The sequence below is a fragment of the Hyaena hyaena genome, unplaced genomic scaffold (genome assembly GCF_003009895.1).
Source record: "Hyaena hyaena isolate Hyena2069 unplaced genomic scaffold, ASM300989v1 scaffold_135, whole genome shotgun sequence".
In the NCBI taxonomy this organism is placed as follows: Eukaryota; Metazoa; Chordata; class Mammalia; order Carnivora; family Hyaenidae; genus Hyaena; species Hyaena hyaena.
Genome location: NW_024080767.1, coordinates 5025 through 76718, shown reverse-complemented (window position 1 = coordinate 76718; position 71694 = coordinate 5025). Strand labels below are relative to the sequence as shown.

The window sequence follows — 71694 nt, the reverse complement described above, 5'->3', positions numbered from 1 at the left end:
TATATTATTGTCAATGAGGTTTTTTATATTTGTTATTAATTCATTTATATATTTGGTTGCTCCAGTTTGGGGGCATAAATATTTAGAACTGTTAGAGCTTCTTGATGGGTAGGACCCCCCCACCTTGATTATGATATAATGCCCTTCTTCTTCTCTTGTAACATTCTTTGTTTTAAAATTTAGTTTGTCTGATATAAGGATGGCTACTCCAGCTTTCTTTTGGCATCCTTTAGTATTATAGATGCTTTTCCATCCCATCATTTTCAATCTGCCGATGTCTTTAGGTCTAAAATGAGACTCCTGTAGTCAGCATATAGATGGATCTTGTTTGTTTGTTTTTTATCCATTCTCATACCCTGTGTCTTTTGATTGGAGGATTTAGTCCATTACATTAGGCTGATTACTGAAAGCACAATAGTACTAAACTCCTATCTATCTATAAATTGTTGTTTCTGGTGGTGTTCTCTGTTCCTTTCTAGTCTTTGCTGAATTTGGTCTTTCCCCTACCCCACACTCAGAGTTCCCCTTAATATTTCTCGCAGGGGCTGGTTTAGTGGTCACAAACTCCTTTAGTTTTTCATTGTCTGGGAAACTCTTTACTTCTCCTTCAATTCTGAATGATTGCCTTGCTGGATAGAATATTCTTGGCTCCATATTTTTCCCATTCAGCATGTTAAATATTTCCTGCCATTCCTTATTGAACTGCCATGTTTCTGTGGACAGATCTGTCTCCTGTGAACGTGATCTATATTCCTTGTAGTGTAAGGACTTTTTTCCCCTTGCTGCTTTCAGGATTCTTTCTTTGTCTGTGTATTTTATGAATTTGACTGATATTCCTTGGTGATGGTCATATTTTGTTTCATTTAATGGGAGTTCTCTATGCTTCTTGGATTTTGATGTCCGTGTCCAACCCCAGATTGGGAAAATTTTAAGCTATAATTTGCTCACATAAACCTCCTGTCCCTTTTTCTCTCTTTTCATCTTCTAGGACTCCTATGATTCAGATGTTATTCCTCTTTAATAAGTCACTGAGTTCTCTAAGTATTGTATTGTGATCTTTGGCCTTTGTATCCCTCTTCTTTTCAGCTTCATTATTGTCCATAATTTTATCTTCTCTATTACTGATTTGCTGCTCTGCTTCGTCCATTGTTACCGTCATGGCCTGTATTCAAGATTGTATCTTGGTTACAGCATTTTTAATTTTGGCCCTGACTAGATTTTACCTTTTTAATTTTAGCAATATCAGTATGGATTCTCTAATGTCTTCTATGTTTTTTTCAAGCCCAGGTAGAGTATTTATAATTGTTGTTTTAAATTCTAGTTCAGACATCTTATATCTGTATTGATTAAATTCCTGACCATCATATCTTCCTGTTCTTTCTTTTGGGGTGAATTCCTCCATCTTGTCATTTTGGGTGAGGGGAATAATAATTATAAAATAGAAAAAATTTTTAACCAAATAAATGGAGCTAGATTCTAGGTGTCTTTTTGTCTGCTTGTTAAGAGAAGCTTCATAGAAAAGGAGAAAGAAAAAAGAAGATAAAAAATAAAAAATAACAAAATATAAAATAAAATAAAAATTCGCTTTCTGTATCCAAGAAAAAAAATAAAAGCAACACAAACAGACAAATAAACAAAAAACCCAAATGAAGCTAGATCTAGTTTCCCGTGGAGCTGAAACCTTCCAGTGCTCTATGATCAGTAGACTTAGCACATGGAAGGGATTTGTGCTGGTCTTCTGGGGGAGGATCCTGCTGCTCTGATTCTCAGGGTGACTGCCCTAGTGGAGATGTGCCTGGAAGGCACAGAGGACGGGGTTTGGTGTAATGGTTCCATTCTCCACATGGTGGCACTACTTAGCTCACTGAGGTTGATCATTGCTGGTGAGCTAATTGTGAAAATGGCTTCACCGTGCTCTCTGGCCTCCAGACTGGGAAGTTCAGTCACCCTTCTTGTGCCCCCGGCTCCCTCAGCAACCCGCCTTCACCCTGTCTATTTCTGAGCTGTCTGCCTGCCAGGCGGCACCACCCTCCTACATTTTATCTCCAAACACCACACTTAAGAGTGGCTGGGACCCGTGCTGATCCTTTTGGGGAGGGTCTTGCCATGCTGTGGCCAGTACCAGCTTGTCCCAGAAAATGGTCAAGTGATAGCACAGCGGTTAGTGACTTAGAGTTTATAGTAAACAGCAACACACAGCTGGGACTAGGTTTTGCTGCTCTCAGCAGGAGTCTTTGTTCCTATACCTGTGAACTGGGTAGTTTTATGACACCTGCAGGATTTTTTCTTGCCTGTGGAGAGGACTTATCCCACTCCAAGCAGGGGAACTGCTTCTCCCCATGCAACTCAGGGGATCCTCAGACCCTGCTGCCAGCTCCCAAGGCTTTGTCCTCTTCCTCACTGGAGCACCTCCAGGTGCTGAGCTCATAAACTTCATACTCAGAGCTTCACTGCTTATAAAAAAAAAAAACAAAACAAAAACTGGCAGTTAGGGCACCTGGCTGGCTCAGTTGGTTAAGTAACCAACCTCAGCTCAGGCTGTGATCTCCTGGTTTGTGAGTTGGAGCCCTGTGTCAGGCTCCATGCTGACAATGTGGAGTTTTCTTGGGATTCTCTCTCTCTCCCTCTCTTTCTCTGTCTCTCCCTGCCTTGTACGCTTGCTCTCTCTCGCTCTCTCTCTCAAAATAAATAAATAAACTTTTTAAAAAAACTGGCAGTATTGAAACATTCTCCTTTGTCTCCACCAATGGTTTGGGGAACCAGTTTTTTTGTTTGTTTGTTTGTAGTCCCCTGCACCTGTTCACACTCTTTCTCTTTGTCTCTGGCTACTTTCAGGGGGAGTGCTTTTCTTGCAGGAACCGGATGTGCTGGTCTCTCTCCCCTTCTATCTTGATCCTCTCCATGAAAAGGGCTCCCTCCTCTCTGTGGCATCATGGCTCTCCTCTCCACCAGTTAACCTCTCCACACCGTGTACCTGCCATGTTCTCTCCCTCAAAATATGCGGTTTGTTCTTTTAATGCTCAGATTGATTTCCTAGGTGTTAAAAATGATTTGATGTTGATCTAGCTGTGTTGGAAGGATGAGTCAAGCCCAAGGTCCCCTTACTACCCTGCCATCTTAACTCCTCCCAGGAATTTTTAAAATTTAGTTTTCTAGTCTTTATTTTTAATGGTTTTTACAACAAGAAGAATAAAACTATCATAGCTCAGTTGATACATACACTGTGTATGTGTTTACACAGTTGACCCAACATTGAAATCAGGAGATTTCACATCACAATCTAGATTTCCAGTTTGCTATTTGTGGGAGAGAAGGGGGGGAGGATCAGAAAATACCCCAGTCCAGCTGCAAGGTTGAATGCAGGGCTAGGACTAGGGCTAGGCTAGGGCTGTTAACTTCAGGGCATGGGGGAGGGTGAACTCTTGGGCAGGGGCAGAGACTAGGAGATGATTTGGAAACAAGTGGGGGGGGGTAGCTAGCCAGATCCAAGACCTGCAAAGGGAGAGGCTCAGGGATTCCCTGCTCTCAGCTATTCATGGAGGGTGGGAGAGGGAGAAGGGACAAAGAAGTCCAGGAATATGACAGCTCCCTCTATAGGACAGATCCATCTCTACCTTACTCCTGTCTGATTTTATCTCAGTGGTATGAAGATCTCTGGGAATGTCTGAGTAAGGCCTGGTTAAAGGCTAAGAACTCATGGTTTAACAATCTGATTCCTGGGACATGTCATGGAGCCTACCTCCCCCTAGAAACTGTTCCAGGTCATGGACATGCTGTGTCTCACTTCCTTTGAACTCAGATCTGCTTCAACCCTTGTGCTGCAGTTGCTCAGAGTTGGAAAGGAGGAGGGGAGAGACTGAGCCTCCATCTGGGGCCATGACTATGAAGGACTTGGGGATGGAGAAGTTTCATGAGTTATGAAAGAGAAGTAACTCCTACTCCTGTTACCATCTCTGAGCAAAGGTCTGACCCAGAGGGCTCACAGTTTCTCCTCAGGATCAACTGAAAGAAGCCAGGATTCAAATTCTACCATCTGCAGCTCAGGACATCTGCTATCAGAGAATCTCACATTCCTCCTCTTGTGGACATCAGGGGTCCCACTCACACAACTCTTCTACCTCTCTCCACCAGTGTCAGCTCTCTGAGCTAACCACAGACTCTAAGATCCTAGAAGTTCCCTAAGTGATACAGAAAACATCTTATCCGCCATGTGTGACCTCTCCCGGGTTTGCCGCCCTCCCCTATGCAGAATCCAGTTGAAGTCCAGGAGTGAAGCAAAGGGGGCCTCTGAAAGTTCAAATGTCTCCAAGCCCACGCCCCCAAGCTCAAGCAGTCAACTCCCAGGAAAGACCTCACTCAGAACCTAGAGCCTCTCAGTTTATTCAGTATAAAACAATACTTTGTACAAAGAAAAAGTGAGTGAATGAATTAGTGAATCTGATTTCTAACTCAGTGACTTACTAGAAATAGCTAATTAGAAAAATGAAAGAATGTTAGAATTAGGCAGACTAAAGGGACACACAAAAAGAAGAGGAAAGAAAAAGAAAAATTCTTCAGAAGAGATATGCTCTTCTTCCTTCTGCCTCCCCCTTCCCTTCACTGCCCTTCCTGAAAAATTGAGCTGTAAAGCCTTTAAAGGGCAGACAGAAAGATAGGAACCTGCTGATAGTGGAGGTGAGACACAATGGGCCAGTGCTGTGTGTCAGCCCTGGCAGGGTAAAGAGGGTGTCCACAAGAGATGGTGGCCTAGCATGGTGTCAGAGCCTGGCAGGGTTTGGAAGGCATCATGGAAGGAAAGAGATGGTAGGGGAGACAGAAGTCTGGTTATGCTGGGTATTGATCAACAATTATATATATTAAGGATAATGAGTCAGGTTTCTCAGTGTCAGAAAAGGAAGACACAAATAGGGAAAGGGAGAAAATTCAGGTAGCCTTTCTGGTTCTAGGTTGGAACTGGAGGCATCAGTGGCTTTGATTTTCAGCAAATGTATATATACAGAAATAAATATAGATATAAATGTATATACATACATATGTATGTGTTTATATATTCCCTAGCTCTAAAGGGGCTTGGAGCAGTGCCATTCCAATAACAACAACAACAACAACAAAAAATTTGACATGATCAACATTTTAAAAAAAGGCTGAAATGCTATTGTAGAATAATGGAAACTAAAGAGACATGACAAATAAATGAAATATATGCTTTTGAAATCGATCTTTTTAATCTAAAGGACATTTTAGGTTAATTGATAAAACTCAAGCAGTGTCTGAGGTTCTGATAGCAATTTCCTGATTTTGATGGTTGTATTGTGCTTATATAGGAGAATGGCCTTGTTTATAAGAAATATATGCTGAAGTGTTTAGAGATGATAATACATCAAGACAACAGTTTATTATCAAATGGTTCAAGGGGGAAAGTTTCTTGTCCTAGATTGCAACTTTTCTGTAAGTTTTTTTGTTTCAAAAAAATTTTAGGAAAATAACCAAAGTACTTAGTTTAAGGGTGCTTAGACCTACACCAGGAAAAAAAAAAACCACCACTATATTAAATGTTGAAAGAAAACTGATGTCCTTAATGGTGGCCCAGAGTCATCAAAAAAGTTTATACTATACTAAGTAACTTTATTCATTCATTCATTCATTCATTCATTCATTCATTCATTCATAATCATTTACTGAATGCTTGCCAGGTGCTAGATTCTATGCTAGGTTCTGAGAATATAGCAGTGAACAAAGTAGATGTGGTCTCACCTCTCAAAGCTTTTTCAATCTGAGGAATAAGTTATGATCCCTTTCTTCAAAGAACTCACAGTCCTCTTGAATCAGGCCTTAGAACACAGAGGAGGGAGCAGCTCCAGAAGACAAGTAGGCTTCCCAGAGGGGATGGTCTTCACCAGAAAGGCCCTAGGGCTTTTGCTTTTCTGTTTTCTTTTTCTTTTCTTTCTTTCTCCCCCCCTCCCTTTTTAAGAAAACAGGGAAATCAGTATATCAAATAATAGTGCGTATAGATTTAGATCTGATAGGGGCAAACTTTTTCTATAAACATAATTCAGTTCCCCCACAGCTGCCAGACCTGAGTTTTTGCTGCAGTATGTGAACATGAGATTACTCTGGATTCCCTCTTTCCACTCACTAAGTCTTGGGCTATGTGGATATACTTGGAAATGAGAGCCCCCAGTGTCAATGTAATAGTTGCAAGAGTCTAGAGTGGATTTACCCAGGGAAAATCTGAGGGCTGGACTTTGGAAACCCAGAACCCAGTCTTCTGCACATAATTATTTATTGATACTTATTGGGCAGAACAAGGGGCCAGAGTTAAGGGTCTTGGTGACATCAGAAAGATGACGGTGGAAAATAGGGATTGGGTATAAAAGGGAAAGACTAGGAGGTGCATAGGAAAGGCTAGCCTCACATGAGGGGCCCACATAGGTTTGAGAATCTCAGTTTAGTCCAGCTTCAGAGCGCTTGCCAACTTCAGCTTGGTGAGGCATCAACATGGAAGGAAAAACATGGTTCAGTTGCATATAAGAAATGAATAGATTATTTTCTCCCTTTATTGATTATCTATCACTATAACATTAGCATAGGAAATTCCCATGTCTCTATCTTACTGGCTATCAGAAAACAGTCAACAGCAATCAGTAAATGACCCCTGTGTCATTTTGCTAAGAGAGTTAAAACAACAAATGTTTTTCATCTCACAGTTTCTGTGAGTGAGGAATTTAGGCTCAGTTTCACTGGGTGCCTTTGGCATCAAGATACCAGCCAGGACTCCAGTCATATCAAGGTTTGTCAGGAGTGTCCACTCCTAAGATCATTCTCATAGCTATTGAGGTTCTCTGTAGGCCTTAGGTTCTCACATGAGACATGAGTTCTTTGACACGTGAGTCAATCCATAGGGTACCTTGCAACAGGGCAGCTGGCTTCCACAGACCAAGCAACCAAAATAGTGAGAAAGGACGCCCAAATAGAAGACAATCTTTTTGTAACCTAATCTTGGAAGTGACATCCCATAATTTCTGCCACAAGAAGTCTATTAAATCTAGTCCACATTCAAGGGGAGGGAATTATATAAAGGCATGACTACTAGGAGGTAGAAATCATTGGGTCCATCTTCAAGGTTGTTTCCCATACTTCTAGTTGAACCATCATTGGCCACACACATGCCCTATAAAATGTTTCTGTCTGTCACATGTAACATTCTCCCTAGATCCCACCCTAATTTCAGGTGGTAGCATTTTTCTGGGCTAAAAATCCCGAATGAGTTGCAAGGAAGACCTTGGCAAGGGTGAGGACACGAAGGTGTAGAAGAGGTCAGAGAAACACAAGGGCAAAGCACAGAGAACTACTTCCAGTACCTTCATTCTCACATGTATTGACACTGCTGTTCTGTTCAGCAGTTGATCACATTTTCCAAGTAATGGGGCACAAGTCGCTATATTCTCACATATAAGCAGATGTGAAAGTGTTTGCAACCTGGAGATTTTGAGCTCTGTCAGCACTCTGTGCAGATTTTTCTTTTTTGGAAGTAAAATATCACTGTATTTCTTCTCCCATAGGTAATTTTTCTATTGCTTCAACATATTCCCCCTTAAAATTAAAAGAACAAAAACAAAAAAATCCTGAAGTTTAGAACTGGATCACATGGGCTTTTCTATTCTTATCTCATCCCAATTCAAAATGCTTGCATCTTTTAATGGCCAGCGTCCCCTTGGATCTGAATTAGAATCAACACATTCAATCTTTGTAAAGTCAGACATTCTTTGGACATCAAGAAGTTTCCTGAAAATTCTTCTTCCCGTCAATCTACACCAACCCTTTTATGCCATTTTTTAACTGACCCCCCAATCATCCTCTCTCTGGGCTTCAGTTTCTTCATCTGCAAAATGAGCAAACAGGGGGGCGCCTGGGTGGCTTAGTCGGTTAAGCGTCCGACTTTTGCTTAGGTCATGATCTCGCGGTTCGTGGGTTCGAGCCCCGTGTCGGGCTCTGTGCTGACTGCTATCTCAGAGCCTGGAGCCTATTTCAGAGTCTGTATCTCCTTCTCTGACCCTCCTAAGCTCACGCTGTCTCTCTCTCTCTCCTAGAAATAAATAAAAATATTTAAAAAAAAGGAGCAGACAGGATGAAAATGGTCTTCAAGGCCCTTTCCAGAGCTACCCTAAAGTGAGTTAATGATTCTACTATGTATAGGGTGCACGCTTGTGAGCAGGTGTTCATAGTTAACATTAAAACTTGGCTTTCCCATAACTTTGGGTGACATTTGACACCCAAATTCTATTCTTACCTCCTAATGATCCTCTCTGGACTGTAAATGTTGGAAAACTAAATACTACACTTCCTACATTCCTTTCACATTAGGTTCTTCCATCTAGATGTCCTTGCAGGAGATTTAGGAGGTGGAAATGAAACAGGGCCATTTTCTTACTACTATTGGCTATTTTCTGGTGTCTGGTAAGGTAGAGAAGACATGGGAGTCTTCTGTAGCAATATTGTAGTATCCAATCTCCAGGCTTTTAGGTGTTAGGAGACAGGTTGGAGGTAATGAAGCAGCCTCTCTTTAAAATGTTTATTTGTTTATTTTGAAAGAGAGATAGAGAGCCTGAGTAGGGGAGGGGGCGGGGGTAAGGGAGAGAGAGAATCCCAAGCAGATTTCCCATGTCAGCACAGCGTCCATGGGGCTCAATCTCACAAACTGTGAGATCATGACCTGAGCCAAAATCGTGAGTCAGTCACCTAACAGAGCCACCCAGGTGCCCCTAAAGCAGCCTCTTAATGCCTGGTTTGCAGCTATGATCCAAGTCTCCTCTATCTTATATAAAGCCACATGAAGAAAAAAGGTGCCCCCTCTGGGAAGACACAGCCCTGAGCGCATGTTGTGTAGGGAGTCAAAAATGCATTTGTGCAAAGAAAAGTTATTAGCACCTTCCCCCTGGTAGGAGGCAGTTTCACATCAGGGTACATGACTTAGTGAACATGGACTTGACTTCAATTCCCACTTACCCTCCACCCAGGGATCTTTTGGTAGGGTATAATCTGCACAGCTATACACAAGTTACTTTAGCTACAGTTGTGTGATTTCTTTTTGTTTTTTTTTTTAATGTTTTATTTATTTCTAGGAGAGAGAGAGAGAGAGACAGCATGAGCAGGGGAGGGTCAGAGAGAGAGGGAGTCACAGACTGAAACAGGCTCCAGGCTCTGAGCTGGCAGTTAGCACAGAGCCCGACGCGGGGCTCGAACCCACGAACCGCGAGATCATGACCTAAGCTAAAGTCGGACGCTTAACCAACTAAGCCACCCAGGCGCCCCAGTTGTGTGGTTTTTAAACTTAATACTTCCAAGTGCAGCCTCCTGATTCCTCACTTCATGATTTCAGCAGAAGCTCCTCTAGTGAATCGGTCTGGTAGTATTAACAGAGCCATCCTTCTAAGTCTAGCCTAGCCAACAGTTTTGTAATCAATTAATTTACCGCTCAAAATAACTAATGTAGTATTGCTCTGACATTGTCATGCATAGGGTATGCTAAATTATTTAAACTTCAGTGAAGTATAAATAATGTACAATGGTTTATATAATACCTATTGTGAAAATGAGATGATTTATATAAAGTATCCAGCACATACAGTATCTCAGTGATGATCTCTCTCACCATTATTATAATTCTAGGGAATATAAATAGATAACAGATGAAATACAAACTGGCCCTGCCTTCTAGAGGTGAAAACTCACTGGGAAGGTAAGACTTTGGCTTGAAATAATAAGGGCAATGAATAGTGAGAGACAAAGGAATAGGACAGAATGCCAAGGCTCTAGAGGAATTCAGGAGAAGGAACGATCTCAACTGCTTCCTAATGGCTATCCTGTTGAGTACTTCCTTTATGTTAAGCATTCCTTACATCTTCCTCACATGATAGGCACAATTGTTCCCCTTTCACAGGTTAGAAAACTAATTCTCAGATAGAAAGGGAGAGTGACTTGCTCAGGTCACCCAGCTACAACATGTTAGAGCTGGGATTTGAAACAGGTCCATTTGCCTCTAGCAGTGGATTGAATGGTGAGCCCCTACACCAAAATATATGTCCATGTTTTAATTCCTGGAATTTGTGAATGTTGCTTCATTTGGACAAGGGGTCTTTGCATATGTAATTAAATTAAGAGTCTTGAGATAAAATCATCCTGGATTACCCAGTGGGTCCTGTATTTAATGGTAATTGTCCTTATAAAATAAAGAAGAGAAGACACACACAGAGGAGGAGATGTGAAGACAGAGGCAGAGATGGGAGTGCTTCGGCCACAAGTTAAGAAAGTCAAGGAATAGCACAGCCACCAGAACTTGGAAAAGACAAGGGAGGATTCTCATCTACAGCCTTCAGAGGTAGTACATCCCTGCCAACACCTTGATTTCAGACCTCCAACTTTCAGAACTATAAGAGAATAGATTTCTGTTGTTTTAAGACCCAGTATATTGGTAATTACCCATTAGATGGTAACATATGTAGCCCTAGGAAACTACTATACTTTTCAAAGCCCTGAGCTTCCTGATAAGCTGGAATCCTTGATTCCCCTGCCTTCCCTGTTAGACTCCTCAGCTTTACACTCCATCCTCTCCCTGGAGGGTGAAGAGGCAGAATAAGGAGTGGGATAGAAACATTTCCCTTCCAGCAAGTCTGCCATCCTTTCTTTTCAAAAAGGGAGAGATTGTGTAGTCAGTGATAAGAGACAGAGAGTTGTTGTCAATGTTTCACAAAGGCAAACAGAATTTATACTTCCCCCTTTACACACTCAGTGTGGTTTGGCCTGAAGTAACCATTGTCACCTGCACTGACTTAAGTCTTACTAAAAGCAAAGAAACTTAGCCAGACTACTCCCTCGACTAGCCAAAGATTCTCCTCCATGGGGAAGCAGATATCACAGAATTACAGGATTTTAGAGATGGAAGGAACCTCAGAGTCTTGGGAAGTTTCACACATTTGTAACTGCTGTTACTACAGCTACTATTTTGGTGATCTATTGCTGCATAGCAAATTATCCCCAAATTTAACAGCTTAAAATGACAATATTTATTGCCTCACACAGTTTCTGAGAGTCAGAAATTCAGGAGCAGCTTAGCTGATGATTCTGGCTCAGGGTCTCTCATGAGAGTACAGTCAAATTATCATCCAGATGAGCTGCAGCCATCTGAAGTCATGACTGGGACTACAAGATCCACTATCAACATGGCTGTTCTCAGAAAGCCTCAATTCCTCACTGGCTATTGGTTGAAGGCCTCACAGTTCCTCACTATGTGGGATTCTCCACTGGGCTGATGACCATAAGCTGCTGACCTCCCACAGAGTAAGTAATATGAGTGTAGGGAAGAAGGGCAGGAGAAAAGCTATGTCTTCTTCAAAAGCAGCTTTATTCAGGAAAAAACCTCCTTGATCTCAAAAGCAGCAATTTCTTACTTGACACATCCCTAAGGCAAGGGAATCAAGAGCAAAAATCAACTACTGGGACCTCATCAAGATTAAAAGCTTCTGCACGGCAAAGGAAACAATCAATAAAACTAAGAGATGGAATGCCAAAAGATAGTTGCAAATGACATATCAGATAAAGGGCTAGTATCCAAAATCTATAAGGAACTCAGCAACCTCCACTCCCTAAAAACAAATAATCCAGTGAAGAAATGGGCAGAAGACATGAACAGACACTCCTCCAAAGAGGACATCCAGGTGGCCAACAGACACATGAAATGATGCTCAGTGTCCCTCATCATCAGGGAAATACAAATCAAAACCACACTGAGATACCACCTCACACCAGTCAGAGTGGCTGAAATGAGCAAATCAGAGGACTCTAGATACTGGCGAGGGTGTGGAGGAATGGGCACCCTCCTACACTGTTGGTGGGGATGTAAACTGGTGCAGCCCCTCTGGAAAACAGTGTGTAGGTTCCTCTAAAAATTAACAATAGAACTCCTCTATGACCCAGCAGTAGCACTGCTAGGAATTTACCCAAGGGATACAGGAGTGCTGATGCATAGGGGCACATGTACCCCAATTTCATAGCAGCACTCTCAACAATAGCCAAAACATGGAAAGAGCCCAAGTGTCCATCAACGGACGAATGGATCAAGAAGATGTTGTTTATCTACACAACGGAATACTCCATGGCAATGAGAAAGAATGAAATCTGGCCATGTGTAGCAACATGGATGGACCTTGAGGGTGTTATGCTGAGCGAAATAAGTCAGGCAGAGAAGGACAAATACCAGATGCTTGCGCGTATAGGTGGATTAGGAAGAACCTAACAGAGGACCATGGAGAAGGGGGAAAATAGTTGGGGAGAGAGAGGGAGGCAAACCGTGAGAGACTCTTGAATGCTGAGAACAAACTGAGGGCTGATGGAGGTGGGGGAGAAGGGAAGGAGGATGATGGGCATGGAGGAGGGCACTTCTTGGATGAGTACTGGCTGTTCTATGGAAACCAACTTGACAATAAACTATTTAAAAATAAATAAGTAAACGTCGCCATCCTAAACTTTCTCCGATGCTTTCCAGCCTGGTCCTCATCACTGCTTTCTGTCCCTAGGGGTCGCGGTCGTCTGGCCCCCTCCACATCCTTCCCTCTCAATTACCAGGCGAGGCGCAAGTCTTGGGGACTGAGCGGAAGAGCACACGGGGGCGGGTCCTGCGCGTGCGCGCGTCTTAAAGCCTCGGGGACAGAGTGCCCTGGGTGACGCCAGAACCGGGCAACTTGGCCTGGCTCGGTGCTCGCGTCTGAAGCTTCTCCGTTGAGTAAACTTCGCCCGAAGCCATTTCCTCTCACATTCTAGTTGGGGAACTGGAATGGCAGTTCCTAAGCGGTTATTTGTGGTTTGCTTTCTGCCCTATTTCTCCCCTTTTCTGGGAACACCAGGGGCAGGTGGGGGCAGTTTTTTGGGACGTGAGAAGCGGGCAGGATGGGCTGGAAACGGAGCGCCCCTGGCCGAGGCTGGGTAATAATCCCCGGGACCTTGGCATCCCCATCTCGGCGACTGGGGGACCCTCACGAAAGTGGTTTCAGGGCAAGGGTCAGTGCTTTTCCGCTTCCGAGGCCCCTTTTGAGCGACTACATTTCCCGGCAGAACCCGCAGAGACTGCTGTCCGTGGAGCCTTGGTGGCCTGTCTTTCCCAGAGGGGGGCGCCCGGCTATGAGGACGCTACCTCGATGTCGCCGCATTCCCTCGAGGGTCAGCCCTCGCAGAGCTTCGTCCCATTGCAACGCACCTGGAGCTGAGGTTTCGGATCCGGGGTCCGGAGAGTGGGGGGTGACCGGCCCCGCTTGGCTGCACTCCCAGGTGTCATGCAGTAAACCTGTGGGTACGGCATCTCACTCGGTAAGGGCTAACGAAGGGCAGTAGCCTGAGCCTGCTGCCTCTTACCTGGAGCAGGAGGAATTTCTGGACTTAGGCTTCCGTCGAGCGCCTGCGATGGGTTGCTTCTTGAACCCCCGCAAGTACGTTGATATTATCTGGGTTGGAAGTGGTGAGACGAGGTCTCCATTTTCTTCCTAGAGCCTGCTTATTCCATTAATTAACTCATTTCCCAACCATTTCCTCAACTCTTGCTGCGGCACAGCCCATCCAGGCTTCCTCCTAAGGAAGCCGCTGATTTCTGCCTTTAAGCATCTTACCCCCGCCCGCCCGGGGCGCCCTCTCCCCCCAGGTGTAAACCCTCAGGCCCTCAGGTCCAGCCTTCTCAGAACTTTACACCACTGTTGACTAAAAGTCTGTATATTCCCAGCCTAGGACATTTATTTAGCCTTAGACAGTTTAGTAATGTTAAATTTTATTATCATGTGGCAATGATGGAGCCACCATCACACCTAAGTTGAGGACCTAGACCTTAGTTTATTAATACCCTGGGCACATTCCTAAGAAACAAGTCGTTAGGGTAAAAGAAGAATAAGCTGTAGAGGTTCCTGAGGATGAACTGAGATATTGAGATAATGCCTTTAGTTCAAAGCTTCTCAACTCTGGCTATATACCATCTGAATTATTACTTCTGGGTGCAACCCGAGCAAAAAGAATTTTTAGAAACTGAGTAATTTCAATGTGCAACCAGGGTTGAGAGCCACTGCTTTAACCCTGAGCGCAGGTGAGTGGGGTCTGGGATGGCCAGAAGCACTGGTCCAGGCACTTCCAGCTGGAAGCAGCCTCACCCTCCATCCGAGTGTGCTGCACAAATTGTTTTTTAACATTTTCTATGTGCCCCATGCTGTGAAAATAGTCAGGAAGCACTACTCTATAGTAAGAAACATGTCTGACAACTTTGTGTAAGATAATTGGAAGTAAGGCGAAACAAGCCAAAAAGGCCAAGGAGGAAACATACAATAGTCTCCAGATAAGGTAAAGAAAGCCTAGGCTAGATTAGTGACAGGGAATGTAGGAGTAGACAGTTGTGACAGTCACAGAAAGAATGAAGGGCTATGGTGGTTACCTAGATCAAAGTTTTTGGCAGGCTGTGGCTCTTTTAATTATCATACAGGCTGATTGCACTAACATATCTTAGCTGATTCCCAGAAGAGAGTCGCCAGAACTTCTTTACCCTTTCTAGGACCTTCAAGACCATGAACAGGCTGGGATTATTGTGACTGGCCCAGGCTCAGGCACTAGCAAATTCAACTGCAACCATAAAGTCAGAAGAGCTTCTTGGTGTGCCTGGCTGGCTCAGTCAGTGGAGCATGCAGCTTTTGATTTTGGGGTTGTGAGGTCAAGCCCCACTTTGGGTGTAGAGATTGCTCAAAACAATCTTTTAAAAAAAGAAGAGCTTCTGCTTTATGGTGGCCAGAGGGCCTTTCTGACATGGGGCAGCAGCTGCACTCCTGGGGATGATACCTCACTAGAGATTATTCAACAGGAAAAAAAAAAAAAAAGCTCTGTGAATGGCATGAAAATGCTCATTGTGGCATGAGTGAGCAGGGTAGGGTCAGAGAAAAAAGGAGGTACAGAATCTGAAGCAGGCTCCAGGCTCTGTCCTCAGAGGCACAGAGCCCACGGGCCGAACCCACGAATGCAGGGTTCGAACCCATGAACCGTGAGATCGTGACCTGAGCCGAAGTCAGATGCTTAACCGACTGAGCCACCCAGGTGCCCCTTGGGTGGCTTAATCTAATATGTGAAAAGTCTTAGAACAGCACCTGGCATATAATAAGTACTCTATAAGTACTAGTTATTTAAATTGTTATTTATAATGTAACAAAATCTTTAAAAAATTGACCAATCAGCATTGATACTACTGTCCACCCTCTACATCTCAGAAAAAACCTTAGCATATTTGTAAGGGTGTATTTATTATTCATAACTTCAATAAAGCTGTCAGTACATTTGTAGTCTGATTTTTGACAAATGTATATACACTAGCGTAATCACCATCACAATTAAAATGTAGAACATTTCCATCACCGTTTCTTCATGCCCCTTTCCAGTCAGCCTCTCCTGTAGTTCCAGATAACTGTTGGCCTGCTTTCTGCTCCTATAGTTTTGTCTATTGTAGAATTTCATATAAATGGAATCATATAGTATATACTCTTATTTCTGGCTTCTCTCATCTAACATAATCTTGAGATTCATCTATTTGTTGCATGTAACAATAATTGTTCCTTTCTGTTGCTGAGAATTCCATTATGTGCTACCCCACAATTTATTTATTCATTCAGCTTTTTTTTTTTAATGTTTATTTATTTTTGAGAGAGACAGAGTGTGAGCAGGGGAGGGGCAGAGAGAGAGGGAGACACAGAATCTGAAGCAGTCTCCAGGCTCTGAGCTGTCAGCACAGAGCCCAATGTGGGGCTCGAACCCATAAACCCTGAGATCATGACCTGAGCCAAAATCAGACGCTCAACTAACTGAGCCACCCAGGTGCCCCTATTTGTTCATCTTTGATGGGCATTTGGACTGTTTCCAGTTTTTGCTTATGAATAAAGCTGCTATGCAGCTTTGTTAAGAAAAAAAGTCTTTGGTGGACATAGTTTCATTTTCATTGGGTAAATACATAAGAGTAAAATTGTTGGGTCATACAGTAAGTGTGCATTGAATTTACTGTTAACTGTCAAACTGTTTTCAAAAGTGGCTGGACCATCTCACATTTTACCAGCAATGTCTGAGGCTTTCATTTGTTCCACGTCCTGGGAACACTTGGTATTGTCAGTCTGTTAATTTTACCCATCCTCATGGGTATGTAGTGATTCTTATCAATCATAGTTTTTAATTTGCATTTCCCTGGTGACTGATGATAGCACATTTTATTTATTTACTTATTTACTTACTTACTTTAGCACATCACTTTTAAATGGTAGTTCATTCCTGAGGAAGAGAGGAGATGGGTCCAAAGAAATTCCATTTCAAGCTTAGATGTTCAAGAGAATTAAAACTAGTGCCACTGATGAAGAAGAGTGAAACTAGGAGTCAGCAATTATTTGGCATAGGATATTAAATTTGAAGTGATGGGAGGGCATTAAGGGGGAAGTATCTGTATGAGTTGCAGGCTTGGAACTCGGGGAAATCAGGGCCAGATATTAGTAGAGCTGTGAGGCTGAAAGCAGGAGGAGCCCAGAGAATGGGTTGAGAGCCAAGGATCATGTCTTGGGGTTCAGAGTGACTAGTAGTAGTAGCGTCCCCTAGTCCTCATTTCCAAGTAATGGGAAATCCAGACTGACAGGCTCAGTAGGCCTAAAAACATAAAATTTAGCATATGTATGTATGTATGTATGCACTAGAATATTTACCAGTCCATCTGTAAACTCCACTCTTGGATAATTTGATTATTGATATTTTAAATTACAAATTTATCTATAGCCCCCTTTAAAAAGATTTTCCAGTGTCAACTATACTTCAATTTTCCAAATATACAAAAAGTTAGATTTTCCACTTGTTTGTGACAAATTATTTACTTATCATCTTGGCTTGAGAGGCTCCCTTCTATTAATCACCTTAACCAATAAAGCAATGTCTTTCCTTCTGTTGTTGAAGTTGATTCTTTCTTAACGGATTGTGTTCAGATGTTCTAGGCTAATGTGAATGAGCCTTCCTTGCTATAATTTAATTCAGGATTAAATTGACAAAGTCCAAGACAACTGTAACCCCAGGCGATATTTTAAAATAAATCTTACCATCAAGAGGCATTAACTATATGATTCTGAAAGCAAAGTTTCCTTTGCAATTGTATAGCAAAACTATCTTTTGTGTTTTACTCTCCCTCTCTAGAGAGCATGACCATGCCAGAATCTGAAATCTCCAATTTCTTCCACAGGAAGTGGAAAGTAGAATGAGGCCAAGTTTATTCAAGAGGAAGGGCTTAGTTACGGAGAACATCAGGGGATATGTCCAAGAATAGTGTCATCTACTTCTGGATTCAGAGTCTCTAGAAACACCTTTATTTTTTTTATTTTTTATTTATTTTTTTTACAAATAGTTTATTGTCAAATTAGTTTCCACATAACACTCAGTGCTCATCCCCACAGGTGCCCTCCTCCATGCCCATCCCCCCTCCCCCCCACATCCATCAGTCCTCAGAAACACCTTTAGATGACATTGTCCAGAATATTAAATTAGAGAAATCTCAAGAGCAGCCCTTGAGGATGGGGAGCTGGGTACTTCCAGACTGTGAGCTTGCTGGACTGTGAATCCTTGCCTAGTGTGAGACCTTACATCTGCACTGACTGTGGCAAGAGCTTCTGGCGTAGGTACTCTCTGACCTATCATCTTTGAAGGCAGGCTGGTGAAAAGCCTTACCACCACCCTAAATATGGAAAACATGTCAGCCAAAGTACCAACAAACTCTGGCACCAGCAGATTCCCCAGAGAGGTAAGCCCTACAAGCAGAGGGCCTGTGAGAAAGGTGTTTCTCAGAGTGTATCCCTCATCCAGCACAGGAAGGTCCACACTGGTGAGGTGCCCTATCACAATCCCCAGTGTGGCAAGGCCTCTGTGGAAGCTCTAACCTCATTAAACACCAGAGTGAACACCCTGGGGAGAAACCATATATTTATGGGGAAAGTGGCAAGGGCTTTACAATCAGTTCCCTGCTGCCGGTTCACCAAGGAGTACCTACTGCACTGAAACCCAACATCTGTCTCCAGTCCAAGAAGGCTCTGGGGGATGAGTGGAAGCTGATATGCCACCAGAGGTTTCACACAGGTGAGCAGCCCCTCTGCTTCTCCAGCTGTGGTGAAAGCTCTAGTCAGAAGAACTCCCTCACCCAGCACATTCACCTACATGCAGGGGAGAGACCTTACATGGTGTGGGGAGTGTGGGGACAGCTTCAGTCTCTGCAACAAGCTCAACCACCATGTGGCTTGGCACAAGCCCCAGGCACCACCTCAGAGTTTTAGCCCCATCAGCCCTCCCTCCACAGGAACCGAGTGGAAATCTCAGGTCCTTTATGTCCCTATCACAACCTTCTTTTCTTTATCCTGCCCCTTGACCACAGTGATTGATGCTCCTGCCCCATTCAGTATCTAAACTCTGATCCTGCCCATCTTCTGAGAGACTCAGAGACTCAGGCACAGTGCCTGACTCATAGTAGGCACTCAATAAATATTAATTAAATCAAGGAGCTACTTCCAGTTGCTCAAGTTTTTTTTATGCTACGACTTGGATTTTTTTTTACTCTTTTTGTTCTCTCAAGACACACATGGACACATCTAGAAAGTTAACCAAAGTTATCACACCCAATCTATGTCTTTCTGGTTACTTTGCCTGCCATTCAATCATTCCATGCTTATTTTTATAGTGATACCAGAGAAAAGCAACAGAAAACACCACTGTTTACTTGAGCCCAGTGCATTTCACCCATACATTTGTAATAATAAGATTACTGCAAATTGGCAGGATGATCTCATCAACTTTTCAGCAGCATCAGTGATAGTACACAAAGGCCTTCAAGTGTATTGTCAATAATTGGTGTTTTTGATAGCAAAATATGAGTTTAGAAAATATCTTCGATTAATAAGTCACCATTTTAGGATCTCTTTACCAGCTGGCCTAAGGAACATAGTACATAGGATGTGAGACAAAGATCTTATAAGGGAACAGCAACTTCAAACTCTGACCTGTGGTATAACTGCAGTCTGGGCTTGAGTAATACCAGTCATGAAATCAACTGAGCACCAGAGTGCCCGGCTCAGTTAGAAGCCTCAGTGTTCCCAGCGTTAGATAAAGATTTCAGAGAAATCAGGTCACAGTGTATAGATTTATTTTGATGTGTAACCCTGCATTATTATGAAATTCAAGAAGAAAATAAAAGTACAGACTCAACCATTAAAGTTTTAGCAATTTGGATTACATCTTAATGTGTACTTTATTTAACCAAGTTTATTTTAACCCACACTAGACTCAGTTCAATTTTCATCCACAGGGGCACCTGGGTGGCTCAGTCAGTTAAGTATCCAACTCTTGGTTTTGGCTCAGGTCATGATCTCAGGTTTCATGGGTTTGAGCCCCACATCGGGCTCTGCACTGGCAACGTGCAGCCTACTTGGGATTCTCTCTCTCTCCCTCTCTGTGTGACCCTCCCCTGCTCTCTCCTTTTTCAAAATAACTAGATGAACATTTTTAAAAACACATCAGGGACACTTGGGTGGCTCAGTCAGTTAAGCCTCCGATTTTGGCTCAAGTCATGATCTCACAGTCTGTGACTTGAAGCCCCAAGTAGTGCTCTGTGCTGACAGCTCAGAGCCTGGAGCCTGCGTTGGATTCTGTGTCTCCCTCTCTCTTTAACTTTTCCCCCACTCACACCCTGTCTGTCTTCTCTCAAAAATAAATAAACATTAAAAAAAAACTTAAAAAAACAAATCAGTTTAATTCTAAAAAAAGTTTCATCTACAAAGAAGGCAAAAAGTTTCAATAAAACATAGACTATAGTACAGGATAAGAGAAATCACAAATTCACTGGTAAAAGTTTAGAGATAGGATATAGTTTCACAGAAAATGTTTAGGAATTAATGAAGACTTACAATTCCATCTTTTTGTTATTTTATGCACCTGAAAAGTCTAAGGGTACAGATCTTTCTCAATTCTGGTACATCTTGATCCAGGGGTTCAAATAATATTGACAAGGCTCGATTTATCCCTGTCTTTCAGGTCTGCTCTGAAAAATGACTTCAGTATTGGCTTCAATCTAAGGTTCCAGCCTGAGGCTCCAGTAACTCCAAGTCCAGATAAAATATTATTATGTCTCTATAATCCAAGAAAGAAGTCTCCAAATTGAGACTCATGGACATGTACTCCTCCCAAACCAATTACTACGGCTAGGAGGACAGAATGTTCTGGTTGGGTAGGCCTGGATCATGTGGCCCCTCTTGGAGTTGGAGGAAGGAGTCAACCCCACCTGAACTGTGAACTGAAGATGAGAAGGGAGTGATGATTTTACAAAGAAAACCCAGGGTGTTATTACCAAAAGAAGGCATGAGTATGTTGGGCAGAGACACAAAATAATAGATGACCACAAGCTTCTCTGACTCCAAGGGCAGAGGGAACCAGTAGCCCCATTTCAAATCCCATTGTCATTAGCCCACTAGTGAGCTCCACCCTGATTCTGTCTTATCTCTAAATCCCTTCACAGTTCATCTTCACTAACTCTTGTTCTGTATCATCATTCAGTTGTCTTTCTGGGACAATGCTAATTTCAGGTATTCCATCTTAGGCCTCCGCATAAACAAAATTTGTACACAGTAGATCAGATGTTGATCTTTGCTTTGGAGAATATGGTCATGATATGTAGCATCCCAGGAAAAGAGGTAAAGAGAAACTGGCATGGAATTGTCTCTCCATACCCTTCACCACCAACAGCTGAAGCATGTCTAGACAGGGGCAGGGATGCTGCCCACTGGGGTTTACTTAACAACTGGAAAGTTTGTTCTCCCCTCCACCTAAAGTAAAACCTAAACCTCTAGACACTAGAAGCTTTGGAGGCAGCCCAATCAATTGACTGTGTGAGAGAGACCTTATGAAACAATGGTGGGTACAAAGACTGAACGACCTGCTCTACATTGCCTCTACACTGAAAGCATAGGAAAGCCTAGGAGAGCACAGACTATCTAAATAGAAAGCTGGGTACCTGACAGGTGTACCACATGAGGGCGACAGTAGCAGAGGATGGTAGCATCTCTCAGGGCATTCACCAAGTAGCAGCAAGAAGACTCTTCACTGAAATTTCCAAGCTGAGACAAAGTGATGGGAATGCTCAAGCAATTGTTAGGCAATGATCAACAAAGCTCTGAGTAGAGGGAGGAGAGCCTAGAATGTTTTCAAGTAAAAATACCCCTGGTCATATGCTTTCTCCAAAAGCCATAATCATAAGCTGAGGAGACTGTGTGTGGAGGGAAATGCCAAGTAACCTGAACGGGAATGAGGGCCATGTCAGCAGCAATTCCGAAGTCCAACAAGGAAAAAGCAATTATAGGAAGAATTCCATTATAGCTCAGTGAGAGCTCAGAAACAATTTAGAAGCACCATGTAACATCTGACTGTCCAACAAGGTTGCTTAGAAAAGAAAAAGCCTCAAAGTTAAGTAGAAGCTACTGTTCAGTTTCAAACCAATAGAAGGAACAAGTATGGAGCCCTTTCCTGAAAATGTACCTTCCTCATTTTTCTTATGTCTATTCAGATTAATTACAAAAAATCATTTTTTCTTTTACATATTAAATTCATATTAGGTCCATCACATCAGTCCTGATCCAAGTTGGAGACAATCTGTAAGATTGTAGTTCGACAAAAGCATTTATATAGGGTTTACCAATGTAACATGGTTCAAACATTATTTTTAGAACTACTTCATGCCAAGTTCTGCGCTAGTGCCGAGGAAAGAACAGTGAACCAGGCAGAAATCAGCTCTGCTATGTCTTGTAGCCTTCGAATGACCTGCTTTGATACAGGGCTTATAGAGGTCTACCCAGGCTTTCTTTTTCCTCCATGTAATCAGATTTTTCAGCTTGAAATAACATACTTAGCAGTAGATACTTGTCAAGTCTGTGGCTACCCAGCATATTTTTTAAAAAATTTTTAATGTTTTTATTTATTTTTGAGAGAGAGAGAGAACAAGTGGGAGAGGGGCAGAGAAAGGGAAACACAGAATCTGAAGCAGGCTCCAGGCTCTGAGCCATCAGCACAGAGCCCAACTCTGGGCTCAAACTCACAAACTAGGAGATCATGACCTAGGCTGAAGTCGGACACTTAACCGACTGAGCCACCCAGACTCCCCATCCAGTATCTTTCGAATACTCTTCTTGCATTTGGGGATTTTCTCCAAGATATAATTCCTGCCTCCTTAAGGCAGAAGGCAAACTCGATTTCCCACCCCTTCTTGAAGCTAGAGTACAGGCAGTGACCTAGCTGTTGTCAACTGGGGCCCACATGATATCTCTGATTCAGAAGACACCAACTCAAGGATGCAAACAAACTTCATGAAAAATCCACTTTCCAGAGAGTGTGAGGGTGGAAGAATCTGTTTTTCCAGGGTAGCATGGGTGAAGTTTCTGGCATCTGGAGTATAGCAGTGCAAATCACGGTGGAGTCCCACTGTAGCTGGCCCACAGAATGGCTTGTTTCTGGCTGCACAGATTGCTGGCCATACCAGAGGTACTTGTGAGCTACCTAAGATTCTCAATTGCTTATATTTTAAAAACCAGTTAGAATGAGTTCTATTCTTTGTAAAAGATTGTGACTAATCCATATACTGAGCTACTGTTATGTGCCAGACTCTACACTGGCATATTCCTATGATACTTTACTTAAATCTCATAAACTTCATTTAAGGTATAAATTTGTATATATTTTACAGATGAAAAAACTGAGATTCAAAAGGTCACTTAATTCATTCTACAAATACTAAAAACCTACTGTGTGCCACCCACTGGAACTAGACTATTGAAGGAAATAGTTCTCTGCAACTATAAAAAGAATGGCATATTGTTTTTAAATGTCCCCTTATCAAAATAAGAAGCACCAAATGGCAGATGTCTGGAGAGAAGGGCCTCAGGCCAGTAAGGCCTCATTTTAAATATAGAAAACCTCTAAAAATAGCCATCTATGTTACAGACTCAACAGGTGATTGGCCCGAAAAGAGGGGAGTGGAATCTAGACCGCGGTGAAGGAGAGTGAAAGGGCAGTGCGCTGTTTCCCGATTCCCTCACCACAATGGCTCTGCCTCTGAGGTCCCTGAGTCGGGGCTTGGCAAGTACAGCGAAGGGAGACCATGGAGGGGCAGGAGGTGAGTGGGGCTGGGGCCTGACCCTGGGGCTTGCCTGCCTGTACCCCTCTCCCACCTCTGTGCCTTCCAAGGTTCTGACAACCGCCCCGCCCCCCACCTCACCCCCACCGACCAATCCTTCCCCTCTTTCCCACCTCTCTCTCATCTCTGCCTTCCCCCCACCCTGCTGTAGCCAGCACCTGGCGCCTCCTGACCTTTGTGCTGGCGCTCCCGAGTGTGGCCCTCTGCACCCTTAACTCCTGGCTTCACGCGGGCCATCGCGATCGCCCAAAGTTCATCCCATACCACCACCTCCGTATCCGCACCAAGGTACGCTGGCCTGAAGCTTCAGCCCTCAGAGTGGGAGCAAGGTTCAGGAGGGCCAGGGGTGCTGGGGGACCCCCTGGTCTGGTCGGGACCGCGCTGACAATCCTCTCTTCTTCTCTTCACAGCCCTACTCCTGGGGAGACGGCAACCACACGCTTTTCCACAATCCCCGTGTCAACCCTCTGCCCACCGGCTATGAACAGTGAACGGCCCTGAGGCCCCAGCGGATGCCCGCAGCCTCAATAAAGGTGTGGAAGCTGTGTGTCTGCAGCCTCTCTGGGAACCAGGATGGGGCGGGAGAGGCCTTCAATGAGCTCCACTGGGCTCAGGTGCACAGTGCAGTCTGTGGTCTACGTGCTCTTCCCAAGGCCGTGATTTGGGAGGTGTGCTGGGGAACATCCTTGATGCCTAAGTAGGAGATCTCCATCCTTTTCTCTCACATATTGATAATTAGGGCTATAGCCTGTAAAGGTCTTTCACATAACACTGAGTCCTCACGGTAACTCTGGGAACAAGGTATAATTTTGGTTCCCCTTCTTCAGAGGAGGAATTGAGATTCTCAGAGATTAAATGAGGGCCTTAGTCAGAGGTCCCTGGAAACTCAAGACTGCAGACTCTAAAGTGTCACTTGTCACCTGGTTTATACTCACAGTATCTGTGAATTCTGGTTTTTGGAAACAATCCTGATTTCAAAGAGAGGACCAACAGCCCTCTGTGTGAGGCTTCATGTCCTAACTTTGGATTTGGAATATTTTAGCTATTTTCTATGACCACTCTTAATGAGTCTTCTGTATTAGTTTGGGGAATCATACGCTCCTTTCTGGAAGCTTGGCTCTCATAGCCTCTGAGGACCTCATTCAAGGGGGATATTGGTTCAGACAAGTTCAGGGCATTTCACTTACCTCCTAGGACAGTCTGCTCACTTGCCATTACCAAAAAGCCTGAAGCCTGTGCTGAAACCCATGAGCAACACACACATAGAGTTCTTCCTTTGGCTTCTCCCCTGATGCTACACATAGCACCATTAAAAAAGATTAACTCAGGCATCAATCACCTGAAAAAGTGAAAGAATGTTTTCTAGGCCCACAAGCAGGGTCCCTCAACTCTTCCCAGAACAGCACTCAAGTCCCTAAATTAAAGCTCCTTGATGAAAGAAGAATGTTTTATAAACACACTTGTTGAATATCGCAATTCTTACATATATTAAAATTTATGCTGGCATCATGCTTGCTTCTGTAAAAAGTGGGTCATCACTGTTAAAATCTGTTAAAATGTAAAAACCTTTCAATGCCTTGAGAAGGTGGCTTAGCACCTGGTAAGTTGCTCAGTCCACTCTAGATCTATACAGAAGCTATTCCCATGGAAGTAAGTTTGTAGGCAGAGTCAAGCCGAGGCTATGAGGGTGGAGACAAACAGGAAAGTAAATTATTAGGACGAAGGCAAATCTGGGTCCTCACAGCAGACATCCTCCCCACTGAATGTGGCACTGTCTTCAGGTTTGTTACCCAGGATTTCTTTGTACTGACGTTTGAAGAAGCCAAGCTGTGAGGGGAAGTAAATCAGAAAAGCTCGGTAAGAGGGCAGGGAAGAAAGTTGGTAGTAGGAAGAGGCTGAGAGAGAAGAAGAGAAGGGAAATAAGCTGACTCGTACTTGTGTACCAGAACACTTATGTGAACAACAGCTGTTATGTATTATCTACTGTGTGCCGAGCACAATAGTTGTGCATTAAATATACTAAAACACATTGATTCATAGGGAAGCCTACACATATACCTGGCCTCATTTGTGTCTCACTTAAGCTACTTTGTAGATACAGGTATGATTATCATTTCAAAAATGAGAAAACAAGCTCAGAGAAGTTGAGCTAATTACCTGATATTAAAGAGTGGGCAAGACAGAGACAAAATGCACACACAGGCTGGCCTGACTCCATTGTCTGAGTTCTTCCCACTATACTATCCTGTCTGGCAGAGGGCTGGGGCTGCAAGCTACTGGTATTAAAACACTCACCTTGTAGAGGACGGCGGTGATGAGAGCCAGCAGCAGCAATCCTCCCACAGAGCTGCCCACAATAATGGGGATGGGGTTGTAGACCTCATGCTTCTCCAGTACCATCTCCATCTGGAGTGGAGATGACCTCATCAGAAAGTAACAGAACTCCTGCTGTCCCAGACTCTTCCCAGGTTCCCCAACCTTTAACTCCCTCCCCTCCTTCCTTTACTCCAAGGGGTGACATACAGAAACACTCTTGGGCTTTGCGACCACTCTCCTGCTGAGGGACCTTCATTCTTCCTCCCTCTGGGCTTGTGAGCCTCCCACACGGCACCACAGATTTTGCATTAGGAGCCCTCTTACCAGCCTGGTCACTGCCTATCACACAGTCACTACCTGAGCTCTCAAGAATGCCTCCTGTCCCGGAAGCTGGGAATACACGGATCTGTTGAACGTGATTTCAGCCACACTCACAATCAATATCTTCTTCTGCTATGTCTACAAAACAGATGAGGCACAGATGAGGAACTGGCACTTGGAAAGGCACAGAGTTCAAGAAATATCCTGGCTGGAGGATGGACACAGACATCATCTGGTGGCACCTGAGTCCTGGGGAGGGACTCTGCTGTTGGGCCTACACACCTGGCTGTTCCAGCCAAAGCTGAGGTTGCCCTTCAGGATGAAGTCAAGTTCCTCCTGGATTTCAAAGGAGGGCAGGTCACAGCGGAACCTCAGGCAGTCAGCAATGGAGCAGTTCTAGGGACAGCAGACGAAAGAGTTGAGGAGGATCTTTTTTTTTTTTTTTTTTTTTAAATTTTTAGCATTTATTCAGATTTGAGAGACAGAGAATGAGTGGGGAAGGGGAAGAGAGAGAGGGAGACACAGAATCTGAAACAGGCTGAGCCATCAGCACAGAGCCTGATGTGGGGCTCGAACCCACAAACTGTGAGATCATGACCTGAGCTGAAGTTGGATGCTTAACCGACTGAGCCACCCAAGTGCCCCGAGTTGAGGAGGATCTTAGTTTAGGCAAGAACCACAGCAGAAAACAAAGTCTGTCAGGTTTGGGGTTGGGAATAGACGAACAAGTATAGGACATGTATATACATCTGCAACCTAGCAAGATTTTTCTCTATATCCCCCAATATTCAGATGGTCCTGCATTGGGAATCCAGGGTCTTTCTCACCAGCACAAGACTCCCTGGATTCTGGGTCAGGAAGTCAGGATGCTGGGGAGGCTCCTTCGCTGACACACAGCTGACACTCTAGTGAGAGAGACAAATAGCCACAGAATGATCAACATTTCACTGGTAAGACAGTGTGAGGCACGGTGGGGTCAGATTCCGGAGTGTTAGGAAAGGCAAGCAGGCACCTCTAAAGGGGCCACAACTGCCACATCCCACACAGTCACACCATTCAGCAGGATAGGAACCCAGAAATTAATGCTGATGGCCACATCTCGCTGACTCAGGTTATTCACCTGCAGAAAATGGAGACAGAACGTTATTGGGGTCCCCAGAGCATCCCAAATCCTACTCCTGTCCTGGACTTAGCCCTCAGCTACTCTCTCTCTTTCCCACCAGCTCCCAACATTAGCAGCACCATGGGAGGGAAACTATGGACGCTCCCTGGCTTCTCACACGATAACGATGCTCAGCTTCTTTCTTGCTCTTCTCATCAGAAGTTGAAAAATTGAAGTACTTGGTAGATTCTTCCTGCCTGGAGAGAGAGGGTTGGTTGGTGAGAAACAGCTCTCGAGCCATCCTCACATGTGCCTCAGTCATCTGCCAAAGGCTCTGTGGACGCAGCAGAATGCCCAGAGAAACAATTATAGTTCCCACATGCTTCTGCACACTCAGCTTCAGCTCTTCTCCCATGTCTTTTCCCCCGGTCACCTAGAACTCCTTGCTTGCCTTTTGATACGCTGGGTTTTTCACGTCCCCATAACTTTGTTGACGTTCTTTCTTTTGCTTGGAATATACTTAGCATCCCCTTCTGAAAAATTGTACTTCAAGGTCCAACTTAAACATTACCTATTATAACATTTAAACATTTTCCCATGGGAAGAAGTCATTCTCAAAACTCTCTCCTCTAGTAGTTACATGGTTGGCCTTAGGTAATGCTGAAGGGGACTCAAGGGAGTCATGGCTGGATCACTCAGGACAGAATGCAGTGCAAGGCCCTCCAGACAAAAGAAGAAAATAAATGTGGCTATCCTGGCACAACTAAGTAAATGTGAGGGACGATGTGCATGAACACAAGCCCCTGGAGTGGACATAAATGTCCCAGGCTGCAGGTGGGTTTCCATTCATCCATCAATCCATCCATCCGTTGCTTCTTTCAGTAAATATTTATCCTGTGACTGGCTGTGTGCTTGACTGTGGAGACACAACAGTTAACAGCCCATAATCCCTGCCTTCCCAGAGTTATCATCCAAGTCTCAGTGGAGTCAAGCAAACAAGCAAAGGGACCTGCACATTTCACCAGCAACTGATGTGCAGAAGCCAGGCCAGCCAGCCAGAAACTCCATGGGTGCCTACAGTTGTACCACAGATGTGACTGTCAGTTTGATGATTAAGAACACAGGCTTTGGAGCCAAGCAATCTGGGTTCACATTTCAGTCTACCACTTCCTACCCAACTAACTTAAGGCAAGTTACCAAACCTCTCTGGAGCCCTGTAGTTTCTTCTTCTTTAACATGAGGATGCTAATGATAGTGCCTGTAATAGAGTTGTGATGAAGTTTGCAGCAATGACATAAATCTTAGAATTTATTTTTCCTCTCAGTGCATTATCCCTCCTCTATGTTTCTGGTCTGAACTGTTTCTCTCTGTGCTTCAGTTTTCTCACCTTAAAACCTCAGTTCTATTCTCCTTTCAAATTTGAGTAAATCACTCAGCTTCCCCAATGCTTGGAGAGGCACAGTAGTATATGTTCATGATCACAAGCTCTTGAGCCTCACCATCTGAGTGATTCATGGTACTACTGCTTCCCAGCTGACTGACAGGGTTAAGTTAGTTAACCTCTTGATTTCTTTGTTGCTAAAAAAAAAAGGGTGGTGAACAGCAACTATGTCATAGAGTTATTAGAAGAATTAAATGAATGTTAAGTACATTTACAATACCTGGTATATCATAAGGATATATAACTGTAAGCTCTTATAAGTCTCACTATTCTCCCATGGATAGAAGGGGAAATTAGGACATGGAGTTTGGAAGGGCAGTGACGCACTGTCTAATCACCACCCCCAACCAAGTTCCTCTCAAATTCCATGTGTCAGCAGCAGCAACAACAGTAGCAAACTTTGTCCCATGGCAATATTATAAGCTTCTGATCAACTCTCTAAACTTCTGGAGTTCAGCAAGATACACAAGCTCCTTGCCCTGCTTCTAGCCTGGCCCCCCCCTGCTCTTCCACACACTTTCAGAACTGAGAGCAACAGCCCTGAACTTGCCTGTCCTGTGGCCTGCTGCAGGCTTGACCTCTTAGAGACTTTCCCAGCAGCTTCTCACACCTCTGCTCTCCTTTTGGTTTGGTGAAAACCTGACCTTTTATTTCCGCTGTGTGGTGACAAACCGTATTCCCCACTTCAGAGTGTTCAAAAAGCCTCAATCTTAACCTAGTTAGTTTCACCTCCGCACATTCACATTTAGCACCAAAACCAGAATTGGCTTAATGTTAAAGGAAGCCTGCCCCTTGGAGAAAGAGGAAGGAGTGCACAATGGTGGCAAATGTGCATCCAATCAGTAGGCCATTTCATCAGAGAAGAAGCAAAAATATATGATATATGGTATTATGATACAGATAAATGTAAGGCTGGTCACAAGTATTTCCATGAGAGGTATCAGATGGGATAGTTTAGAGACCCATCCTTTTAAAAAGCAGCAGGGCAGCCATGGGAGGTCCTAGGCTTAGAGGAAGGTCAGAGGTCAGAAGGGAGGGCAGGTATTAAATACCTGCTGATCACCATGTAGACAGCATATTTCACAGGGAGCTCCAGCTGGAAGGCGGTCTTGGTGGATGTAGGCTTATTTTTCTTACTGGAGAGAGAGTGGGGGGTGGGGGGAAGCCCAGTTGTGAAGGAATCCAGGAGAGGAATCTCTGACTAGGGCATGAGATGGAAGAGTGAGGGATACACTTGGACTTACCTGCTTGCATTGGCCCTCAGAAGCAACTTGTCACCTAGGGCAGCCTTGTAGGAGACATCAAATGTGATTAGGAAGGTGCCCTGAGAGGAAAAGAATGAAAGAATGGGGATAAGGAAGGTCATGGGGGAGTGAGGGAAGGAAATGGACAAGGACAGAGGAGCAGAGTGATGAGGATTTTGGGGGAAGCACTCACCTTAGTGCCCTCGTGGAAGATGGGATGGTTGATGCTACAGCTGCTGTTCCTCAGTCTCTCATTCTCCGTGGGCCCTGCCTCACATGCCAGGCGCAGTGAACGCTGGTGTGGTTGCTTCCAGAGGAGGAAAACAAATTCAAATATGTTACCCATGTGCATACGTGAGCTAGACGTATAACATTGGTGGCATTGCAGAGCAGTAGGGGAAAGGACAGGCTGTTCAATAAAGGATCCCAGGAAAATGGGCCAATACAAAACAAAATAAAAGAAACAAAAGAGCAAAAAACATTGGATCCCTACCTCACTCCATACATTAAAATAAATTCCGACTAGATACAAATTCAATGTGAAAAGGCACAATGATAGAGCTTTTAAAAGATAATGCAGGGGATTATCTTCATAACCTTGGAGTAGGGAAGTATTTTTGACACAAGATGCACACATAAAAACACTAACTACAAAGGAAAAGACTTGATAAAACCCAACCACAATCAAATCAAGACATTTGGCTTATCAAGAGACACGTTACAGAGACTTAAAAGACAAGCAACAGGACTGGAAAATATGCTTAAACACATGAAACTGGAAAAGTATTAGTAACAAGAATACTAAAGAACTCTTACAATTAGAGGAGTATGGACAACTCAATAGAAGAATAATGAAAAGACTTAGACAAGCACTTCCTAAAAGAAGAAATCAAAATGACCAGGAAATAATTAAAATTTTCTCAACTCCATTAAAGAAATGCAAATTGAAACTGCAAGGAGTTATCACCAGATAGACAAACATGTTAAAGTCTGACAATGCCAAGTGTTGGAGTGGATGGAAAGACACAGGAACTCAACTACACTGCTGCTGGAAGTGCAAATAGGTGGAAATGGTTTGGCTTGAATTGAATGATTGAACATACAGAAATTCTATATCTGGCATACATCTTCCAACTATTATGCATGGGTGAACCAAAATACATCCTCAAAAATAGTCATGGCCAATATCAGAGAACAACTCAAATGACCATCAGTTGTGGAATGGGTAAATAAGTTTTGGTAGAGCCATATAATGGGATTCCACATAGCAATAAAAATGTTTTCTAGTCACAAGGAGCAACATGGATGAATTTCACAAACATATGTTGAAGAAATGTATAAGTATACAAAGGAACATATAACATGTTTCCATTCATATAAATTTCAAATGTTGGCAAAACTCAATGGTTTTATCTAATAAAGAGCAATCACTATTCTGACCTGTGATAATCAATCCCTAATATCCTTTAGTGATTACCTTTAGGGAGAGAGTGAAGTTATGAGGAAAGGCACAGGGAGAACTACTGGGGGGTGCTAGCAGTGTATTATTTCTGGACCGGATGCTAATTACATAGACATTTCCTTAATATTATTTATTAAACTATACATATGCTTTATGTACTTCTCACCCTCTCTCCCCCCCTCCCTACCTCCATTCCTCTCTGATTCTGGAACTCTGTGTGTGTGTGTGTGTGTGCGTGTGTGTTTATATTTCATCATAGAAGAATTAAAAGGAAACTAGTATAACACAGAGCAGGGAAGAGATTCCAGAAACTAGAGCCCAAGGGAGCTCTTTACCTGGATTCCTAACACTCGTCGATAGGACAGCCCTGCTGGGTAGTAGAAGTTGATGACAGTTCCATAGGAATCCTCACCGTCATTCCACAGAGTCACTGTCACATTAAGCTCCACGGAGCTCCCTACCACCAAAGTCTGCAGGCTGGAGGAGGAAGGACAAAACTGAAAAAGGGACTCCTTTGGAAATGGGTTGGAATTGGATCAGGGGCACAGGCGGGTCTGTGGGAACTCATGAACTGTGAGCTGAGGACATTCCAATCAAAATTTCTCTGTTAGAAGGAGAGCCAAAGGGAAAGATAAGTACATCTCAGCCTATGAGGATGGGAGACCCAAAAGCTTAAGTGTCTAGAAATGAAAGCAGATAGAGCTCACCCGGAAGAGCTGAGATTGACACTCAGGTCCCCTTCACAGATGCGGTCTTGTCCACAGTTCTTCTCAAAGGGGAGCTGCAGCAAAACAGAATATTCTCTTCTAATCCACGTTGCAACCTTTCTCATTCCCCTCATTAGGAGCAGTCCTCCTAATAATGAGTAATTCTCGTTACTGAGTATTACTGAGCACCCTACACCCGACAGTGTGCTAGACACTGACAAGAAGTGGGGCGGTAGGGGAAGGGCAGTTCACATATAAAAGAATGATAAGATCCTTGGCCTCAAAGAACATAAAGTTTAGTTGAGGATCCAACTCACATTGGAACAATTATTCAGGAAACACTATTAAGTGTCAATAAAGGGGCAGGTCCTGGGTTGGAAAGAGAGTTAGGAAAACTGAAAACTACAAGTGAATCAGACATGGTTCTTGTACTCATAGAAACCACAATTCTAAGAGACTCTCAAAACTAGACGCAGATGGCTATGATTCATGTAATGTTGGTATCACCATGATGTACTAGGAAGTCAGAGAAGGAGTGACAGATGCTGAATGTGGTTTCTAGAAGAGTAAAAGATAAGACTGAGGCTTTGGGGCTAGAGAATATCTTTGGCGTGGAGAGAAGGAAATGTTTTCCAAGGAGGAGATACAATGTGGAAAAAGGCACAGAAGTAGGAATGAGAAACATTGGGACGGATTTGAAAAATGAGAACCAGATAGTTTACATTGAGGTAAAGTTGTAACCAGCTGGGATGTGTGTAAGAGTTCTAGTGAAGAGGGCCCTTGGTAACTGGGTGGAGGCAATTTGGACTTGATGTGGTTGGGAACCAAAATAGGTTCTTAAACACACAGAGACATCATGAAAGTCCGTACATCCCTGGGATTCCATCAGAAGACTCACAGAAGCATTGAAGAGGTCCTGTGAGCCCACAGCCAACACAGGGCGAAGGTTCTGTGATGAGGGGCTGGGCTCCCCAACCAAGGAGAAGTTGAAATGTAGTATGATGGGATTCAACACGTCCTCCACACAGTCCTGAGGGAGAATAGGCTTTCAAAAACCCACTATCCTTCCCCTTAGTCTCCACCACTGGCCCTTCTCAAATGCATCCATTTCCTGCTGTCTAGGCAGAAATCTGTGTAAGCTGTTCAGCCAGGTACTCTGACCTCAACTTTCCTCTCGTGGGCCCCCCTGCCCCCGCCCTTTCTACCTCACTCAACAGGGAGGGGAGGTGCCAGAGACTGGCCTTGGGCTCCATCTCCCCCTCCCCCTCCCAGGACCCAAAGTCCTTACTGGTAAAAGCAGTTTAATGGTTTCACAGTAATCCCCCAGCCCCAGGGTTTTTCTTCGAGACAAAGTCCAGTTCTTGGTCTCATCAAAAATGGCACGAGAAATCAGACGGTCTGGGTCTAATGCCAGATCATACTTGACAGAGCTTTGGACATCACCTGAAGCAGAATGGGAAACAGAAGATGAAAAGTCAAAGAGAACCTCTGAAATTCTATGGGCTTTTTTTTTCATTCATGCAATAAATATTTGCTGTGCACTTTCTATGGGTCATGAGATGTATCAGATGCGGGGAATAAAGGTAGAGGAGAAGATAGAGAAATATAGTCCCAAGCTCAGAGTCTAGGAAAAGAGATGAGTATGTAAGACTTAATATCATACAATGATCAACTCAACAGTGGGATCCTCAGTTGTATTAAGGAGGGCTTGCTGGACGTCAGAGATGCCTCCCTGAGTGGGCCTTGGCTGAGTTCTGACATGGAGGATAAGAAGGGGTTGGTGAAGAATAGGGAGGAGAAAATCCCAGACCATGGGAACAATGGCTAAGACCAGAAGGGAGAGGGGTGATGGCACAATTACAAAAAGGGAGAGTAGGATGAGGTGAGTTTGGAAGGGCAGAGAAGAGCAAAGTCAGCAAGGACATTGTAGGGAAGGATTTTGGTCTTTCTAAATGCAAGAAGAAAGTATTGGAAGGGTGTTAAACAAGGAAGTAAGGAAACTCGATTTGCATTTTAGAAACAATACCTATAGTTTCTCTATGGAGAAAGTGCGGGAGCTGCAAAAACAGACATTAGAACAGCTCAAAATATAGGTAGGAAAGAGAAGTGGTGGCCTCAAGGTAGGCGGTGGCTGGGGCTAGTGGAGAGAAATGGGCAGATGTATCCTGGAGATAGAACCTATGGCCTGGGTGCTGGGAGAGGTGATGAGAAGGGACCCAGGTTTCCAACACTGGCATCTGGGTGGATGTGGAGGCAGTATTTGGATTCCTGGGCCCATTCTCTCCTGAGGATAAGGTGGGGACCTTTATGGGGTAAGGGGCTGGATTCACTAGGAAGAAACTCACCTAGCTGGTCCAGTGACCTTTTGTGGATAGTGAGACAGACCATGGCATTTCCAGCTTCCAGAGTGGTGGGCTCCTCTCCCAGGCACTGGTACACAGCCTTAGACACCTCTGAGGGCATGAATCTCAGAGTCACCCCCACATCAAGCACGGGCTGACTCCTGAGGGTGCAAACAGGGGCCAAGGATCTGAGTCTGATTTGGGAAGGAGAACGGGGGGTGGGGGATAGCTTGTTGAACTGGACACACAGAGGCCAAGAGTGGGATGTGGGGAGTTGTCACCTGAGCAGCAGCACCTGTCCCTGGGCCCCCACAGCCAGGTCCACTAGTCCATCCTGGGTGAGGTCCTGACCCCCACTCAGCGACTGGCCGAAATACTGGAGTGTGGGAGAGAGCTGGGAGCTTGCAATCCGCTGGCCAGAGAGGGAAAGGAGAAGCAGAAGTCAAGGGAAGGTCATTTGAAAGGTTTGAGAAGGAAGATCTGGAAAGGAGACTACAGCGAAAGCAGAACTGAATGGAAAAAATTGAAAAGGAGAGATGAAGAGGTAGGAATAGAAAGCAAGTGTAGGGAGACCCCAGGGACCCCAGACAGAGAGAGGAGAGTTCCTTTGGTCCAACTCTAGTGAGGGTACAGGCTAATGAGAAAAATAAAATGTAACAATAGAAATATGATAGGTTCATTTTCTCATCACTTGTATGTTCCTTCATAAATATTTGATGAACAGGGTACTTAGTACTCCATTGAGTCATCTTTACAAGAAGCCTATGGAGCTTATCATTTAATGTTTCATAGAAGGGAACTAAAGCTCATAGAGGTTAAACCAGTTTAACTGGTCAAATGCCTAAGGCCACACAACTGACATGGCCGGCCAGGCATTTGACCAGCGCCTGCAATCTCCTAAGCACTAAACTGCCCACAACAGGTTGAAGTCTGTTTGGAGCCAAAGGACAAAAGAAGATAATTTGTGCTTAGCTGGGCCTGGTGACATTCATAGTACTAAAGCCCTGAGAGGAGAATGGCTACTATTAAGGTCCATGACAAGGGGCACAGGGACATCAGGCACATCCAAGACATGGGAAGGAGGTGGAACCCGAAGAGGGTTCAGAGAGGGGCCTCACCTGGCTATGGGAGGGGCTGATGCTCAGTTCTGAGGTTCCATGAAATAGGTAGACAGCACCCCGGTTCTCTTGCTCTCCTGGGGCCCCGATGGCCACGTCTGTCAGCCTGTCCCCGTTCACATCCCCCAGCACTGTCAGGGCTGCCCCAAAGCGGCCCCAGGGGTGGCCCTGCTCCCCACAGAGAACGGCCTCACACTGCCACCTAGCCCTCTGCAGAACAAACAAGTGTCAGGTCCCGACGCAGGCAACCCCTCCACCCCACACCCAGGCCCCACCCAACCCAAGTCTCATCACACACTCACCCCCTGGGGCAAGCGGCACGTGGACACCTGGCCACCCGAGGTCGGCTTGTAGTAATGTGGAGCCCCAATGAGGACGAGGTCAGAGCTGCCATCTCTGTCCACATCCACAGCGCAGAGGGAGGCCCCAAAGTAGGAGCCGATCTGGAGGGCAGAGGGTGAAGTCACCCTGCCTGCCGCTGGCAGAGGCGCCTCCTTCTGAGACAGGTCTTGCATCTCCCCAGCCACCAGAAACTTACCCCGTGGGCCCCCAAACCCTTCATCTCCTTCTTTTCCATCCCTGGAGACCCTGCCACCCTCATGGTCCACTCTGGCTTCCTCTACACCCAACCTGGGTCCCCGCAACTTCAGCCTTTGGCTTCCATTGTCCGGACTCCTGGCTGAAGATGACAACCTTCCCAGTATGTTGATGGCGGGGAGCCCCCAGGATCAGGCTCTTCGCCCCCTTCCAAAAGGCCAGCTCGGTGGAGTAACCTGGGGGGGTGGGTGCAGACCTCAGCACAAAAGCTTCCACCTCAGCCTTTAAGCTCCTGCCCTTTCCAGGCAGCTCATCTCCTCCCCTCTGTGCCTCCAACCACAGCCTTTTCTCACCCAGGTAGGAGTCCCTCATGTCCACATTCTCTTGCGACATGCTGATGAAAGTGGGGCTCGTATTTTGGGGGTATAGGAAGGCACCTCCAGACCAGCTGAAGCTCCCCACAGCCCCCAGAACTGGGCCATCCTGGCAGGAAAGGATTCCAGGGCTGAGCAGGTTAAAGTCAAAACAAGGCAGCCTATTCCAAAGCAATGCCTGCCACCGACTCCACTCATTATTAATATAAAAAAATTCTCTTTTCCTTCCCCAGTCCTGTCCAGCAGCTTAAATCCCTGACTCCGCAGGTCTCTCAGTCCATCCCCAGAGCCCTGTTCCAGTAAGTCCCATCTCTTCTCACCCACTGCCCTTTCTGCCACCCATCGTGTTCTTCTCTGCTCCATCCTCCCCAGTGTTAGGTCTCCTCAGACCAAATATACAGCCACCACCCAGCCAGCAACCCAAGATGGATCCTTGTCACCAAGCCCCTGAAGATGGCATCTCGGGTCTTCCCTAGTCAAACCTGTGGAATTGCCCCATGTTTTCAACACATCAAGTGTTTGACCTGGTCACCTCACTCTTCTCCCTTTCTGGAACTCAGTTCCTCTCTTGGGCAAAGTCACCCTCAAAGCCACCTCCTCTGTGGCTCCTTCCTTGGCTCCCTCAGGAGTGATGGATGTTTCCTAATCTGCATACTTTGCTTATTGCCTTTCTAAACTTTTGGCTATGGATAATTTAGAACATATACAAAAGCAGAAAGAAATGCATAATGAACTCATAAAGATCAATGATCAATTCATTAGCAACCTTGATTCATTTCTATGTCCCCCCTACTCACCCCCAAAACTCTTTTGCAGAAAATCCCTCTGGATATTTTGAACACACATCTACTTTTCACATAAGTCACGCTGTCTTGTCATTTCTTTGGTCTGCATCACCTGGCCTTTCCCATCTCTCACCCACTCCTTCCATGCTGCCCCTCACCCACTTTGCTCCAGCTATTCTGTCCCTTTGATCTCTCTAGGACAGTAACCGTGTTCATGCTTCAGGACCGTTGCACTTGCCTTTTCCTCTCCCTGGAGCAATCTCTCCCCAGATTTTTCCAGGCCTAGCCCTTTCTCATCATTCAGCCTCAGTTGTTATTCCTCAGGCCTCCTCTGACCACTTCTCTCTCTCTGTCCTAACACCTAGCACAATCTGAAGATCTTTTGTTTGTGTTTATTGTCTCCTCCCACTGGATATGTGCTCTGTGTGAGAGCAGGAACCTTGGTTATCCTTTCTCTGCTGTCCTCCTAGCACCTACATACACTGCCTGCATGCCTCTCTCCAAACAGACAGGGACCTGGAGGACAGGATCCACTTCTTATTTCCTTCTGGGTCCCGGGTCCCAGCACAGGTCTGGCCCAGGATGGGTGCCTGAGACCTGTTTATCAAGTACATGCTCCACCCACCATTGTGAGCACTGAACTGAAGCCTTCTTGTGACATCTCATGCTGGAAGGAGCTACTTGTCCTCGACTGGGTTCCTGTGGGAAAACAAGTCACTTAGGCTCTGGGGACCCTGAGACCACAAGGACTCAGAGTAGAAGAATAACGAGTCTGGGGCTCAGCTCTTGGGGCTCAATTTTGGGTGACTTGCGAATAGGGATTGACTCTCAGAACTGCAGGAACAACTGGATCTGGAACGTTTAGATTCCAAGACGTAAGCTTGCCCCACATTTACCCTCCATTGCAAAGATCTTCTCCTGCAGCTGCTCCTGGATGCCGCTGAGCGCTGCTAAGTTGTCCACCCTGAACACGTGATCCTCAGAGGGCACTGAGCTGATTTTGTTCAGCTCCTCTCTGGCAGAGGGTTTCCGGAAGGCATCTCCCACCTGTGGCAGAGAGGCAGCTGAAGAGGAGCCCACCGGCCTTTCTGCCTGGGTGAGATGCAACCTTAGGTGAAGGAGCCATGAGGAAGAGGACGTACCCCAATGGCATAGCGAATGATGCCGGCTTTCTCTGCCTGGGGGATGACATCACTGTATTCCAGGGGGTCTTTGTATTTTTGTCCATCTGTGATGACAATGAGGATCTTCTTGGCACTTTCACGGGCACCATTCTTACTATGAAATAGTTCTTTCCTGTCAAAGAAGAAAAGGAGTTGACTCTCCTGAGACGAAATTGATTCTGGAGGAAATAATTTTCTGTGCTAGAAGCTCATCTGGAGAGACTGGGGAATCCTTGTACCCTCAGACTGTGTCATGCATGACGTGCATATTATCTCATGTAATCCTTACAACTAAGTTCTAAGTTTATCCTCTCTTAGTAGTCATCTGAGACTAAAGTCAGTAACTCCCAGGGTTTCCCAGGTCACAGCAGGGAGCCAGAATGAGAACTCAGGGTATCTGACCCAAACAAAGCTCGTCTCTGGCTGCTCTAGGTAGAATCTGGGTCCAGCCAATCCAAGGCCAGGCAAAGAGGAAACACTGCAGAAGAGTCCCATCCTATATCTAGGGAACATTCTATGGAGGACTCTGCCCAGAGATCCTCACTCCCATTAGACACCCTTTCCCCAGAGCCTTCCACAGTCCTGGAGAAGAGCTGTGGAGACCCGCATAAGGAAGTGATGTTGCAGTGTGTCCACATGTGGCAGAAGGGGGAACTTACACCACTGTCAGGATGCCTGTGGCTGTATAAGTCAGGCCATTCAATTGGACAATTGGATCAACCAGTCTCCTAGGGCTTGAGCTACTCTGGAATTCGGTGAAGGTGAAGTGGATCTCCAGATGGTGGGAATACTGCATCAGTGAGAACTGCAAAGGGCAAGAAGAAGGCTCTTGGAGGGGCGCCTGGGTGGCTTAGTCAGTTAAGCGTCTGATTTTCGCTTAGGTCATGATCTCGCGGTTCGTGGGTTCGGGCCCCACGTCGGGCTCTGTGCTGACTGCCAGCTCAGAGCCTGGAGCTTATTTCAGAGTCTGAGTCTCCCTCTCTCTCTGACCCTCCCCTGCTCACGCTGTCTCTCTCTCTCTCTCCTAGAAATAAATAAAAATATTATTTAAAAAAAGGCTCTTGGAGCTCAAGAGTTGTTTTTTAATGTCTTTTGTTTTGAATCATTTTGGAATTACAAAGAATTTACATGTGTTTTTTGAGGCTAAAACACAGGGGGATATTATTTCAAAAGGAAAACCAGAAACTCAAAACCAAATAGTGCTTTTTTCATACTTTGGCAATACTGCAATATCTGTTAAAATAGGAATTTTTAAAACCTTCGTAACATATGAAATCAATTTGTAGGCTATGTTTCCTTATTTCTCAAGAATTCATACATACATACACACTAATTAATGAGAAATAAAATGATAAGATAAATCATGAGTTGCATGGAGAACACAACAAAGAAATCATTAAGTGTTTGGCCAAGTTATCTTCAGTCTAATTTCATAGCAAAACTATTTTTGCAATCCTTTCAATGCTTTAAAACAGTAAAAAAGAACACCTATATTTCCTAAATCTTATGAGGACATATTAAATGCCACAGGGGAATTTCCTCAGGTAAGGGCACAAATCAGCCCTGCACCAAGACCCTAGCCTTATCATAGCACAGGTCCACTGAGCCCACCCCCAGCGATGCCAACCGCCCTCCTAGGCTGGCCTTCCCCAAAGGCAGTCACCACCCCCAGCACTCCCCAGGTCTTGGGGACCCAATCTTCACCAGCGTGTTGGTGCCCTCAAACTGTCCCATCACAGCTATGACAAAGTCCTTCATCTGCTTAAAGTCCCTTTGGTCAATACTTCCAGAGCCATCAATCAGGAAGACAATGTCCATCTGTTGACTTGGACACTCTGTAGAGAAGAAGGAAGGAATCAGAGATGCTTCTGCGGGTCCCAGCCATCTCCCAGGGCCCAGAAACCCTTCCTGCTCCACAGACTTAAAGGGTCATTCTTGACCTAGGAATCAATTCCTACCAAGTTTCCAACACCCTCCACAGAAAAGGCCCAAATCCACTGCCCAAACATTAAGAAACAAAACAAAAAGGGACTTTGCCAGAGACAGAGAGAAACAGAAAAAGAGACTCTCAACTATAGACAACAAACTGATCCTTTCCAGAATAGGTGGAGGGATGGGTTAAATAGGTGATGATTAAGAATCTACTTCCTAGTGATGAAATACCACATCCCCTACCCTGGCTGCACTGACATCCAAGGCAGGCCATGGTGCCCCCAAGACTCCAGGACACCCTTCCTCCACTCTCTCTGTCCCCTCTGTAGACTCTGCTCTCACAGTTCTATTGAGAGGTGTTTCTGCTGCTACTTCACCTTGCCTAAAAGCCCATTATGCCTGGTACCATGGCTTCTCTGGTCTAATGCATTGCTCTCAGTCAGCACCTTGAGTGCCCCTAGCTCTTACTTGGAGCTCAGCATCTCCTCTGATGCCACAGAGAAGGCAATTTATCTGTATCTTCCTCCTAGTCCAAAAACAGCGTCCTAGCTAGAAGATCAGTCATAACAGTAGTCACACATTATGTGCCAGGCAAAGGTCTAAACACTTCATACATATATATATATATATATAATCTTTTAATCCTCATAACCACCTTGATTATTAAGACCCAGTTTACCAATGAGGAAATGAAACCCCAGGGAATTAAGTCACTCTTATTCAGAATGACTCTCAGAGAGATGATGTTCAGTGTCCCTGGCACCATTCTCTGTGGAAGACATTGGCAGCAAAAGTGTGCATCATATTTTCCATGGCCCTGACATTCGCTCCCCTTAGAAACTCAGCAGTGAGTGATCAGAAACGCCCTTGTTCTTGGATCCCTGGATCTATCATCCTGACACATTTTCACCATCCAAGACTTTTCCTCTGAAAGCCCAAGAAGCAGCTCTGCACCTGTCGGCAGCTGCGAGATCCTCATGCCCCCTGCTGCCAGCACTCTGGGGCTCCCTTCTGCCTATCAGAACTTTCTCCCCTCGACCAGCTTAGAGATCCTGCTGTGAGCTGTCCTCCCTGCCAGGCCAGACCTTGTTCCCAGACCTTCTTGGGCTCGCTGAGGCCTCTGGGAAGGGGCCATGAGCACAGGAGGCCAAGACTGCGGTCTCATGCTCTGCCCACTCCTCAGTGCCAGCATGTGCATAAAACAGAGACACTGTCTCTAAAGGGACCTACCTGGGAAGGCATCAGGCAGTGTCCTAATGGTCTGCAGGCGGGAGCCCAACAGGAGGCAGAAGCCTTCTGCATGCATATTCTCCCCACAGGCTCTACGCATGGTTGGGCCGCAGGCCTAGGGGCAGAGACCTGTGTGAGCAAAGGGGCCCCTAGATTTCTCCATAGTGTTCTCCCCCAGGCCAAGCCTCTCTGGCCCCTACTCCTGCCCTTATGATCCTCCTATATCCGATGGAAACTTACCAGCAGCCAGGAGCGATTGGTGGAGGCTGCCAGCGACAGGCCCAGGGACATGTTCATGGCCTCTGGTGGTGCTGAGGGCAGATACACATGATCACACTCATGGGCACACCCTCATTTGTGGGGAGAGTCAGAGCTAGAGGCCAAGGAGAGACATTCCAGTACAGGAGGATTGAGGGCCCCAGTTCCCAGGTGGAGTCACTCACCGTGCACTGATATGGGTTGACACAGGCCGGTGGCAGCTGCACAGTCGTACAACCGTCCTGTTTGGTTAGCTGCCACCACCTCCAGGGGGGCTCCCACCACGAGTCTGGAAGCACAAGCATGACATATAGTTGCAGGAGGGGAAAAGGCACAGGGTGATTCAGGTGAGGAAGTATCACCATGTAACAGGGAAGTGAGAATTTGAGAGGGAAGCTCTTGGCATTTGCCACTCATGAGGCCATTCAAAAAGGAGAGCTTCAGTTTAACCCACATGTGCTGAAGGACCTTTCTGGACTTTTTGTTTGTTTATGTGCAAGTATACATAAATAAATGTGTATTTGTATAGACAAATGGCTTGAGTGTTGTTTTTTAACATTCACCAAAAATAAATCTATTCAAAACAGAAATAAAATCTTCCAACTGTGGGTAAGTGCCTTTTGTTCCTGGGGTACCATCATTCTGAGCCACCCAAGAAATAGATCACCTCAAGTTATATGGAAACAATTTTTTCAATGTTTATTTATTTTTGAGAGAGAGAGAGCATGAATGAGTGGGGGAGCGGCAGAGAGAGAGGGAGACAGAGAATCCCAAGCAGGCTCCATACTGTCAGTGCAAAGCTGGATGTGGCCCTCTAATCCATGAACTGAGAGATCATGACCTGAGCCAAACTCGGATGTTTAGCTGACTGAGTCAGTCAGGTACTCCTACATGGAAAATTTTAAAGCCATAAGGTATTAAAAAAAAAAGATGATTCTGTAATTAATTGAATAATTTAAACATAACAAACAATTTGAGTTGGACAACTAAAAGCAGGAGTATCAGACTCCATAAAATATCTATAGTCATATAAATGCAACAATTTATTTGGAAAACTTTTTTTTAATAATTTATTGTCTAGTTGGTTTCCATATAACACCCAGTGCTCATCCCAACAAGTGCCCTCCCCCATGCCCATCACCCTCCTTCCCCCCTCCCCCACCTCCATCAGCCCTCAGTTTGTTTTCAGCATTCAAGAGTCTCTCATGGTTTGCCTCCCTCCCTCTCCCCAACTATTTTCTCCCTTCTTTTCCCTCATGAAAACTTTTTGAGAGGAGAGAATTTTTCAGCTTTGAAAAAAATTTTATCTCTGCCAACAACCTGTCCACACAGATGAAAAAACTAGACAAATATTGGTGTATTTTACTTAATTAGCCAGCCAAACCACATTAAGTTAGCATTTAAATCTTCCTTCTAGAAACTATTCCTTTGTGGAAAGCTGAAATCCTTGTGGGTCTAACACTTGCTCATGAAAACCTAAATAGATGATGTAGCAGTTTGGGACCTGTTGGCATAAATAGGTGAGCAACTTTTCATCGGCATGTTTTTCTTTACCCTATCTATTCCTGACTCATAGGCCTAGACTTTTCAGTATTTCACTTGTGTTTCAACAGACAACAGGAAAACCAATAACTTTGTAGCAATCATTATGTCATCCAATCTATATATTTACTTTTTTGTAAATACTAGTGAACAGCAGTCAATCAGTAGTGATATTTATATATACTGTATATAATATATATATAACTATATATAACTGATGTTAATGGAAGTGTGACAGTAGCTATCTTTAGATTTTTTGGATTTTGGGTGATCAGGAAAGGCCTAAGGAAATCCAGGGGAGACGGGCTGAGGATGTTCTACACCTCAATCCAGGTGGCTTTTACCTGGGTATACACACAGGAAAAATTGACTGAATTGGACCTTCAAAGATTGGGCACTTAAGTTTATATGCTATATATTTCAAAACAAACAAACCAAGAAAATACATAACTCTGACATCTGGCATTTGCTTCCATGCCCCAACCTGTGAGCTGGGTGAGGAAGGGGGGTGGACGTGCTTTCAGAAATCAGTGACCTCAATATGCTACTTCTTGGCCAACTAAATATTCTTGTATTCTCAGGTTCATTGCCAACTTGACCTCCTCTGTGAAGCCTTCCTAGAATTTCCTCCTGGGTTTGATCTCTTCCTTCTTATGCCTCCCAGACTTCAGTTATACTTGCATCACATTGTGACTTTAACAAACCCAACTTTGCTGAGACCTGAGAATAAGTTTCTGGATGCAGGGTGAGGTATATAATTGACAGTCTCAGTGTGAAATAAAAATGTAGGCTTCTTGTTTTAGAAAAAAAGAAGCCCCCCTCCTTCCCCTGAAGTAGTTCTCCTCTTTACCTGTCCTGGTGTTTCCTGTTTGCTATTTAGTGTTGGAATACCCCCAGGCACAGAGATACTCACAGGGCCAGTGCAAACCCTCATAGGACCCAGCGAACTGTGCACAGCCAACCTTGACCTTGCCTAACTCGTACCAGGGGCTGAGGACAGCAGTGGTCATTGGGTGGGGGTGGGGAAACAGGCAGAGAACTATTCCACAGAAGGCTGGACTGCATGTGAGCCAAAGCTCCAAGCCCCCAGCACATCTCCACTTTCCTACCAATCTTAGTAACAAGACACAAATGTGGTGAGATTAAATTCTTAATTTCAAGAAGACTGAAAAACATTATTCCAAGTGCAAGGGTAACTGCACTGGTTACTTACGCTGGTCACATGCCATGAAGTGAGTTCTGCGTAGAGGAGAGATTCAAGACCTTACTCCTGAAAGAGTGTCTTGTTCAGAGTTTGTGGCCCTTCCTGGGACTGTGAATAGTTGGTAGTAGTGGTGTCAGGGGAGTAATGCCAGAAGAGCGATGGACAGGCTTCTTGCCTATGTCGCCCATCCTCCAGACACCTCCTGAGCATGCCATGTTCATCCATTTGTCTGCAGGCTGAGGCAGTGAGGGTTGGGGGAGTAGGCAGGGCTTACCTCGATCTGCCAAACTGGGCCACACTCTGTCCAAAGCTAGCTCCATCCTCTTGAAAGACCATGGGCTCCTCCACATCCAAGTTGAATCCATGATATGAAGTCAGCACTGATGAATTTGGAGAGGGATGTGAGAGTGGGAGGAAGAGTCAGAGAAGCCTCATCTCCTCTTGTTCCCTGATTTTGGGATCTTGATCCCCATCCTAGTCCACCTCATCCTCCCAAGACAAGGGTGTTCTTTTTCTTTGTTTCCTGATTTGCCATCTATGTGGTTCCTGTCTCTCTCTTCCTGAGCAATAATCAAACCTCAATACAAAGGGCAAGAATCCAGAGAAATGCCCCCTGAAGGAAATTTCAAAGGACACCTACAATCTGAAATTGAGCCTGTCCCCTCATGGTATGTTATCTCAAGAATGTCCCTTAGTGATCATAGAATTTATTACCTAAACTGAGACCTTCTGAGGATGAAAGGGGCACTATTAATAATTACACCATCGTCCACCCTAAGGTCCAGATGGGGAAACAGACTTAGAATTTTATGATTAATTATTTATTATTATGTGTTTCCTGTGTCCCCCTTCCTTGGTGCTAGGCTCTAAGATGACAGAGACTGCAACTATCTTGTATTGGTGCCTGAGTCAGTGCCTGGCCTTCAGCAGGTGTCTAATTTGTTGACTGACCCAGAACTGCACAGCAAGTCCCTGGTACAGCCAGAATTCCACCCACTCTCCTGATCCTTCACATTCTCCTCTCTTGTGACTAAGCTCAAAAACCTAGGTGGAAGACCCTCTATATTTCCCAATACTCTCACTCCTAGACAGCATCTTTCTTCCCCATTTCTACTAGAATTCCCACCTGTCTCTGGATTGAGGAGTCAACTCCAACCCCCAAAGTAGGGAAGCTCTAAGGAGTTAATGCATTAGCCCAAGAAGTGACAGGCAAGGTCCAAACAACTGACCCTTGGGGTCCTGGGGAAAGGCCAGACGTTGACTGTGACATAACCCTACCATGGCCATATGCAAGGGAGCTTCCCACACCAAATCTCCTCACAGGATGATTCTACTTCCAAGTCTGAAAGAAGAACCTATGACCAGACAAGTAGGATGATGCCAAAGGTCTCAGACTCAAATGCCTCAGAGGCCAAGAGGGTGACATCAGTGAGTGAAGTGGGTAAGTGTGAGCACCAGGGAATTGTAGGCACTTAGAGTTTGTGGCCCTTTTAAAGGGGGAAGCCATTACCAGCCTCTAGTACTCAGAGGTCCAGACCTTCCCATTTCTCGAGAGAAGCTGAAAATCTGGATTTTTGTGTGGAATCTGATTTTTAACTGACACACAAGAGATTTCAAATGACACATGCATGTGGTCCTGTTACAGGTTCAATTCCTGGACTATTCTCTTGGCGGCCATGGAACAGCCCACTTGAAATCAAGACGTAAATGAGATGCAGGACCAAGAGGGAGATATCCAAAGTTTCCTCTCCCTAGTGACTTCTTTCTTTATTTTTAATTTTTATTTTTTTATTTATTTCTAGGAGAGAGAGAGAGACAGCGTGAGCAGGGGAGGGTCAGAGAGAGAGGGTGATTCATATTCTGAAACAGGCTCCAGGCTCTGAGCTGGCAGTCAGCACAGAGCCCAACGCGGGGCTCGAACCCCTGAACCGCGAGATCATGACCTAAGCGAAAGTTGGACGCTCAACCGACTAAGCCACCCAGGCGCCCCTCCCTAGTGACTTCTAAGGCCTTTCCCCCTGGGGCTCTGAGACTGACTCCTGTCACCCATACCACACACATACACTAGGACCCTGACACAAGGTGGGGGGAAACCTTGGGGAATGTGGAGGAGTAGCTCATTCTTCACCCAAACTTAGCCTATGAGTTCATCTTCTCTCGTCTTTGCTCAGGGTTGTGATCCTCCTCTGATTCTAGGTCATTCTTCTTTCCACACCAGATTCTAGACACTAGGGGTCTCCCTTGTTCTCAGCTCCTCCACACAGCTATATGGGCTGAGCACAAGCCCCAGAATGCCTACCAGACACACTCCTCCTTAGACCTCTCCCAGCTCTGAGGCCCCCCACTTACCACCTAAGAGGAGCATAATTCCAAAAGCCATCATGGAGCAGTGTATCAAAGGAGAAGTGAAGAGCTGAGCAATAGAGGACTGAAGGATGCTCCGTGTCCTCGGGGAGAGTTAAAATAATGACTCAGGGCCTTCAAGTGACAGAAGGAGGGGCACAGTGAGGAAGTCTTGGGTTAATCATAGAACAGAGGCAGGGACAGGAGGTCAAAGATGCCCTTGGGGAAAGTCCCCCATAACACTCTCCCACCACCACCACCTCTAGAGATCTGGCTTCCTTGTCCAGGGTCTGGCTTTCCCAGAAATCCTCCATCCCTCATCCCTTTAGACCCAGTTGATACCCAGGGAACCCTGGGATCTCTCTGGGGCCCAGAAACCAAGGTGCATATGACTGGAAGGGGTGAAACAGATGGTTGTAGACACCCCACCACATGGATGTGAGTCTGGAGAAAGGCAGACCTCCACCTCAGATAGCAGTGTTGCGGGTTGAGCATGAGTTAGGCTGTTGTTTAAAAAAACCAGACTCAGTGCATCTGGCTGGCTCAGTCAGTTAAGTGACTGACTACAACTCAGGTCATGATCTCATGGTCCATGAGTTCAAGCTTTGTGTCAGGCTCTGGGCTGACTGCTCAGAGCCTGGAGCCTGCTTCTGATTCTCTGTCTCCCCCTCTCTTGGCCCCTTCCTTGCTCATGCTCCATCTCTCTCTCTCTCTCTCAAATAAAATAAACATTATTTTTTTAAAAAACCCAGACTATTATGCTAAGCAAAGTAAGTCAGTCAGAGAAAGACAAAAAATCTATGATTTCCCTCATTTGTGGAATTTAAGAAACAAAACAGATGAACATAGAAGGGAAGGAAAAAGAAGATAAAAACAGAGAGGTTTGCAAACCATAAATTCCCCTGTGCTATGGCATGTTGATAGGGAACGATGGCAAGGTGTAGATGGGCAAGATGATCTTCATTAGGCTGTTGCATGGCTTTCACCACTGCCGGTTTTATCATGGCAGGAGCTAACTTTCCCCAAGTTCTCAGAAGGCTATTTAGATCAGCAAATTGTAGCCTTGCCCATACTAAACACTCTTGGTAGTATAAATGTCTCCTTTTCAGTGTTGCTTCTTCACATATTTTTACTGATAAGCCTCCAGCAGGGCTCCTCAGCAGCTGAGCTACTGAGTTCTTATCAGTAAGAAGAGATAAGATAATGATATCCTGAAACAACTTTTTAATTTTTTTCTTTATTTTTATATCAAAACGTTACCTATGAAAGCAACTTTTATTTGTCTTTGTTATAAACTAATGGATTTGAAATCATATTAAACCAATACACAACACCTGTACTTCTGACCCGCTGGCTATAAATTGAAGGTCCCAATAACCCACTCCTTGGGTTTGAGTAATTTCCTAGAGCAGCTCACAAAACTCAGCAAAACCCTTTAGTTACCAAATTACTGATTTATACAAAACGATGTAACTCAGGAATAGCCAGATGCAAGAGATGCATAAGACAAGGTATGGGGAAAGGGCATGAAGGCTTCACGGCAATCATGGCACTCCGCCCAAATCTTCATGTGTTCACCTACCTAGAAGCTACCAGAACTCTGATTTTGGAGTTTTGTGAAAGCTTCATTACATAGGCATAATTGATTAAATCATTGCTCATTAGTGATTGAACTCAATCTACAGCCCTCTCCCCTCCCAGGAAATTGGAGGGGGAATAAGACTGAAACTTCTAACCCTCTAATTCCATGTTTGGCTCTACTGGCAATCATTTCCCACTTTTATGTGCTTTCCAAAAGTCATCTTGTAACATGAGACACCTGTATTATTCTTATCACTGGGAATTCCAAGAATTTTAGGAACTCTGTGCCAGGAAGAAGACAAAGGCCAAATACATATTTATTATAAATTACCATATCAAAAGTGTTAAAATTTTTACAGAGAGTTGGTGGTTCTGCCAAGTGTAGGGCCCCCATTAAGTGCCCTGAAGATACCTAGGGTTGAAGAATATCACCTGCAGCAACTGTTGGAGGAATCAGAGCCTTGGAACATTCATCACCAGGCCTAGGAGAAAGATACTTTTATGAAACTGTGTGATTTTATAAATATTTTGATATCTTTTTCGCAATCTTCCCTTATTTCTTTTTTAAATGAGTGCAGAACAAAAATTTTGCTGAGACAAGTGATAATACAATTGAGGCAAAGTTGGAAATCTTTACAGTTGCTGAAATCATCAAAATATTAGTTACCCTCAAGCTTTGCTTGGGAAGGGAAGTTCCAAATTAAAGATTATGTATGAAATGTTAATTCATTCAAGATTGTGTCTAAAAATGAGGCGTGCTGTAAATGGAGGAAATGAAGAGATATTTACATTAAAGAGAATCATCAAAAATCATTTGTGGTCCTAAACACAAAGAGAAGTTCACAGATTCATAGAACTGATAGAGGGTGCTGTTTGCTACAGATCCCTTAGCACAAGAGGGAGAAAGTTATTGTTAAACTTGTCCTTGACATTCTTTGCAGGAAGTAGGCAAGTCAGCCTCAAAGCCAGCAATCATAATCTTTATCCCCATTTCCTACATCAGTGCCCTTCCCAGGATCAAATTAATTTTTTCTATTTATTAAATATCAACTCAAGTAAATTGAGCTAAAACTTTTGTTTAGAAATGATTTTTATAATGTCTGTACTTGACATGTAATCCACATTTTCAGTATTTTAAATAATTGCCACATATATACTTAAAATGATATGCCATAGTTAGGGCCATTAACTTTTGCCTGGGAAACTATTTCTTCTTCAATTCTGAACGTTAACATGCTAGATAAGATTTTTTTTTTAATGTTTTATTTATTCTTAGAGAGAGACACAGAGCATGAGTGGGTGAAGGGCAGAGAGAGAGGGAGACACAGAGTCTGAAGTAGGCTCCTGGCTCTGAGCTGTTAGCACAGAGCCTGATGTGGGGCTTGAACTCACAAGCCATGAGATCATGACCTGAGCCGAAGTCAGACGCTTAACTGACTGAGCCACTCAGGCGGCCTTGCTGGATAAAATATTCTTTACTGTAGGTTTTTTCCCCCAGTGCTTTGAATATGTTGTGCCACTCCCTTCTGGCCTTTATAGTCTGCTGAAAAATCAGTTTATAGACTTATACCATTTCCTTTGTATATAATTGTTTGGTTTTCTCTTGCTGCTTTCAAGGTTCTCTATTTTTTTTTTTACCATTTTAATTATTATGTGTCTTTTTTTCTTTTACTTCTTTAAAAAGGGCTTTTTAAATTTATTTTGAGGGAGAGAAAGAGAGAATGATAAAGGAAGAGCGGGGTCAGGGGACAGAGAAAGAAAGAGAAGGAAAATTCCCAGCAGGCCCCGAGTGCCTGACACAGGGCTTGATCTCATGAACTGTGAGATCGTGGCCTGAGCCAAAATTGAGTCAGATGTTTAACCAACTGAGCCATCTAGGCACCCCCTTTTACTTTTTTAATTTAAGTTTTTACTTTAATTCCAGTATGGTTAACATCCAGTGTTCTGTTAGTTTCAAGTGTACTATATAGTGATTCAACAATTCCATACATCACTGTGGGCTCATCATAACAAGTGAGCTCCTTAATCCCCATCACCTTTTTAACCCATCTCCCACCTCCACCTTTCTGCTAACCATCAGTTCACTCTCTATAATTAAGAGTCTGTTTTTTAATTTTTCTCTTTCTCATTTTTCCCCTTTGCTTGTATGTTTTGTTTCTTAAAGTCCACATATAAGTGAAATCATATGGTATTTGTCTTCCTTTGATATTTGCTTAGCATTATACTCTTTAGCTCCATCCATGTCATAGCAAATGACAAGATTTCATTCTTTTTATGGCTGAATAATATTCCATTGCACACACACACACGCATCGCACATACATCCTTTTTATCCATTCATGATTGACGGACACTTGGTCCTCCTGGTATTCATTTTGTTTGGAGCTGTCCATGCTTCCTGGACCTGAATATCCGTTTCCTCCCCCAGATTAGGAAAGTTTTTAGCTATTTCTTCTTACATAATTTTTTTGCTCCTTTCTTTTTTTCTTCTCCTCCTACAACTCATATAATTCTAATGTTAGTATGCTTGGTATTATTGTAGAGATCCTTTAACCTATCCTCATTCACAAATTCTTTTTGCTGTTCAGCTTGGGTGCTTTCCACTAGCCTCTCCTCCAGATTGCTGATCCATTCTTCTGCATTCTCTAATCTGTAGTGATTCCCTCTAGTGTATTTTTCATTTCAGTTAATGTATTTTTTAGCTCTGACTGGTTCTTTTTTATATTTTCTGTTTCTTTGATGAAGTTCTCACTGAATTTATCTACTCCTCTCTCAAGTTTGGCGAGTATCTTTATTACTTTGAACTCTTTATCAGGTAAATTGCTTATCAGTGTTTCATTTTACTCTTTCTTGGGAGTTTTGTCTTGTTCTTTCATTTGGAACATATTTCTCTGTCTCCTCCTTTTGTCTAACCCTCTGTGTTTGTTTCTATGTACTAGGTATATCAGCTATGTCTCTTAGTCTTTTTTTTTTTAAGTGTATTCTTTTTAATAGTTTATTGTCAAGTTGGTTTCCATATAACACCCAGTGCTCCTAGTCTTAAAAGTAGTGGCCTTATGTACAAGACATCCTGCGGTCCCCAGTAGAACAATCTCCTAGTCACCAGAACCAGGTGCTCCAGAGGTGTGTTCTATGAGGGAGGGAGGGAGGGAGGGAGGAAGGAAGGAAGGAAGGAAGGAAGGAAGGAAGGAAGGAAGGAAGGAAGGAAGGAAGGAAGGAAGGAGGAAGGAAGGTGCCTGTTAGGGCAGATGGGTTGAGTGGGGTAGGTCCACAGGGGAATGCCAAGGTGGGACAAGCATGCTAGAATGAGAACATGGATGGCATGAGAACTGACTTCTGAAAGCATCTGGCCAGAAAGGCTGAAAAAAGACAAGAAACGTGGTGCCTGCCAGCACTTCTGTTTTACGAGAAATCTACTGCAGAAACTTGCCCCTACAGCATCCACCCTAAAATTAGTAAATAAATCTCCTGCACTTATTAGCAGGTGCTTTCATATGGATGCTTCTGTTTGGGGCTTTGGCCAAATGATACAGTGTGGTGGCCCCTTAATAGCAAAGACTTCATTTCCTATAGCCTTCAGGCTGTCCCAGAGTTAATTAAGCCTTGATGATTTTCAAAGCTCCCAGAGGTAAGTCCTGCTCATTTTCAAAGCCAGACATTACGGGGCCTCTTCTTTCCAGTGCAGATCCCCAGAGCCATGGGTGTCCGGTGTGGAGCTTGATCCTCTCTGTGCTCCATGCCTGTGATATCCTTCCCACTTATGGGTCATTGTGCTGGGGGGCTGGTGCCTGACCATATCTCTGCCCCTCCTACCCTTCTTGATGTGATCTTCTTTTTATGTTTTTAGACATAGAAAGTCTGTTCTGACACTCTTCAGATTGCTGTCAGGGTGAGTTGCATTACATGTAGTTGTTGCCTCAATATGTCCATGGAAGAAGGTGAGCTCAGGATCCTCCTATTCTGCCATTTTCTCCCACTTTCTCAAAGCTATCAATAACTTTTGTCTGGACTAAGTTGCTCTGCTGTTCTTATAAAATCAATCATCTCTTCTGTGTTTCTGGTGCTTCCCAATACCGTAAATAGTGCTGTTCTGTCCTATGGGAACACAGTTTTTAGGATAACCTTTTTAATTTCTTCTCTTGCAGCATGAAAGTGTCCCTTCTCAAACCATAGCCAATAGTCTTAATTTCATTATTATATGAGTAGCTTCCCTGCTATTTTCCAGTGAGATGTTTTGAAGAATGACATTAGATATAGGACATCTTACTGTCTAGGCCTACGCTATCCAGTCAGATAAAGATCTTTGTAAATTAATATTATTTTCTCCAAAGGCTCCAAGATGCTGACTAAATTCAGCATCAGTGGTAAGAGGTCTGGGTTGCACATCCTCTGCTCCTGTGACGATCAGACTGTACTCTCATTTGCAGCATAATTCTAATAGCTGCTAGGTTTCTGTGTCCAAATCAGTTTGTTGGGATTCCATTCTATTTTTTTGTCACTTCTTATCTAGTATAAACTTTCCCTTCAGTGACTCTGACTGATTTCTTATTATGGTTTGTTATGGTTTTGTCTATTTTCATGGGCTTAACTTCTAGTAAGTTAAACTTACCAAGATCAGAAAGGTTAACATAATCATTGTTCTCAGAGCGTGAATTGGTGCTTTTAGGAACAAAAGTGTCTGGGCTGTTTTTTACTCTGGAGATCGTTTTTTGTACTATTTTTGTACTATTTTTTTTTTCTTATCCATTGGCATCTATGTTACTTAGTGCTCCTAAAAAGAGCATTGGGAAGAGCTCCTTATTTGCTCTTTTAAATATATGCTATAACTAACTAGGTTGGGAAATGAGGCCCACATCTGGAGTTTGTTTTTTCTGGGTTATATCTTCAGTAAGATTCCAAGTGCCCTCAGAAGTTATTGTATAATCCAATCTACCCCTAAACCACCCCTTGAGTAATTTGGATATGGTTAATGAATGATGTTTGGTATTGCCCTTCTGCCTTTCACAACAGCATTCAAAGTTTTGTTTTAAAGATGTTTAATAGAGTATTCCAAAATGTTCATATTATGGTAAAGCAGTATTAAGATAATTATTGAGGTCAGTGTTAGTATCCAGTCTATAATGGCTCTATAAATTTTGTCTATTCACAGGCTGTTTATAATTTTGATAGAATGCCATAGATGGTAAATAGAATATTAAATGTAAAGCTTGTCTGTCCAATAATAGGCTTTATCAGGTTTTGGTCAACTATGAACTTAACGTAAGTTATCAACCTGTATTTCAAATTTGGTATGGAGTATGATATAACCCACAGCACAGAGTAGTTTTAATTATTATTATTTCGAGGTGGGTACCAACATGCCAATTATTTTGTTTTGAGGAAACTTTTTTTTCTTTGATAATACTTTTATTTTTTCCTTCATTTGAGACAGATCTTATTTTATTTTTAAAAATATAATTTATTGTCGGGGCGCCTGGGTGGCTTAGTCGGTTAAGCGTCCGACTTTTGCTTAGGTCACGATCTCGCGGTTCGTGGGTTCGGGCCCCACGTCGGGCTCTGTGCTGACTGCCAGCTCAGAGCCTGGAGTATGTTTCAGAGTCTGTGACTCCCTCTCTCTCTGACCCTCCCCTGCTCATGCTGTCTCTCTCTCTCTCCTAGAAATAAATAAAACATTAAAAAAAATTTTTTAAATATAATTTATTGTCAAATTAGCTAACATACAGTGTGTAAAGTGTGCTTTTGGTTTTTGGGGTAGATTCCCATGGTTCATTGCTTACATACAACACCCAGTGCTCACCCCAACAAGTGCCCTGAGTTCTCAATGTTTATCACCGATTTTCTCTTCTCCCTCACACCCACACAATTCTCAGATTGTTCTCCGTATTTAAGAGTCTTTTATAGTCAGCCTCCTTCCTTCTCTGTTTCTAAGAATTTTCCCTTCCCTTCCCCCACGGTCTTCTGTTAAGTTTCCCAAGATCCACACATGAGTGAAAACATATGATATCTGTCTTTCTCTGATTGACTTGTTTCACTTAGCATAATATCTTCCAGTTCCATCCACATTGCTGCAAATGGCATTATTTCATTCTTTCTCATTGCCAAGTACTATTCCATTGTATATACATAAACCACATCTTTATCGATTCATGAGTTGATGGACATTTAGGCTCTTTCCATAATTTGGCTAGTGTTGAAAGCACTGCTATACACATTGGGATACATGTACCCTATGGATCAGCACTCCTCTATCCTTTGAACAAATTCCTAGCAGTGCTATTGCTGGGTCATGGTTCTATTTTTAATTTTTTGAGGAACCTCCACACCATCTTCCAGAGTGGCTGCATCAGTTTGCATTCCACCAACAGTGTAAGAGGGTTGCTTTTTCTCTGCATCTTTGCCAGCATCCGTTGTTTCCTGAGTTGTTAATATTAGGCACTTTGACCAGTGTGAGGTGGCATCTCAGTGTAGTTTTGATTTGCATCTCCCTGATGATGAGTGACATTGAGCATCTTTTCAGGTGTCTGTTGGCCCTCTGTATGTCTTCTTTGAAAAAGTGTCTATTCATGTCTTCTGCCCATTTCTTCACTGGATTATTTGCTTTTTTGGGTGTCGAGTTTGATAAGGTCTTTATAGATTTTGGGTACTAACCCTTTATCCGATATGTCACTTGCAAATATCTTTTCCCATTCCATCAGTTGCCTTTTAGTTTTGTTGTTTCCTTTGCAGTACAGAAGATTTTTATCTTGGTCAGGTCCCAATAGTTCACTTTTGCTTTTAATTCCTGTGCCTTTGGAGATGTGTTGAACAAAAAATTACTGCAGCTGAGGTCAAAGAGGTTGTTTCCTGCTTTCTCCTCTAGAGTTTTGATGGTTTCCTGTCTCACATTTAGGTCTTTCATCCATGTTGAGTTTATTTTTGTGTATGATATAAGAAAGTGGTTTCATTCTTCTGCATGTTGCTGTACAGTTCTCCCATCAGCTTTTGCTAAAGAGACAGTCTTTTTTCCATTGGATATTCTTTCCTACTTTGCCAAAGATTTGTGGCCATACATTTGTGGATCCAATTCTAGGTTCTCTATTCTATTCTATTGGTCTGTGTCTGTTTTTGTGCCGATACCATACTGTCTTGATGATTACAGCTTTGTAGTATAGGCTAAAGTCTGGGATTGTGATGCCTCCTATTTTGGTTTTCTTCTTCAATATTTCTTTGGCTATTCAGGGCCTTTTGTGGTACTGTACAAGTTTTAGGATTGTTTGTTCTAGCTTTAAGTGCAATTTTTATTGAGATTGCATTGGATGTGTACATTGCTTTGGGTAGTATTGACATTTTAACAATATTTATTCTTCCAATCCATGACCATGAAATGTTTTTCCATTTCGTTGTGTCTTCTTCAATTTCCTTTGTAAGTTTTCTATAGTTGTCAACATATAGATCTTTTATGTCTTTGGTTAGGTTTTCTCCTAGGTACTTTATGGTTCTTGGTGCAATTATAAATGGGATCAATATCTTGATTTCTCTTTCTGTTGCTTCATTATTGATGTATAGAAATGCAACTGACTTCTGTACATTGATTTTGTACCTTGTGACTGTGCTGAATTCATGTATCAGTTCTAGCAACTTTTTGGTGGAGTCTTTCTGGTTTTCCATGTAGACTATTATGTTGTCTGTGAAAAGTGAGTTTGACTTCTTTGCCAGTTTTGATGCCTTTTATTTCATTTTGTTGTCTGATTGCTGATGCTAGGACTTTCTAATACTATGTTAAACAATAGTGGTGAGAGTGGACATCCTGTTGTGTGACTGATCTCAGGGGGAAAGCTCTCAGTTTTTTCCCCATGGAGGTTGATATTAGCTATGGACCTTTCATATATGGCTTTTATGATGTTTAAGTATGTTCCTTCTATTCCAACTTTCTTGAGAGTTTTCATTAAGAAATGATGCTGTAATTTGTCAAATGCTTTTTCTGCATCTATTGACAGGATCATGTGGTTATTATCCTTTGTTTTATTAATGTGATGTATCCCGTTGATTGATTTGTTAATACTGAACCAGAATTGAGATCATACCATGCACACTTTCATGTCACGATGCTATGAAACTTGATATCAACCACAGGAAAATGTTTGGAAAACCTCCAGAAGCATGGAGGTTAAAGAACATCCTACCAAGGAATGAATGTGTCAACCAGGCAATTAGAGAAGAAATGTAAAAATATATGGAAACAAATTAAAATGAAAATACAACAATCCAAACTCTTTGGGATGCATCAAAGGCAGTCCTAGGAGGAAAATACATTGCAATCCAGGCTCATCTCAAGAAACTGGAAAAAGCCCAAACACAAAATCTAACAATGCACCTAAAGGAACCAGAAGCAGAGCAGCAAAGAAACCCAAAATCTGGCAGAAGAAGAGAAATAATAAAGAACAGAGCAGAAATAAACAATATAGAATTTTAAAAAACACAGTAGAACAGATTAATGAAACCAAGAGTTGGGTTTTTTTTTTAAATAAGTATAATTGATGAACCTCTAGCCAGGCTTCTCAACAAGAAAAGAGAGAGCACCCAAATAGACAAAATCATGGATGAAAATGGATTTATTACAACCAATCCCTCAGAAATACAAGCAATGATCAGAGGATACTATGAAAAATTATATGCCAAAACACTGGACAACCTAGAAGAAATGAACAAATCCCTAAAACCCACACACTACCAAAAATCAAATGGGAAAAAAAGAAAATCTGCACAGACTCATAACTAATGAAGAAATGGAATCAGTTATCAAAAAACCTCCCAACAAATGAAACCGCTGGACCAGAAGTCTTCCCTGGGGAATTCTATCAGACATTTAAAACAGAGTTAATGCCCATTCTTCTCAAGCTGTTCCAAAAAATTAGAAATGGAAGGAAGATTTTCAGACTCATTCTATGAAGCCAGCATCACTTTGATTCCCAAACCAGGCAGAGATCCACCAAAAAAAGAGAACTACAGGCCCATATCCCTGATGAATATGGATGCAAAAATTCTCAACAAGATACTAGCAAATGGAATTCAACAGCACATAAAAAGAATTATTCACCATGATCAAGTGGGATTCATTCCTGGGTTACAGGGCTGGTTCAATATTTGCAAATCTACCAATAGGATACATCACATTAACAAAAGAAAAGAAAAGAACCATCTGATCCTGTCAATAGATGCAGAAAAGGCATTTGACAAAATACAGCATCCTTTCTTAATAAAAACCCTCAAGAAAGTCGGGATAGAAGGAACATACTTAAACATCATAAAAGCCATTTATGAAAAGCCCACAGTTAATATCATCCTCAATGGGGAAAAACTGAGAGCTTTCCTCCTGAAATCAGAAACACGACAGGGATGTCCACTCTCACCACTGTTATTTAATATTATGTTGGAAGAACTAGGATCCGTAAACAGGCAACAAAATGAATTAAAAGGCATTAGGCAAAAATGAAGTCAAAATTTCACTTTTTAGAGATGACATGATACTCTACATGAAGTAGAGTACTGATCCATGAATTCAGCAAAATCTCAGGGTACAAAATCAACGTACAGAAATCGGTTGCATTTTTATACACCAATAATGAAGTAACAGAAACTGATCCCATTCACAATTGCACCAAGAACCATAAAATACCTAGGAATAAGCCTAATCAAAGAGGTAAAAGATCTGTATGTTGAAAACTTATGAAGGAAATTGAAGAAGACACAAAGAAATGGAAAAACATTGGGGCGCCTGGGTGGCTCAGTCGGTTGGGTGTCCGACTTCACCTCAGGTCATGATCTCGCAGTTCATGGGTTCGAGCCCTGCATTGGGCTCTGTGCTGACAACTAGTTCAGAGCCTAGAGCCTGTTTCAGATTCTGTGTCTCCCTCTGTCTCTGACCCTACCCTGCTCACGCTGTCTCTCTCTCTCTCAGAAATAAATTAAAACATTAAAAAAAAAAAGAAATGGGAAAACATTCCTTGCTCATGGATTGGAAAAATAAATATTGTTAAAATGTCAATACTACCCAAAGCAATCTACATATTCAATGCAATCCCAATCAAAATTGCACCAGCATTCTTCTCAAAGCTGTAACAAACAATCCTAAAATTTGTAGGGAATCACAAAAGACCCCATATAACCAAAGTAATATTGAAGAAGAAAACCAAAATGGGAAGCATTACAATCCCAGACTTTAGCCTCTACTACAAAGCTGTAATCATCAAGGCAGTATGGTATTGGCACAAAAACAGACACATAGACCAATGGAATAGGATAGAGAATCCAGAACTGAACTCACAAATGTATGGCCAATTAATCACTGACAAAGCAGGAAAGAGTATCCAACGGAAAGAAGACAGGCTCTTTAACAGATGGTGCTGGGAGAACTGGACAGCAACATGCAGAAGAATGAAACTAGACCATTCTCTTACACCATACACAAAAATAAACTCAAAATGGATGTCAGCTATAACTTAAGGCTTGGTGGATGAATTTAGGTAAGGGCTTCTGTGTGTTCTATTATGTCCTCCAGACCAATGGAGGGAACAAAGACAGCAGCCAAATGATCATATCGGTGCAAAAACAGTTTGCCCATCTGGCCTTGAGGAGAGGGGGGATAGCAATTTTGTTACTGTTGGGTAAACTCTCCCATGTCCAAGGAAAATCCAGGATGCAGTGACCTAATCACCTAGGTGGAAGCCATGCCCAAAGATTTGTGCCACACAACTACTGGGTCCCATTCAGGGCTACACAACAAATATGTGCCCAACTCAACCAATCAGTCCCAAACCAGTCACTATTCTTTAATGTGCCAGAATGACTAGACCGTTCCAGTGATATCCATCCCATGGCCAACTCCCAAGACCCATTCTTCAGTCTCCTGGCTAGCTATAAAGTTGTTGGTTTGCACTTCAGGAATTTCCGGAATGAAATTTGAAACCAGTCCTAATACCAAAGGCAGACAGAGCCTGAGGCAGGCCGCTCCAGATTGGTAGGTAGCAGGATTGATAAGCAAGGGAAATATGAGGCTTGTCTTGGGCAGCTTCAAGAATAGTAGATCTTTACACATACTCACCAGAATCTTAAGTTTATATAAAGGACTTAACTAGGTTTAGGCACATGTACTGTCCAGATAGACTCAATACACATTGCTTTCTCAGGGCTGTCTCCTTGAAAATGGCTCCCACCAACTTAATAGAGGACCATGGGGGAGAAGAAGGGGGAAAATAGTGGGGGAGAGGGAGGGATGTAAACCATGAGAGACTCTTGAATGCCGAGAACAAACTGAGGGCAAATGGGAGTGGGGGGAGGGGATGGGGGATGATGGGCATGGAGGAGGGCACTTTTGGGGATGAGCACTGGGTGTTATCTGAAAACCAACTTGACAATAAACTATTAAAAAAGAAAGAAAGAAAGAAAATGGCTCCCACCATGGGAATGGTGAGCAGAGTATACATTCCAAGGACAGGGCAGGGGGTGATGAGACTCTAATTACTGAAGTCAACCAATGGTCACCTCTTCTTAATGACCTCCTCCAACAAAGTGCCCTTCTTGCTATTGGGCACTATTATCCAAGGACAAAATTCTTGGAGCTATGGCAGCCATCTTGCAATGATGAGGGGGATGGTCTAAGACAAAAGCATCACAAGATAGCTGTCTCTTAATGTCATTATTGAGTGACTGAATTCATGACTATATCTGAACCTCTTGTGGGAAAGCTTTTTATATGTTCTTATGTATTATATAATCCCTGTTACTTAGAGCTAAAACCAACTTTCCAGTATAGACATTAATCTTATTGCTGCCTTTATAAGCTTCTTGGAAAAGATGTGACTTGTACATGCTTTTGCTATAAAAGCAACTTTAATTTATGCCACTGTAGTTTTGTTTTCTTCTCTGTATTTAGTGATAAGATTGTTGCTTTGGGATGGGAAAGCTATATGTTGCAGTTGTTCTGAGAAACCTTTGTTGCCTTATCTGAGAGGTCATTATATCATGTGTGAAAATGACACAAAATCTTTGATAGCTTCATGCCATCATTTGACAAAGTTTCATAATGGACAATGGCCTAGGAGGAAATAGATATGTGACTCAATAAAGTCCAATTTCAGTGGTATAACATTTTCTAGATAGATTTTAATTTTAGGCTCAGAGTCACTCATCCCGCCATTCATACATCCCTATACTAAATGTGCACTGGAATCTCATTCAATATTTGATTCTGATATTATTCTAAGTTGCAGCAATTTATTTTTTTAAATCATAACTTTTATGCTTCAATGAAAACATATTAAGCCATTGACCCATTTTGTGATTTGGAGATAAAACACAACACATTAGCACCTGTGAAAAATGCAAATAAACTTAATATAAGCAATAATATGCAAAGGAAAATATGTCAAAATAACACCTGTTGCCTTCATTTTAGACATGAGCCCACTGCAGTCCCTGGAGTCCATGGACAACCTTTAGGGACACAATTATTAAGGAGATAGCGGGATTTCTATAAAGTCACCAGTTTCTTTTTTTTTTTTTTTATTTTTATTCTATTTCTAGGATAGAGAGAGACAGCGTGAACAGGGGAGGGTCAGAGAGAGAGGGAGACACAGATTCTGAAACAGGCTCCAGGCTCTGAGCTGGCAGTCAGCACAGAGCCCGACGCGGGGCTCCAACCCACAAACCACGAGATCATGACCTAAGCGAAAGTCGGACGCTTAACCGACTAAGCCACCCAGGCGCCCCTAAAGTCACCAGTTCCAAATGTGTGAAATGTATGGGTTTAAAACTGCTTCTTGCTGTTTTTTTTTCTAAAATTTAACACTTAGGAGACCACCAGAGACCACTGTGATTCATGGAACACATTTTGAGAAACAACATTCTCAAGCTTGATTCTCAAAGACTCTAATCTGAAGGCCTACTTATAACTTTTGCACAGTATTTGGTCCTTCTGGAGATTGCAAATGGATTTTGGGCCCTATAATGGTGAATGGAGGAGACATTTTTGGGCGGCAGGAAAGGGCCATTTTCCACCTTCCCCTAAAATCACTCATCAATTGTCTCACCCTTCTTTAGTTTTAATTCAAACATCCAAATGGCCCAAACTCCTGGGAGGTGGCAGCAGCAGTGGAATCTCTTCCAGGGCAGGGAATGGCCTGTTACGTGTTGACTCTCAACTCAATATTGGGCACCGCTTTAGGTTTTATGCTAAGATGGGTGGCATAATAGAATACTTATTTGGGGCGGCAGGTCTCTGATATAGGACTTCAAAGTGCCTTCCAATTGGTAGCCATATGCAAATAATGACCCCTTCACTACATCCTAGGATTTGTAAGAAACATCTGTGTATTAGTCCACTTTAATGACTTTCCAACTGAGCCCCTTCTCCTTACCCCTGCAACGGCCCCATCAGCTTCCTATCAGTGACAGATTGGAGAATTGGGTGTGTAGATTAAGAAGTCAGGTCACCCAAATATGGTCACCAAATATTAATAACCTCCTCTCTATTTAACTTTCTTGTCCTGGCCCCAGGCTTCACATCAGGCCAGTATCCACCATGGTTAGTAGATACTATAGACATCACTGTATAGGACTCCCATCCCTACAATTTTAGACTTTGACGTATTACCCAAAAAAGGTACCTGCATTGTTTTTGTGCAATGTGTTAGTTAATTCAAGCATTTAAAATATACACTTTTTTATAATAATGTTTCAGCATTTCTTCATTTGCCATATTTGAATCCTCAAAAAATGGAAGTATCCTGGGCCTCTTGATCTCTTGAGAGATGCTGGAGCTATTTGAGCCAGAGTGACATTGGGGCAATACCCCTGCTGGGTTTCTACTTCTCCCTCCCAGTCAGCAATGCTGAAAAAAGCTCAAAGCCATGTTTACAAATTCCAATGTGTAGACATTTTATTCCCAATTCGATTTCAAAATCAGGACTGAAATTCCTGAGACAAAGCTGATACTGACAGTATTTACTAGGAATGAGGATGATAGGAAGGCACAGAGCAACTCATGGTGTGTACATACATGAAAGCCCACCTTCTGGAAATTCAACTGAATTCCTAACATCAAGTTGGAGAGTTCAGGTGTTATCCTGAGCCACCAAAGATAGATGAGGATTGTGGCTTGTTTTGTACTGTAATTTAGAAACATCATTCATGGCTAAAGAAGGAAGAGAGATGGAGCCTGAGGCTATTGTTCGTATATTTCTAGGTAGATATCAAAATCAAGTCCACCCAGGGGCATGGTGAAGATCCTGTTCTGGGATTTCCAGTTGCAGCCTTGACAAAACAAATAGCCTTTCCCAGGCAAGCACTTTGGGGAACACAATGCATCTTCCCAAAGGGAGAAAGCAACCTGATCCTGGCCTCCCTCACATGGACCATTCCTCCCCCTGCTGGCCTACCTTAGGTGAGAGTAAGAGGGTCAGGAAACCTCTCAGAAGAGAACAGGCCCAAGGGAGAATAGGAGGTAGCTTTCTACTGGGCAACTTGTGGGTCTGATGTCCCAGTTTCTGGGACAGTCTGTCCATTTGCTTCCTCCATCATTTCCTTATAGTGACGTTTGAAGAAGCCAACCTGTGGAGAGGAAGGAAAAGAGAATTAGGAAATCCAATGGAAGAGAGGAAAAGAGATGATTAAGGAGGGAGAGGGATCACCATTGCTGGAGCCCCTACTATGTTCTGGCACCACACTAGAAACATTAGACATGCTGTGTCAGTTAGTCTTTACCAAAATTCTGTGAGTTGGGTGGAATCACCTTCAGAATGAGAAATCAAGACCCAGCATGGACCAGGTACTGCTGACAGTCATAGAAAGAATCAGTGCTGGTATCCACACCAAGTCAAGGTCTTTGCTTTTATGTTATAGTTTGCTATGAAGGGAAACATGTAGTGAGGAAGAGAGTGGAAAAGACAGGAGGAGCAATTAACAGCATCCTGAGAATCAGATAGAAAGGCACATTCATAGGGACTAAAGGGAACTGGTGATGTCATAGGTGGGAAGGGATCTCTCACATGCAGTGACTTAGCAAGAATGTGCACGTAGTCCAGGGGAGGTCTGCAAACCCTGGTACTGGCTGTGCGTGTTGCAGTTTAACATAAACTCTGGTCTGTTGTGCGGTCATGCAGCTGTCTTCTGAAAGAAGCTGACATTGTCCACAAAGCAGAGAGACCCTCCTCGCACAGATCAGGGCATCCAAGGAGCTGTGGGGATCTCTGAAGTGGGGGTGTTGAAACAGCTGCACTTGAGGTAAAACACACAGAGTGCTGCACCGTTTGGCAGGCAGACAGCTCAGGCACAGATAGGGTGAAGGCAGGTATATGACAGAAACCAGGGACACAGGCAGTGTTACTACACATCTGTAAGGGTTTGTTGAGGATGGGTGGCACACATTTCCCACTCCAAAGAGGAGAGAAGAGGGCCAAGCCTTTTTCTTGTGATACCCATCAGATTGAACCACTGTGGTGATTGAGCCCATCAGACTGAACCACTCAGTGAGCCACCAAGTGGAGAATGGAGCCAATACATCAAGACCTGCGACACTGCACTGCAGGCATATCTCCGTTAGAGCAACTGTACCAGAGAATCAGAGAGGCAGGCCACACCCGGAGAAGCTCAGCACAAATCCCTTCACACACCAAATCTATGGATCATAGAGAGCTGCAAAGTTTCAGCTCTAGGGGAACAAGTACCTAGCACCCTGTAGGGTAGGTCTTTCTTCTTTCGTTCGTTCTTTCTTTCTCTCTTTCGTTTGTTCGTTTGTTCCTTCCTTCCCTCTCCTTTTTCTTTCTTTTCTTTCTCTCTTTCTTCTTGTTCTTTTATTTTTGTTAGATACAGAAAGGGCAATTTTTATTTTATTTTCAAATTTTTTATCATTTAAAAATTATATATAGAGAGAGATTTTTTTCTTTTCTATTTCTTTTCTTTACTTCTACATTTTTTTCTACCGAGCTTCTTGTAAAAAGCAGACCAAAACACACCTAGGATCTAGCTTCCTTTATGTATTTTATTTTATTTATTTAAGTTTTTTTCTTTCTTCAATTTTTTAAAAATTTATTTGGTTGTATTTTGATTCTTCTTTCTTTCTCTTCAAAATCACATGATGGAGGAATTCATCCCAAAAGAAAGAACAAGAAGAAATGACAGCCAGAGATTTAGTCAATACAGATATAAGTAAGATGTCTGACTATAATTTAAAACAACAATTAAGGATATTAGCTGGGCCTGAAAAAAGTATAGGAGACACTAGAGAATCCCTTACTGTAGAGATAAAAAAAATTAAAATCTACTGGGGCCAAAGTTTAAAATGCTATAACTTAGATGCAATCCCAAATCAAAGCTATAAAAACAAGAATGGGTGAAACATAGGATCAAATCAGTGATATAGAAGATAAAATTATGGAAAATAATGAAGATGAAAAGACGAGAGAACGAAAGGTCATGGACTACAGTGGCAGACTTAGGGAACTAGGTCACTTATTAAAATGTAAAAACATCCATGTCTTGGGAGTCCCAGAAGATGGAGAGAAAGAAAACGGGGCAGAAGGTTTATTAGAAAAAATTATAGCTGAAAAACTCCTTAATCTAGGGAAATTAAGACAGACATCAAAATCCAAGAAGCACAAAGAACTTCCATTAAATTCAACAAAAGTGAGTCATCACCAAGGCATATCACAATCAAATTCACAAAATACACAGACAAGAAAAGAATCCTGAAAGCAGAAAGGGGAAAAAAGTCCTTAATCTATGAGGGAAGGCAGATCAAGTTCACAGCACATCTGTCCACAGAAACACGGCAAGCCAGAAAAGAGTGGCAGGAAATGTGGCAGGAAATATTCATCACGCTGAATGGGAAACATATGCAGTTAAGAGGATCCTTATGCAGGAAGGCTGTCATTCAGTATAGAAGGAGAAATAAAGACTTTCTCAAAGGAAAACTAAAGGAGTTCATGACCATTAAATCAGCCCAGCAGAAAATTTTAAGGGAGACTCTGAGTGTAGGGGGGAAAAAAGAAAGACCATAGCAATAAAGACTACAATGGACCAGAAAACATCACCAGAAAACACCAACTGTACAGTCAACCAAATGGCACTAATTTATATCTTTCAATAATTACACTGAATGTAAATAAACTAAATGCTCTATCAAAACACATAGAATGTCAGAATAGATTAAAAACAAAACAAAACAAGATCTATTTATATCCTCCCTACAAGAGACTCATTTTAGACCTAAAGACACTAGCAGATTGAAGATGAAAGAATGGAAAGCCACCTATCATGCTAATGGATGTTAAAAAAAAAAAAAAAGCTGGAATACCTATACTTCTATCAGACACACCATACTTTAAAACAAAGAGTGTAACAAAAAATGAAGAAGGGTATTATATCATAATTAAGGCATCAATCCATCAGGGGGATCTAACAATAGTAAATACTTAGGCCCCAAATTGGAAGCACCCAAATACATAGCTCAATAACAAACATAAAGAAATTCATTGATAATAATACAATAAGAGTAGGGAACTTTAACACACCCAAGGAAACAATGACTTTGAATGACACACTGGATCAGATGAACTTAATAGATATACTTAGGACATTTCATCCTAAAGGACCAAAATACACATTCTTCTCAAGTGCACATGGAACATTCTCCAGAATAGGTCACATACTGGGTCACAAATCCGCCCTCAACAAGTACAAAAATTTGAGATCATATCATGCATATTTTCAGATCACAATGCTCTGAAACTTGAAATCAACCACACACACAAAAAATTGGAAACCCTCAGATACATGGAGGTTAAAGAACATCCTACTAAAGAATGAATGAGTTAACCAGGAAATTAAAGAAGAAACTTAAAAATACTTTGGAAGCCAGTGAAAATGAAAACATGACAGTCCAAAGCCTTTGGGATGTAGCAAAGGCAGTCCTAAGAGGAAAATACACTGCAATTCAGGCCTGTCACAAGACGCAAGAAAGGTCCCCGATACACAACCTAACCTTACTCCTTAAAGAGCTAGAAAAGCAACAGCAAATAAAGCCTAAAGTCAGTAGAAGTAGGGAAATAATAAAGATTAAAGTAGAAATAAATGATATAGAAACAAAAAACAGTAGAACAGATCAATGAAACTAAGACCTGGTTCTCTGGAACAATTAATAAAATTGATAATCCCCCTAAAAAGAGTTATCAAGAAAAAGAGAGAAAGGGCTCAAATAGACAAAAATCACAAATGAAAAGGAGAGATTACAACCAACACCACAGAAATGCAACAATTATAAAAGAATACTATAAAAAATTTATATACCAACAAACTGAACCATCTAGAAGAAATGAGCACATTCCTAGGAACTCACAAATTACAAAAACTGAAACAGAAGGAAATAGAAAACTTAAAGAGATCCATAACCAGCAAAGAAATTGAATCAGTTATCAAAAATCTCCCAAAAACCAAGAGTCCTGGACCAATGGCTTCCCAGGGAATTTCTGCCAGACATTTTTTAAAAATAGTTTATTGTCAAGTTGGTTTCCATATAACACCCAGTGCTCATCCAAATAAGTGCCCTCCTCCATGCCCATCATCCCCCTTCCCCTCTCCCCCACCCCTATCAGCCCTCAGTTTGTTCTCAGCATTGAATAGTCTCTCATGGTTTGCCTCCCTCCCTCTCCCCCACTATTTTCCCCTTCTTCTCCCTCATGGTCCTCCGTTAGCTTCCTCCTAATCCACCTATATGTGCAAACATATGGTATCTGTCCTTCTCTACCTGACTTATTTCACTCAGCATAACAACCTCTGGTTCCATCCATGTTGCTACAAATGGCCAGATTTCATTCTTTCTCATTGTCACGCAGTATTCCATTATATAACTATACACATCTTCTTGATCCATTCATCAGTTGATGGACACTTAGGTTCTTTCCATGTTTTGTCTGCCAGACATATAAAGAAAAGTCCATTTCTATTCTTCTCAAACTCTTCCAAAGAAAAGAAAAGAAATGGAAGGAAATCTTGCAAATTCATTCTGGAAAGTCAGCATTACCTTGATTCCAAAACCAGACACCTCGATTCCAAAACCAGACAGAGACTACACTAAAAAGAATTACAAACCAATATCCCTGATGAAACTGGATGTAAAAATTCTACACAGGGTACTACAAATTGAATTCAACAGTACATTAAAAAAATTATCCACCAACATCAAGTGGAATTTATTCCTGAGCTGTAGTGCTGGTTCAATATTTGCAAATCATCAACGTGATACACCACATTAATAGAAGAAAGGATAAGAACCATATGATTCTGTCAATAGATGCAGAAAAAGTATTTGACAAGTTACAGCATCCATTCTTGATAAAAACCCTCAATAAAGCAGGGACGATGAAACATACCTCAGCATCCTAAAGGTCATATACAAAAGACCCACAGCTAATATCATCCTCAGTGGAGAAACACTAAGAGTCTTTCCCCTATGATCAGGAACAAGACAAGGATGTCCACTCTCAACATTACTTTTCAACATAGTACTAGAAGTTTAACCTCAGCAATCAGACAAAAAAAAAAGATAAAGGGCATACAAACAGGCATGGAAGAAATGTTAAATATTTCTGATGACATACAACATGTAGCAAACCCAAAACACTCCACCAAAAAAAAATTGCTACAACTAATACATGAATTCAGCAAAGTCACAGGTTATACAATCAGCATGCAGAAATCTGTTGCATTTCTATATACCAATAATGAAGTAGCAGAAAGGAAAATAAAGGAATCAATCCCACTTACAATTGCACCAAAAACAATAAGATACCTAGGAATAAGCCTAACTAAACAGGGAAAATATCTGTACTCTGAAAACTATAAGAGTTATGAAAGATATTGAAGAGGATACAAACAAAAGGAAAAGCATGTCATGCTCATGGATTAGAAGAACAAACATTGTGAAAATGACTACACTACCCAAAGCAATCTACACATTTAATGCAATCCCTATCAAAATACCACCAGGACACCTGTTGTGATGAGCACTGGGTGTTGTACATAAGTGATGAATCACTGGGTTCCACTCCTGAAACTAATATTGACTATATGGTCACTAAAAAATTTGTATGGAACCACCAAAGACCCTGAATAGCCAAAACAATCCTGATAAAGAAAAACAAAACTGGAGGCATCATGATTTCAGATTTCATGCTATCCTACAAGGCTGTAGTCATCAAGACAGTATGGGACTGATGCAAAAACAGACACATAAGTCAATGGAACAAAATATACAACCAAGAAATGGCCTCTTGAGTATATGGTTTACTCATCTTCAACAAAGCAGGAAAGAATATTCAATGGAAAAAAGAGAGGCTCTTCAACAACTGGTGTTTGGGAAACTGGAGAGCCGCATGCAAAACAATGAAATTGCACCTCTATCTTACACCACACACAATAACAAACTTAAAATGGATGAAAGACTTAAATGTGAAACAGGATACCATCAAAATCCTAGAAGATAACACAGGCGGTAACCTCTTTCACTTCTGCTGTGGCAACTTCTTACTAGACACATCGCCAAAGGCAAGGGAAACAAAAGCAAATCTGAATGACTGGGAGTTAATCAAAATAAAAAGCTTCACTTGTTTCCAGTGAAGGAAACAGGAACTAAACTAAAAGGCAGCCTGTGGATTGGGAGAAGATATCTGCAAACGATATATGTGATAAAGAATTTATAAAACTCAATAGTTGAAAAACACACAACCCAGGTAAGAAATGAGCAGAAGACACGAATAAACACTTCTACAAAGAAGACATCCAGAGGGCTAATATGAAAATATGTTCAATATCACTCATCATCAGGGAAATACAAATCAAAACCAGAATGAGATACCCCCTCACATCTATCAGAACAGCTAAAATTAATGACACAAGAAACAACAGGTGTTGGCAAGGATCTGGAGAAAGGGGACCCACTTGCGCTGTTAGAGGGAACGCAAAGTGGACAACAATACAGAGGTTCCTAAAAAACTAAAAATAGAACTACCCTACAATCCACATAATCACTATTAAGTATTCACCCAAATGATACAAAAAGACAGATGTGAAGGGGTACATGCACCCAATGTTTACAGCAACATTATCAACAATAGCCAAACTGTGGAGAAAGCCCTAATGTCCATCGACTGATGAATGGATAAAGACATTGTGTGTGTGTGTGTGTGTGTGTGTGTGTGTGTTGGAATATTACTCAGGCATCAAAAAGAATGATATCTTGCCATTTGCAACGATGTGGATGGAGCTAGAATGTATTATGCTAAGTAAAATAAGACAATCAGAGAAAGACAAATACACTATGAAATCACTCATATCTGGATTATAAGGATGAAAAGTGATTTACACATGGGAAATGATGAAGAGAGAGGGAAACAAACCACAAGAGACTCTAAGTGATAGAGAACAAACTGCAGGTTGATGGAGGGAGGTTGGTGGGAGTGGGCTAGATGATTGACGGGTATGACACAGTAGACATGTCGTGATGACTATTGGGTGTTGTATGTAAGTTATTAATTACTGCATTCTACTCCTAAAACCAAGATCACACTGTATGTGAATTTAGATTTAAGAAAATTTAACAAAAATATTGAAAATAATAAAAAAATGATGGTGTGCACCTATATCCAAGGTGAGTTCTTCCCCACACTGCAGAAAAACTGGGATCAAAAACTGGTGGTGTCAGGGGACCTGGGTGGCTCAGTTGGTTAAGTGTCCAACTTTGGCTCAGGTTATGGTTAGGGTTAGGTAGGGATTCGAGCCTGTGTAGGGCTCTGTGCAGACAGCTCAGGGTCTGGAGCCTACTTTGGATTCTGTGTCGCCCTCTCTCTCTGCCCCTCCCTGATCATGCTCTGTCTCTCAAAAATAAATAAAAATGTTAAAAAACAAAAACAAAAAAACCCGGTATTGTTAAGAGCAGGATGACAACACTCACCTTGTAGAGGACGGCGGTGATGAGAGCCAGCAGCAGCAATCCTCCCACAGAGCTGCCCACAATAATGGGGATGGGGTTGTAGACCTCATACTTCTCCAGTACCATCTCCATCTGGAGTGGAGGTGACCTCATCAGAAAGTAACAGAACTGCTGTCCCAGACTCTTCCCAGGCTCCCCAACCTTTAACTCCCTCCCCTCCTTCCTTTACTCCAAGGGGTGACATACAGAAACACTCTTGGGCTTTGCGACCACTCTCCTGCTGAGGGACCTTCATTCTTCCTCCCTCTGGGCTTGTGAGCCTCCCACACGGCACCACAGATTTTGCATTAGGAGCCCTCTTACCAGCCTGGTCACTGCCTATCACACAGTCACTACCTGAGCTCTCAAGAATGCCTCCTGTCCCGGAAGCTGGGAATACACGGATCTGTTGAACTTGATTTCAGCCACACTCACAATCTATATCTTCTTCTGCTATGTCTACAAAACAGATGAGGCACAGATGAGGAACTGGCACTTGGAAAGGCACAGAGTTCTAGAAATATCCTGGCTGGAGGATGGACATAGACATCATCTGGTGGCACCTGAGTCCTGGGGAGGGACTCTGCTGTTGGGCCTACACACCTGGCTGGCCCAGCCAAAGCTGAGGTTGCCCTTCAGGATGAAGTCAAGTTCCTCCTGGATTTCAAAGGAGGGCAGGTCACAGCGGAACCTCTGGCAGTCAGCAATGGAGCAGTTCTAGGGACAGCAGATGAATGAGTTGAGGAGGATCTTAATTTAAGCAAGAACTGCAGCAGAAAACAGTCTGTCAGGTTTGGGGTCAGGAAAGATGAACAAGTATAGGACGTGTATATACATCTGCAACCTAGCAAGTACATTTCTCTACATCCCCCCATGTGCGGCTGGTCCTGCAATGGGAATCCAGGATCTTTCTCACCAGCACAAGACTCTCTGTATTCTGGGTCAGGAAGTCAGGATGCTGGGGAGGCTCCCTCTCTGCCACACAGTGGACACTCTAGTGAGAGAGACAAATAGCCACAGAATGATCAACATTTCACTGGTAAGACAGTGTGAGGCATGGTGGGGTCAGATTCCGGAGTGTTAGGAAAGGCAAGCAGGCACCTCTAAAGGGGCCACAACTGCCACATCCCACACAGTCACACCATTCAGCAGGATAGGAACCCAGAAATTAATGCTGATGGCCACATCTCGCTGACTCAGGTTATTCACCTGCAGAAAATGGAGACAGAACGTTATTGGGGCCCCCAGAGCATCCCAAATCCTACTCCTGTCCTGGACTTAGCCCTCAGCTACTCTCTCTCTTTCCCACCAGCTCCCAACATTAGCAGCACCATGGGAGGGAAACTATGGACGCTCCCTGGCTTCTCACACGATAACGATGCTCAGCTTCTTTCTTGCTCTTCTCATCAGAAGTTGAAAAATTGAAGTACTTGGTAGATTC

The 71694-nt window shown here is 43.1% G+C and overlaps 3 protein-coding genes across 3 annotated transcripts in view; 1 reads left to right on the top strand and 2 right to left on the bottom strand.

Moving 5' to 3' along the window:
• Window positions 1-23072: 23072 nt before the first annotated feature.
• On the top strand, window positions 23073-23743 carry LOC120235655 (cytochrome c oxidase subunit 6A2, mitochondrial). The gene is made up of 3 exons (XM_039238051.1): window positions 23073-23230; window positions 23403-23539; window positions 23662-23743. Exons 1-3 carry the CDS (start codon window positions 23158-23160, stop codon window positions 23740-23742), a joined length of 291 nt encoding a protein of 96 aa, XP_039093982.1. The 5' UTR covers window positions 23073-23157; the 3' UTR covers window position 23743.
• Window positions 23744-24757: 1014 nt separating this feature from the next.
• Window positions 24758-44665, bottom strand: LOC120235649 (integrin alpha-D-like). The gene is given in 29 exon segments (XM_039238049.1): window positions 24758-25078; window positions 25547-25657; window positions 25925-26026; window positions 26171-26284; window positions 26716-26793; window positions 26901-27008; window positions 27169-27247; window positions 29484-29567; window positions 29676-29755; window positions 29869-29982; window positions 31473-31614; window positions 31845-31918; window positions 32743-32874; window positions 33133-33287; window positions 34190-34347; window positions 34468-34598; window positions 35305-35514; window positions 35607-35747; window positions 35935-36077; window positions 36195-36324; window positions 37626-37699; window positions 37897-38047; window positions 38143-38296; window positions 38823-38968; window positions 39868-39998; window positions 41326-41440; window positions 41566-41636; window positions 41769-41872; window positions 44604-44665. Coding segments are annotated over 29 exon segments (3408 nt in total). The 3' UTR covers window positions 24758-24964.
• A 17738-nt stretch (window positions 44666-62403) lies between these two features.
• Window positions 62404-71694, bottom strand: part of LOC120235672 (integrin alpha-D-like) — an 11571-nt gene continuing 2280 nt past the window's right edge. The window contains exons 2-8 of the mRNA XM_039238080.1: window positions 71623-71694; window positions 71355-71462; window positions 71170-71247; window positions 70857-70970; window positions 70611-70712; window positions 70236-70346; window positions 62404-62839 (exon numbers count right to left, since the gene is read on the bottom strand). The exon at window positions 71623-71694 is cut by the window's right edge and continues 7 nt beyond it. Of these exons, the coding sequence (XP_039094011.1) occupies window positions 70707-70712; window positions 70857-70970; window positions 71170-71247; window positions 71355-71462; window positions 71623-71694 (378 nt within the window). The 3' untranslated portion in view covers window positions 62404-62839; window positions 70236-70346; window positions 70611-70706. The remainder of the gene's footprint in view (window positions 62840-70235; window positions 70347-70610; window positions 70713-70856; window positions 70971-71169; window positions 71248-71354; window positions 71463-71622) is intronic.

Excerpts from the sequence above, each read along its gene's own strand:
- LOC120235655 (XM_039238051.1), top strand. The coding sequence starts at position 23,158 with ATGGCTCTGCCTCTGAGGTCCCTGAGTCGGGGCTTGGCAAGTACAGCG. Across the intron at positions 23,231-23,402 it reads AGACCATGGAGGGGCAGGAG|CCAGCACCTGGCGCCTCCTG; the intron begins GTGAGTGGGGCT and ends ACCCTGCTGTAG. Across the intron at positions 23,540-23,661 it reads ACCTCCGTATCCGCACCAAG|CCCTACTCCTGGGGAGACGG; the intron begins GTACGCTGGCCT and ends TTCTCTTCACAG.